The sequence below is a fragment of the Homalodisca vitripennis genome, chromosome 7 (genome assembly GCF_021130785.1).
Source record: "Homalodisca vitripennis isolate AUS2020 chromosome 7, UT_GWSS_2.1, whole genome shotgun sequence".
In the NCBI taxonomy this organism is placed as follows: domain Eukaryota; kingdom Metazoa; phylum Arthropoda; class Insecta; order Hemiptera; family Cicadellidae; genus Homalodisca; species Homalodisca vitripennis.
In genome coordinates, this window is record NC_060213.1 from 27,264,506 (window position 1) to 27,336,594 (window position 72,089).

The window sequence follows — 72,089 nt, forward strand, 5'->3', positions numbered from 1 at the left end:
AAGTGAACTGAAATCGTATATAACAAAACATGTATACCACCGAATCAAAACTACCGTAATACTTCATTATATTACATCATAGGTGCTCTGGCTAAGATTACTACGGATTTAGCATTTCTCCACTATTACCTAAAATAACTCAAGTATTACTGAAATTATTAGAGCTATTCTTTCCATTATTATGGGATATTGCAGAGAAACTTATATTATTCATACTCATGAAACCGGTTTCACTAACAATGCCATTCAAAAAGGATATGCCAGTGACGTATTCAATGGAAAATCGCCAGTAAAGCCGTAGGTAGCTACTTTCTCTATAAATATATTTTTAGTAAGAAACCACTCGTAACACAACACTTTAAAGTACGTTCTCATATCTAAAATGTATATCAGAGATCTGTGTAGTGATATTGCTAATAGGTTAGTTTTAGAAAGCGTTTAAAATTAATTAAACATCTTTTATTATATTCGAAAAACTAATTTCCAATTCAGTTGAACATCGATTCCAAAAAGAAAGTTTATTGCCTTAATGTGTTGTAGTATTTATTTAATTTCTTAGAAATTTTGAATTTTTACAATTAGGATCTCTTCCTTAGAACGAGTTTACACAGCATACTATCGTTAAATAGACTATTCTATTTAGATTCTGTAAAGGGCATTTTTAGAAGAATAGGATTTAAACGAATAGGAAGAAAACCAAAATAGACGTGTTTCTGTAGTTGAACATTCGGTAATTCGTTGATCATTCCAAAATCCCCATCATTCTACGAGTACATTATTCCAAGGCGAAGTCATTTAAGACCAGAATAATTACAAATTTCAAACTATTAAAGATAGTAGCTATAATGTATAAGAATATAAGATAATTTACAAAAGAATGCTGTTATTATGATATACACAATGATGAACAGATAAAATTCTGTGTCGGATATTGTAAATATTATTTACAAGTGTAAAATATTATATCAGAACAAGAGTGATCTTGAAATACCACAGTTCTTTACTTTTCCCGCGCGCTATACTAAATTATCGTATTTAATACACCATGAAGAAGTTATAAAATAATCTTTAATTAATTAAATATTTTAAATATTCCAACCATTTATGCACATCCGAGAAACTTTATATTGGCTTTTACATCGCATAATAGTATTAAATTACTTTATGAACATGGTGACAATGCAATAATTTTATTGGCTGATCTTTAGCAAAGTAACACTTAAGGGGATAGAACATTTCATTTCTGTCCATCTTTCTGACTTATCGAAAAAGAAGTGACTTTAATTTCTCTAAGAAACTTCATTTATATGTAGCCAACACTGAGTAAAATAAAGGTGGTAACATGCAAATCACAGAATTACAAAAATTTAAACAAGCTCAGTACAATAATATGAGATTTTAACATGTGACATTAATGCATACAGCTTATTATTCATATGTATTACAACACTTGATTTCAGCACACTCTAGCGTTCTAATACACTCCCTACCTCACCAGAACATTAATTAACAGTAACTAACTCATGTACTACTGGATACTCACGTATTGTCTATTTGGGGATTTTATTATCAGGTTATAAAAAGGATTTCGTAATCATTTATACTGTAGGATAAAGCTATAAAAGTTTTTAATTACTCACTCATATATCGAGGTTACGTCTATAGGAATAAAAGAGACGGAAAGTTGATGAACGTGTAGGACAGTGTAAGTAAATTTAACAGTATTTAATATATTTTTAACTTTTTTACATCATTTCGTTTAGGTTTCACTGGCAATGAACCATATCATAACGTTAAATGCTTTTATAATATTTTTAAACTAAAAATGATATTTTGTAAAAAGGAAATTATATCTTTGTCGAGTGATTCAATTATTTTAACTAACGCACTTAACTATAAATATGCATTCTACTTAAGTCCCCCCCCCACCCCCCCCCCCCCCCACCCCCCCCCCCCCCCACCCCCCCCCCCCCCCACCCCCCCCCCCCCCCACCCCCCCCCCCCCCCACCCCCCCCCCATATTTTTAGAGATGAACCACTCTGAAGGTTATCTAATGAGCAGGAGGAAACTGCCGAACACCTGCTTTCTGACTTCCCTGTCTTGGTGAGAGAATGCTGGGCCATCTTTGGCATTTTGACAAGGCTGATGAATTTCCTCCAAAAAACCTGATTGGTGGGTTTTGGAGTTTTGTGGGACTGCTGGAATTGGAAACTTTCTAAGCACACTTTTGGACCACTTGAAATTTCAGTGGTAGACAGTCCTTTAGAAGAAGAAGAACTTTGCATGGTTAAAATAACAAATCACAAAAAATACTCATTTTCGACCACACCCAATTTCTTGCTGACTTGGATTTTCTCCTAAACATCCATAATTAACCAGCAGGGATCACTTCTGCATGGTTTATATCGTCCAGTTGAACCTACCACTGGACACAGCGTAAACCGATGTGTCACTTAAATCTGATCAACCTTATGGATGTCCAGCAGTGGCACATCACTAACCGCAAATGTCGAGATTCTGGAGTGCAAGGGTAATACGATAGGTCTAGTTTACTGCAGGAGATGGACTATTGGAGTTGGTGGAGTTTATTCCCAGATATCATCAGGTTCTTGCTAGCCTCAACATAAGGTGTACCACCTCCTGCCTGCTTTAACTGTAGAGGCTGGTTCAGAGCTGGCCTCCCGTTTCTCTGAGACTTTGAGATTAGTGCCCTAATTCTTCCTCATAGATCATAGATAGCAGGCAGCCCCTTAACCTTAACCTTACCCATCCTGAATCTCCTGTCATTTCGGGATCAGCGCTAAGGTCCTTATAGGACTAAGTGCAATTTATAAGATTCTTGTCCTAAGAGAAAAAAAAACCACAATTACTAATCTCACGGTAAGTTGTTAAGAAATAATCTTGCAATTCACTTTATTCTCATCACAAGTTACATCCTAATAATCAAATATTTTTTGGATGGACTGGTGAAAATTGTGATAAAAATCATTGTTGTTACAAATTGTTTCAGTAGTAACTTTGTTTGTTTGTTTTGCAGAGAGTTCCTAGGTCAAGCATGGATGAAGACAGACAAAGCAACGAAGGCTCCTCACATCATTTTGATGACTAGGAGGTTTAATGAGGTAATAATTGATGCCAAGCAAGAATGCCAGTAGGTGAGGCATCCATACAAATATTATTATTTTTTGGACTTTCCTTCTTATAACGCACAAAGTGCTTGTTTCGTCATGATAAGTCCCTTGATATAGTGAGGGAGGCGATTGTTGCTTCGGCGAAGTCAACAAAATAAGGGAAACACAGCACATCTCTCTAATTTCGTGAGGGCAGATGATAACTTCCATTAGGTTATCCCAACTGAGCTTCACTCTGCCCAGACAAACTGACATGTTCAATTACCAAAACCTGTTTGAACTTGGCTCCCAGTTTGATTGATACTATATTGAATACTCATGCTGGACTAAGAGTGTGAACTACTCAGTATCTTAATGTCTCAACACGAAGAAAACTGAAATTGTTTTGTAAATACTAAAATAATAATACAACTTTTAAATCTAAGTTGTTTGTGAAATATATTTGGAACATAACTTCTAACTGATAGACTTAAATAATAATTTTATTTTAATTCAACAAGTATTAAAATAAAAGAATTAATTGAAAATTTAAAAACAATATGGCTTAGAACACAAACAAAATCTGTCTACTGACCTGATCAATCATTGAAACACTATTTTCATCTGTTGTTGTGGGTGGGAAGGGTTTCTTAAACTCAGCTAGACAAGAGGATAGTACAGGCATGAAAAAGTGTAGCATAACTATTTCTCAACACACAGAATCAGAAACTGTGTGCAACCAACTCAGGGTTTATACAAAAAAGAAAATAAGGGATATTTGTTAAACCCTAAAACTTGTCATGTTTTGGTCCAGCATTTTGAAACGAATATTGATTGAAAAATTGTACCAAAAGTTTATTTTTTTCCAGAGTATTAGGCCTATGTGCTCTATGGCACAAAGTTTTACTATCTATAGCAATAGATAGTAGCCTAATTACTATCTGCAGCAACAATATTGGATATTTTTCATTTTTAACTTTAAAAACTGTTTTTTTACTTATCAATCAAAAACCATTAGAAATAGAGACATAGTTTTAAATGTAAAAATCATCCTTCTTCAAAGACGTTGAAAAAAAAGATACAGCATGCTGTACCCTTCAATTTGCATTTTTTGGGTTATGCTATTTTGTACTTTTTCCAATTTTTTTTTTTGAGGTGGATAAATTTTTGTAAATATGTTTCTGTGACATATCACTTTAAAGGAAATTTATTGCTTAATTATTGCAATACAGTTTTGTTAGATTAAGGAGTGCCATTTTGCTGCGGTAAAATATTTTGATAAAACATTTTACCAAATTGTTTCTGTTGACTAAAGCTTTAAAACGATATACATGTCTCAACAAGTTCTAACATTTTCGGATTCAAACACGGGACTTTCAGTTTTTGCACAACTTGAATCTTAATTTGATGAGATGTTTTAAATAGATCCCTGGGTATGATTTATGGGGTTGCATTTTGTTTCTTTGTTATAGCTCTAACCGTTCTCCTAATACGTATTTAGGAGCTAAGTCACCATGTATTTAAGTCCTGATCTGTTTTAAAATGATAACAGAGACTAAATGTAGGCAATAATCATCGTGGTTCTGTCTCCATGTTAAAATTAAGAATCTTTTGTTACTCTCGTATTGGTCTTTTTAATGCGTGATAAGGGACTGCTAATTTTGGCCAGTTACAAGACTTACTCATATCAAACAATCCAAATAAGTCTTCAAAAGTTCTTTAACTAGCAACGAATGAACATATTTAAGGTGCAGAAAGTAAATAATACCCTGGATCCCATGGGATCTCAACTTATTCTATCCAAGCTTTGAAGATATGTGCTAAATATGTTTAATGATCAAAATTGTAAATTTCTGCTTTCTGCCCCAACATCAAGGTATCGCAGCTTGTTGTGTCTGAGATTGTGCGACGGTCCAATATAAATGCGCGGATCAACGCAATCGAGAAGTGGGCCGCTGTCGCGGATATATCCCGCTGTCTTCACAACTTCAACGGTGTCCTCCAAGTCTGCGCTGCTTTCACCAACAGCTCTGTCTTCAGACTAAAGAAGACGTGGGAGAAGGTGTCGAAAACTGTGAGTTCTTCTGTTTCTGAACGTTTTGTTTCCTAGGTAGTAAGTTATCCTGGTCTGAGATACTGTGGACGAGGCACTGACAGAGGGGTGAATGTGAGATTATGTGTGGTTAGGACTCATTACCAATAACTACTTCAGTTTTATGTATATATTAACAGTATAATTTTATTTTATATGTTTTAAAAATTACAGAAGAAGTTAACTTATAATTTGTTAAATTTTAATTTTATCATGTTAAAATATTAAATTAACTTCACCACATTGTTTTAAATGTAATTATTTCTTTAATTTTTTATTCTTAAGGTAATACTTAATTAATGTTTTAAATTTTACGTTGTTGTAGGTTAAGTGTAAGAAAGGGCCATGCGGCCCTAACTTTGCCTGTATAAATAAAGAATTTTTCATTTCATTTCATCCTGCTTAGGGGGCAGAAGGAAATTTCCAACTTTGTATTGATTATTCTAGGAAATATAAAATTTGTAATATTCCTATGTCTATTACAAATTTTGAACCTTGTTGGTATTTTTTATAGGAAGCATTATTCTGAAAATAATGTTTGTTTTCATACTGTAACATTTAATTTAATTATAATAATGGCTAAATCTCAAATATTCATGAGGTTTACTGGGTAATATACAATTCAGGCCACAATATTTTAAGGCATATTTAAAAATTGGTCTTTGTTTCAGGCCTTCATTAAGTTTCCATTACATTTTAACAGGCTCTTTCTTTCAATTGTTTTTGCATGTGTTTACTGCAATGAATGTCTTATAGGAATTGTCAGAGCTTGTGGTGGGGCAGAGCCTTGAGGTCGGAGAGAAAAAATCCTTTCTTAGTGCGCATCTACGGCACAAGATAAACCTATGTACCAAATTTTATGTCTCTATCTTTCATTGTTTTTACTGGGCGTTGATGAATCAGTCAGGACATCTCATTTTATTTATAGATTTATTCAAGGTAAATTTCATAGAAATCTACCAATTTAGATCATGCTCATGATATAATTTATGAACAATTATTGTAATGTACACTTGAAAGGTACAGTTATTTCAGCTGTTACTCACTATCATAAAGTAAAATTGTGAAAGATTTAGAAGTCAAAAAATTGTTTTCTTACCAATTTTTTACACTTTTTCCTTACAGTTCTTACACAGTTACAAAACGATCTATGAGTGAACCAAATAACTATAACAAATTCCAGTATTGGGTCCATTTATGTAAATATTTAACAAATGTATGGTTTGGTTACTAAGAATCAATCTTCAATCTAAAATTTAAAAGTATCATCCATACACAAAATCTACTTTTCTTCTGACAGCACTGGATAGGATTCTACTAAGTGTAGATACAAATTAATTCTTTCCTCTCCTACAGACTAAACAGACGATAGAGAAGCTGCAGAACATCGTATCGTCGGACGGCCGGTTCCGTAACCTGCGAGATGCTCTGCACCGTTGTGACCCACCCTCCATCCCCTACCTGGGCATGTACCTCACCGACCTATCCTTCATCGAGGAGGGAACACCCAATTTCACTGATGATGGACTACTCAACTTCTCCAAAATGAGAATGGTACATCTTAATCTATTCTCTCGCCCCCATACATGGTGCAGGAAAATGTATAAAGTGGTCAAGGACATTGGATTTTTATCTTACACCAAAAAATAGTTCTTGAAAAATGTCTAGTGGTTTAAGAGCATGGTTGGGGTTTTGTTTCAACATTTTAAGCTACCCTGTATCTTAAGTTTTAGGACTAGACGTAAAATTTAGAAAAAAAACCAAAACAGTAAAAATCAACTACTGTAATAATCATATTTCAAATTTTGCATTTTATTCTTATTAATACTTCGAGAACTACTGTGGCAAAATTTGAATTTTTAATTTCGGGTACTTTTGTCATATTGTTGCATTGTTCCTTCTATTTTTGTTCAGGTGATAAGTTTTATAAATATTATAGGTGGTATATTGTATGATGATCTCCATAGGTTTAATGTAACAGTCCAACTGTGAGAGGAATTGATTATTTTGTTTAAAAAGAGACCTATTTAATGTACCAGTTTGTAATAAATAGCTATCATTTTATACAGGGTTAGATATATGCTATATAAGAGGTTGCTTCTATTTAGTCATAAAATAGAGGATACCTTTTGAAATACTTAATATTTTTATTTTATCAGATACAAAACAGTGTTTGACATTATTATGAAGAGATAGTTCAATAATCAAGGTTATCTGCTGTGCTCTCTACCTCCGAAGATGATTGAAGTGTCTCTGTAATAGAGTTGCTGAAATCTGCAGCTGCTCAGTTACTTATATGCCTACTAGCAGCTATGGCCAAGCTCTAGTTAGTAGTTCTGGCCTACTAGCCACAAGTTTCAAATTTGAAATTTTATACAATGTGCCAATCTCTGTAAATTTAGAATCTCTCCAGACAATTAGAGTTGCAAATTGCAATGTCTTTCTCATGAATTATCTCAGTCTCAGATTGAGCCTGTGCATAGTTAAATATAATCTAGTTTCTATTGTTCTGTTGTCCAACTTTAGTCGCTTTTAGTCTCTTCAGTTGTAGATAAGTGTGACACACGTGACAGCATGTGAAGTAGCAGTAATGATCGTAAGTAGCGTTCAACTCAATTTCACAAACCCCTTTTTCATAACAAAGATTGAGTGCGATTCACCACTCTAAATACAAAGGACTAAACATATTACGTTAATCTATAAATATGAAAGTTCTGGCTAGTAACTAAGAGGTTGCAGATTTCAGCAATATATTACAACATATGACAGATTTCAGTCGTTCTCGGAGGTGGAGAGCAGGGCATATTGATTGTGTACAAGCTACATATTTAGAAAAGATAATGAAAAGTGTTTGAAAAGAAACTATGAGTAGTGTAAATAACATCTAAGTTAAAATGATTAGAAGATTATTTAATTGAAAGAAAGTTATTAGATGGATGATACTGTACGTTTTCCACCCTTTACAGTTGTCTTCTCAAGAGCAAATGCTGTGAGAAGCTCTTATTTGCACTCAATGAAATTGCTCTCTGTCACAGATTGCCCACGTTATTCGTGAGATACGCCACTACCAGCAAACGCCGTACAAAATAGACCTCATCACCAAGGTCACCAACTATCTACTGGACCCTTCCTTGTTGCTGGACGATGATGAGTTGTACCAGATGTCGCTAGAGATCGAACCCCGGACTTCCCGGCTCAGTGTGGCCAACATTGCAACCACACTCCCCAATCCTCCTCGTGCTTGAGAGCCTGCCTCCTTCCGAAGGTTCAAGTTTCAGCTCTGAGAATCAATTCCGGGCCTCTCAGAAGAGGTTTTGAATGTCCTTAGAAATTACTTATGAGCAGTCTAAATCGATCTGAAACATTGCTACGTTTAATTTTATCGAAAAGAACAAAAGTCTATTAGATTTAAAACCCAATTCAAACTAACCCTCAAGCTGGCTATCAATTCCTCTACACTCACACACAATCTTTAGCCTTATTAAAATTTATATTGCATCATTTTAGAATGGTTCAAAGAATACTCTATGGCTCTATTCTGTTTCTATATCCTTTAATAATGCTGGATAATGTTTCTATATTTTTTGTGATTACGTGACATATTATTTACATGTGAAAGATTTTTACAAATTTTGAAGTAATTAATAAATACAAATTTGGTAATTATCGATCAAATATATTGTAATAAAAATATAATTTTTAAACCCAGAGGACTTTTCATTGATAAAATTCATTTTTATCGAGGTTAACAACACAGCCTGTAACATGTACTGACTAATATGTGAATAATTTAGATAAAGTATTACGTATAATCTATATTATTTGTTTTAACAATGCACAAAAAAATTCTTCGTTGCCTGTAATGCAATAAAATTGTTTGCTAGTCACAACTATTCATTAAAATTGCTATAAGTATACAAAATACTAGTATGGTAAAAATAAAAGAAATAATGAAAACTGGTTTAATTCATTTGGGTGGTTGTTCTTCACTTAAATGATAATTATTTCCAACTGAAACATTCCAGACATACAAAGAAAAGCTTGATTTCTGTAACATCAACTATTTATAGTATACAAGGCAGTTCCTGGTACAGAACAGGCTCCGTTGCCGTGGTACACATATCCGTTGCCAGCTTGAGGGTAACAAACTACTGTACAAACTTATCCTTCCTCTTTTACACTAAATCTAGGGGCTACCTAAAAAGACTGATCTACAAAAAAGTTAACTCTACATAATATTTGCATTGTAAATTTGAAACACTGTATTCTAGTAACTTTAGGAATTAAGAAGAGGAAATGTCAGTAGCGTTTGAACAATAAAAGCTCTATATGTAGCTACAAAACATTTCATGAAAGGATAATAAAATTGGTATGTTCTTTTAAAAATCCATAAATATCGGTATCATTTATGAAATGTTCAGATATCAGTTAAACCGATCTGAATAGTTTGTTATGTTGAGAAACCTCTTCTTGGACGGTCCATAAGTTAAAAATGTCTGGAGTAATTTAAAAAATATTTCAAATTTTCTCAAATTTATTATCAACTACTACTGGTATACAGTTTCTTAATAATATTGCAAATTGTACATTTGAGCACAATCAATTGTTAAGATAGTTTCGGTAGACTAGCTAGTTTTAAGGTAAAATCATTTTAAAAGTCGTAGAAGTTGATCAGATTAATAGCTTTGTAGGTAAATGCACAGGAGGAAGCCCTGTTTGTATAATTGTTTATATTTACAAAAAGTTTTATGCAGTGCATTTTATAACATATGTACATGCTTTATAAATGAATATAAATGTGTAATAATTTAAAAGAACTTGATATCGGTTGGCTTTACATATTTTTAGAACATTTGATTTTGAAGACACCATAATTTTATGTTAAAATAGTATTAAGTACATAGAAAGTGGAGAGATTTAAAGTTGTTTAAAACTTGTATTATTATTATTATTATGGTTTTAACTTAACACTACCCTCTCCAAAATTCCACTTTAGATCAATTTGGTGTGATTGCACATTGGTGTAAGGCAGCTCTAATAATATAATAATTGATTGATGATTGTGTTTGTTTCCCTAAAAACCATTTCGAAATCATCAAAGTTTTCTGGTTGAAGACGTATTGAAATAGTGTTGACTCAGTTAGAATCTTGAACTATTTCAGCTTTGCTGTGGCGATTCATCTTCAGTGAATAGATGTAAAACCAAAATTGAAAACCAGTAGCGAACACAACGCGATATAATTGAAGTTTTGGTGTATTTGAGATTTGACTTTAAATCACTACCATAAGGTTACTAAGAATACAACATTAATTAAATAATTAGTCTAATGCCAAAATGTGAAATTACACTTATCCCTTTATATAGCCTACCGAGCAATAAATTCCGTTTCCACATGGTAAAGGAGTTTTGGATAGTTCATTCTCCCAAGGTGTTAATTGCATATTAAAAACATCTTTGAAAATAAATAATTTGTATGCAAATGGCTTGTGCCATCTCACAAATTTTCAAAACGTAAGCAGCATTATTTTTTAGACAAAACCTAATGTTTAGACCAGAAAAAGTGACTTTATAGGTGAAAGTCATGATCATGGTGAAATCAATGAAATCATAAAACTGAAAACAAAAGAGGAAAAGTTGTTTGGGAAATATTTATACAAAAATCGGACCTAAATGCAGTTTCTATTGTACATTGTGTACTGAAATTTATCCAAAATCTACAATCATGTTTTTATAAATTCCCATCAAAATTTGATTTTTGGATCATATAAACATGGAAGAATGTGAAATTTCACTGGGTTGTTAAATCTTTTTATTTAAAAATATATATCTCTCAAACAATACAATACTTCTGTAAAAAAATCACATTTTTAGTTTCAGTATCAACTCCGGATAGAAACTAAATTGGAATGATTGCTTAATTTTCTTAAGACTATGAATTTAATTATTGAAAACTTTATTTAGGATTCTATAGTTGAGTCAAGTTTTAACTAGAACACAATTGAAAAAGTACTAAACTTTTGTTGCTACATCAGTGTATCCTACCTGTGCAAGTACCTATTTGTTAGATTTGCTAGGTCAAACCGAACTTTCTAATGTTGTCAAATTTAGTCTCTAGCTAATGTTATAGCTTCATTGATAGTATCTTTAGACATTTTCATATCATATCCTCAACAAAAAAGATAATAAAATAAAACTCCCAGGCTAGAGCTTTTCAACTGCCATTTGAAGTTATCGTAACCTCCCCACCATTGTATTTATAACAAACATATCTAAATAGTAATGTTTGATTTCCTTAGGTGATATTTACAGGTATCGTTTCGACTGTGATATTGAAGTTCATGACATTTTGTTCACCTTAAAAAAAGTTTGAGAAGTGATTTGTTATCTAGTAGAGTTTTAACCCTTTGTCTTTTTGCAGATATTGTTATTATAATGACCAGGACCATCATATTGATATAGATCGCACAATTTTTATATGTATCTTTAGATAGACAGTTAGGTGTTTCACTCTAATTGAATGTTTATTTTAATATATCAATTAATTTTTGTTTCTAATTAATTTTCTTTAATACGAAGGCAGAATATTTGTTTTAATGATTTTTTTTATTGTTATTAGTTATTTCTTTATACAGCTGCCTTCACTCTCCAAAGGAGACTGGCCAATTCAGAAAATATAAGAGAGGTTTATGCGCAAAACCAGTTTTTTGTTCTATGAACACATTTTACATTTCTTTAAAGGCATCTGAATGGAGTGTACGTATGTCATGGAAAAAAACACATATACTAAAGGAAGCTCAAAAGTTGCCATAATAACCCTGCTCAGGGAGGGGTGTACATTGCATTGGCGAAACACAGAAGAAATGGCTTGATGTGGCGCCTTCCTTCCCAGATGCTAATCATTATTGCTGCTATAAAAATTACTAGAGCAGCCCACACCAAAATAGTCTGAAGACATATGAGGCAGTGTTGCCATATTGCTGAACTCAAGCATTATGAGGGGTCTAAGGTCACTACTCTCGGTTTTATTTACATGTTTGCAAAGTAGAATTTGTAACAACTGATGTTTGTTTATTTGCAACAGATGAAGAGACTGATTAATTTTTCTATTCATAAAATTGGCAACATTGTTGGGGCATAGGAGGATTTAGATGCACCTACCACTGCAATATTTGTCATCCACATTCCCTTCAAGAAACTAAGGGGCAACATAATAGAGACTTTGATGTCTTTTGCTATTTCGTATTGGCCTAACACCAATACCAACCAGCTTTAATTGATTCTTTCTTTCAATATTTGATGACAGGTTCATAAGCCTCAAATCAAACTCATAGCCTTGGCTGTGTAAGGGACCCAATATGTCAACTCCCTTAATTTCTTCAAATTTTGAATATATGCCTTATTTGAAGTTTCTTATAAGTTATCTATTTTTCTTTTACTGATCATTTTATTAAAGCAACTGAATCATGCTTTTGTTTCTGCCACACTTCCAACTAAACTATGCAGTGCAGTTATTGATACACACTGTTGTATAACCACCATGAATCTCATTCATCTACCCATTAAGAACTTTACCATTTTTCAATATGAAGGAGATAAAACTTATAAGCCCACAGGATTTGAGCAGAGGATGTACCTATTTCTCTATCTCCTAATGCACACAACTAAGGTTCTTCCTCACGACTTCGGAATACACTTTAAGTATAAATTTAGTATAAAAGTGAAAAATTGTGTCTCCAACAGCAGATATGGTACTGTCCATTTCTATCTGTTGTTACTTGGTTTTTATTCCTTGTTTCAAGTTTGTTTTTGACAATAAAGGTGTGTACAGAAGTTTTCCGGACATTTGATGTTGTCCAGGGGTGTGAAAAATCAGTAATACTCTATTTCGATATCTATAATCTGATCTCTTCTTTAAAGGAATAGGTAATCTAACACATAGCAACAAGCTAGTTGGAAATAAACAAAAAATACCATAAGAATTGTAACATAAGTATGTCACAAATAACAGCAGAATGTTGAATAAATTCCTTGCACACTATTTTTTAAACAGTCACTTAATAAAACTAGCACTAATTATTATAAACTGAATTAACCAATGTAGGTTACAAGATGCCTCCTTGTATAAAGAACCACTAACAACCAGCCAATGGTTAATAGTAAATGGTAATCTTCATGGCAGAAACGAGATCGTTGAAAAAATCTGGAAACGGAGTGGTCCTTTTCATTGTTGGTGTATTCTAGATAAACTTCTTAAAACCATTCTGTAACCCTGCATAGATCTATTTGAGCTCCGTATTCTGTTTGGTTGCTATTATTTGGTTTCGTTGTTATGAGATTTTAGCTATGAGTGATATGTGTTTTTTTAAATGGTTATAATGTACTTTTTACCAACTCTTGTAATTTTCTTTAATAATTCTGGCACAAAAAAGATTGACATAAATCCAAATTTATCTCCTGTTTTCATTTCTTCACTCAAGAGTGTTTCTTGTGTTTCGTTTATAACTGACAGAGTACTCATTCTGTCCAAGATGCAATTCTACTTTCTCAATTCTCTCTTAATCTATCACTATAAACTCTGCTCTGTTAAAAATGAGTAGCCAACCTTTCCTTCTTGGTGAGAATTTTTGGTTTGAATGATGGTTTAAAGACTTTCTGTGTGTGATTTATTTCAAAAAATTGTCAGGTGGATGGAAAGAGAAATGCTATAATTTATACAAAAATTATTCAGTTTAGCGTCCTTATGAGAAAAAAACAAAACAAAACAAAAGTATCATGCACTAAATGTTGTTTGAACTGAGCTAAAGTTAAGCCATTGCTTGTACTAGAAGATTAGTCCTTTCATTTAATGTTTGGTCTTTCTGAGATATGATTCAGTAATTCTGACTTGGTACTTTTGTGAATAGACTCAACATAACAACTTTCTAGTATTGGTTTCAGTTCATTTAAAAAATATTGACTTCTCTACAAAGTCCATAGAATTTTTAATAAACTTGCTTAATTGTTAAATGTGATAATTGCTATTTACTGTTGGCTATTGGTCATCAGTTACCAGATATTTGTCATTGTGGCCTGTATTATTTAGATACATTTATAATAGTTAATGATTTTTATTGATTTCAAAAGTGGCACTCATTGTACAAACCTCACATGACTCTTACATAGGGAGTCCTTCGATGGTTTTTCCATGAGTTTAAAAATGGTGGCTCCCAGTCAGGTTGGTTTGACATCCTCCAGAAATTGAGTTTGCAGCAGTATCTTTCTCTTAGATGAGAGCGCTACACAATCAAAGAGGATATGCTCAGCAGTTTCAGTTTCCTGGCTGCAAAGATGACATAAAGATTCATCGTTATAGAACCCTATCTTTGTCAAATGACTTTTAAGTGGCCATGTTCAGTAAGGACAATTAATGTTAGTAATCTATTATCAAATGCATGTTTTAGTGATAGTATGCATGGTGTTGACACCACATATTTGCTGTGATTCCTGACTTATGCTTGTCACAACTTCTGGTATGATTTGTTTATTTTAACATAGATTGTAGTTATATGCTAGGTTTGTAATTCACCTGAGGAAGAGATCAGATTGCAGACCTCGAAATGTTGTATTACTGAACGATGGCAAATGTCCAAATAAATCCTGTTTCCTTCACAAACCTTCATTAAAACTTCAAACAAAGAACTGATCATTCATTTGTAAAAGCAGTGTTGCGCATTCCTGTTTTTTATCTTTACTTTTGGAAATGAAATGGGAGATCCAGTGTCATAATTATCGTCTAAGTTGTCCTGGTTTACAAAGCACTGAAACATTGTTAATACAATTCAATCCTTGAAATATTTACTTCGGCCTTGATGTGAAGTGCTACCTAACTAAACAAGGCTCTTTACAGTGAGGTTGAAATATTTATAGAATCTAATTGCGTTAAATTCCTTCCGATGCTGAGTAGGCCTAAACCATAAAGCTTAGATGAAATTAAGAAAGCTGTGTACTTCTTTGCTAAAAACGACCTTTGCAATTGAGTTGGAAGTGCATTGTCATGATGAAGCAACCTTTCTGATCCCCAAAACTCAAATGAAACTTACAGGCATAAACTTTATGTTTTTCTAGCTAAATTTATTCTCTTCAATAAGATCGATTGTACAAATTTTTGAAACAACCTTGAAAATTCATTTGGAATAATAAAGAAGTGTCTCTAGAGTCAGATAATACTGACTTCATGACTGATACTCGATTTTACACACTCCACCATTCCAGATGCTATATTGCATATAGGCCCTCATCTGTGAATATAAAGTTTGAATTGGAAAGGATATTTTGGCACCAAAATGTAGCTAATCTGCCTAAATACCTTGAGAGATGCTTGATTTATACCAGAATAAAGTTCAAAACGAATTAGTGCTTTGGGTATGCGTACGAATTAGATATTCCAGAATTAGATGTATGAACATTTGAAAGCCTACTGTAAATTACGTTTTTAATATTTATTTCAATTAATTAACAGGTAAATTTAATATTTAACTATGGCTAATTAAATACCAAACTATTATAATATACACTAATATCTTGTTAATTATATTTTTTATTACATTTATGTATTATCCTCATTTTTCTTGTGGTAATACAGGCAAATGGACAATCCACGATGACAATGTAATGTAATTACACATTTGATTAATACTTTTAATAGTCAAAGGGTTAAAACAAGCTCTTAGTCATTAATAATAAGCTTTTGTTCATTTCTTGCTTTTATGTTGATTTAATTATGCCACAATTTTACACTGTTACTATACTCCATTTACCATAAGAGCAATAAATGTTATGATGATAATTTAAATTCTTAATCAGTATTAAATTTATAAAAGACTGCTGTTATGTTATCAAAAGTCCAAAATAATTTTTGGAAACTATTTTGTAGTTATTGAATGATAATAGTCCTTAGAGAACATACATTTAGGAATAACATGACTGTGGATTGATTTTTATTTCTGATGTAATTACTGTATTATGCTTCATTAAGAAAAATAAACATTGCACTTTCAGAGGTCACATTTTAAAATGTTGTAATTAATGTGAAAAGTTTTGTTTTACGTTATTCCTACTTTCAGGGAACAGGCTTTTTACTTTTAAGGCTTCGTCCTGGTTCCAGAATGAAACATTTCGATTAAAAAAATATTATCTAAAAGTACTGATTTAAACTGTACAAATTCAATTTTTAAAATCAATTCAGTAGTAAATTTTACTACCTACTTAGCTTGAGCCTTCAGAAGGAAAATTTGACAAATATTCCATGCCTTTGATTACTACATTGATTCCAATGCATGGATTGTTGCTTTAAACATACAGTATACTCAAAAATGAGTTATAATAATACATTTTTGAAGACAATAGTTCTTTCTCATATTACTAGTTTGTCTATAAACTTTTAAATAAAAGTGTCTTTTCTATTCTTGTGAAATAATTTTACTTTTTGTAATGTTCCAGCCTATATATTGACATTGATCATATTTGTTCGAATTTATCTGCACAAGTATGTTTTTAGAAAAAATCTCAAACCCTATTTAATCAACATAGCATCTGCCTAGATTTTATTTCCTGACAGATACCTTTAGTATCATACCAGTCCTTAAACAATGTAATATCTAATGAAAAAATCTTTTTTTTGTAATATTTTTAATGCCTTTGACATCTCAAATGCTGCATTGAAACCCATTCTCATCTACTTTGTTATTGAATCAATACATATGTGTATATGTATAATAACTTTTTTATACATTATTTTACACCAAAGATTCAGTATCACACTGAAGAAAATTAATGTCATAATATGTTGCCCTACGTGGTAGAGTTTGTCGTACTTTGATTGGTTTTCCACCTAGGAGAGGGAAAAATAAAAATATATTTGTTAAAAGCGAAGGATGTCATTTTTTGATAAATGTTATTGGACTAAATAGAATTAAAAGATATCTGTCATATGTTTACATGAAGAAGATGAAGTTTTACTGTAACCACTACAAATTAATATTGAAAAGTGTATAGAATAATGCAAATATTTTATTGTAAGTACTTACTTTTGAAGTGAATTATTTACAGGTGTACATTTTACTTGTACTATAAAAAATAGGGCACATTATTTTTTTTATTCTGTCCAAAAAGATTAAACTCTTCCATTTGCTAATTGAAATTTCTATGATAGCTGTAATGCAGTCGGTTTATCACTTCCATTGAATTTAATATTTATTCATATATCATAAATGAAGGATATATTAACAGAGAATTCCCAGGAACAAAGCTAGATTGTATGATTATTTGTGCCTCCTTCATTACATATCAATTATTGTTCAACAATTACTCTAAATACAATAAAACGTTTTCACTAACATCCCAAAATAAAATCTATACAAATATTATTTCTCTCTTTTAAAAATTTAAACTTCAATAAATTACTTCACACAAGTACCAGGAATAGAAAAGACACCTACATAACATAGAACTTACTATAATTTATAATTTCTTTACTGCATGTATTTATCTCCTGTCCCGACTGTGACTAAGTGTTGTCGATTAAGTGGGAACATATCACATAACAACGGGAAGGTAGGATCCTTGACATTGCTCAATCCTGGGACCTCTTTATGGAACTCCACCATATCACTGTACATAAAACATAACCTCAATTCCCGACCTGCCTTCTTGCTACTTATGTATAAATATGTAAATATACGATTATATTTTTCCAAATGAAGAAGTGATATTAATTTTTGTTTTGTTTTTTTATGAATTAGTGTAGTTAAGACAGTTATATATTGAACTTAAAATAATTATAATAATCTTGATTAATGGTCCGAGTTTTTTGTAAAATTTATTTCTACAATGTACTGTCCATGAACTCTGTCCAAACCTACCAGAATATTCTGCATTTGAAAGCCAGAAACTTAAGAACAGTAAACAAAATGCCCATAGACTTGTTTCTGACCCCTTGAAGGATTCGAGGTAGTGGTTATAAGAATTACTCTCCTTGCGAGTATTACGCTCATTGCCATTGAATGTCCAGATCATCCTAATTCAAGTTTTATACTCTATTATAGTACGTGTAATGGTTACATTGAGTTGAATTGGTAAAGGACTTTTTATCTAGTGACATGGATTGGGGGAAACCATACTCGGTACAATTGTGGAAATGGCTCTTTGAAGGAATCGTTCTAGGTTTTCTGGTACACTGTCAACAGATATAAACACAACTCAAAACGTAAAATATTCCAGCCTCCCTAATGAGAGACATCTTCAGTCAACAAATGTGGAGCCGGAAACTACTCATCGAGTGGCTGGCCACCTTAGATCACAATAACTTTACAAAACTAACATGCAAAATACCTAAAATTCTTTTATTACACTCCTGTTTATCTCTGTAGAAGGCTTAGAGATCTGCTCTCAGGTGTAGATGCTCATATATGTCTCCCACTAGATCATGGTGCTGTCCATGCTAAAATTTTGGGAGGGATTATTTTTCCCTATGGATTTAGATCTATTGATTCCTCTTTTCTATCCCACATGCCAGTATGTAAACCCATTTAGAAACAGTCTGGTCTTAGTGAGGGAAAAACTGTGCAAACTCACTTTAGAACAATCTAAGGAAAGTTTTGAGGTTAGTCTTGGTACCTCAGAAATCAAATTCAGAACCTCCAACTATGCTATCAAAGTACAACCCCACTTTCAGATTATTGGGAATAGATCTGTGAGAAATGTGATTTTTTTGGATGGAGGGTCACCAGTTTATTTTCTTGTGGAGACACTATAAATAATACAATATTGTTCTGAGAAAAAATAATATTGCTGTTACCACCATGCTGAATTCTCTTTATGTGATTGTATTCTTGTTGGAGTCACTTGATTAGTACATGGATAAACTGAACATAATTCTCATCTGGACAAGGTGATTAAAATCCACCCAGGCTGTTGAGGTCTGGTATTTAGACTCTTCCTGAGTCCAAAAGATTCCATTTAAGTGCTTTAAAGCACTACTTCTCTCTCAAGTACTTGGTAAATAGTTGTTCTCCACAGTCATGAAATGAGAATGCCAAGCCTTAAAACCATTTCAAACCAAAGCACCATCTGGATCCAAAGCTTACAACTTTTACACTATTACTGTAATGTACCAAATGCAAATTCTATAATTAAGGGAGGGGAAGAAGAAATAAAGTGCTGTCTTCATAATCTGTCCAGGACACAACTGAATATCCCCATTTACCTTCTATTCAATCCTAACCTCAAAATGTATGTCAAGGTCGACTGGTCCAGAAACAGAATCTACAGAATAACGAACTTTTTTCTAGAGGGGAACATGAGATCTGCAACTGATCTTAACTTTGTCAGCCGGAGCAAGTGACAAAAGTGTACATACTCAGTTTAAAGGCAAGTCCCTGTACAGACTTAAGATAAATGTTCTCATCAGCTCACCAACAAAAGAAGATAACCAAAACAAAAGCAAAATAACCCACATTGCACCAACTGGGTTCCAAAATTTGGTAGTACACCTCCTTGACTCAGTTGATGAGTAACAATGGAAATTCCATGATGAGCAAATTGGCAAAATTAAAAAAACCCAGTAAACTTTGTATTCCATAATCCTGTATGGCTGCTTTCTTGGGGAGATAGTTTACCATGAGACTTTTCTTCACCAACACTCTGCTAAAAGCACTTAAAATACATCAAGTATTATATTCACTTTCCAAAATAATTAATAGTTTTCTACATGTACTCTCTTTTTTCCTCATATCAACTATTGCCTGGTCACTCTAGATAACCTAATCTTTATAGTAAGTTGTATTTACTTAATCATTACAAATGACATTACATTAAAAGAAATTTCAGTTGAACTCTTCAGTGAAACATTTCTGTTCATAATGTGTTGAAAAAAAAACAAATTTTGGATACAACTTACAGTGATTTGTGTTAGTTCATTTTGTAATTTTGAGTAATCTGGTGTAATTTGGGTAGAGTTCTTTTGCATAATGTGTTTCCAGTTATTCACAATTCTTTAAGAGTAATTTGAAACAGTTTCTATGATTTTCTGCAGCATTAATGACAACAGTATAAATGTTATGAGTAATATATTTTCTCTACTTATTCTACTGTTAGGAAGTTTTAGACCGAAATTAACACTTATACTAAACTCTTTTCTCTTCATGTACTTGCTGTTTAATTTTAAAACACATTTTTGTAGTAATCGCTTAAATTGAACTTCACGATTTTTATTCTGTTGAAGTTGGATATAACACAATTTTCTTTCAAGGATAAGTAAGTTGTTTTTGAGAATTCACCTGTGTAAGGAAGAGGGGGAGGAGACCCCTTCTATTCACGAGCTTGTACAGCTATATGTTCACATGTAACATTGTGTGTGTTCCTAATGTCGATCAATGTTGACCTCATGTTCTTGTGGACGTAGTTTTGGAATTGTTACAGTGTTACGGTTGTGATTTATGTTATGTATATACAGAGATGTATCTGTTGTTCATTGTTACAGTTACACTAAAGCAGAAAACTCAATTATTTTTAAAGTTGACTCTTTGCTAGTCTAAGTCCTTTATGTCAAAAAGTGTAAGTATTTTTAAGGCATCAGTTTTTTGTTTGTAAAACAGTTACTGGATTTAAAAATAATATTGTGTATTGTGGTATCTGACCATAGTATTAGGTATGATTTCTTGAAGAATTAGATTTCTTACAGCTAGTGTTTTAGGTTCGTGTTCAGCAATATACTTTATTGTTAAATTCAATTAAATTGTACCTAATAAAACATGAACATCATATTTTATTATTTGGATTCTTAATTGTTCTTGAAATGTAAGAAATGTTAGTAGACCTATAGACAAAATATGATCCTCTGTTATCGGTTCATATCTTGGATTAACTGTGTTTATTACATAAATTAATTCAATAACCTTTTTTAATCAATTAGGTGTGTGAAATCAGTTGACTGAGTTTGAAATTGTTTGAAAAATATTAATATTCTTTTGTACTTAATATTCTGGAAATATGTTACTTTTATTGTCATTTAACTCTTATTCTCATGATGATATGTAACGGCAACTTTATGTTAAGTTGTCATTTTTACTAAATTGTGGGGTTATGTTCCAATTGCTGACAATATATAGTGTAAATTCTGTATAGTTTTCAGCTTATTATATTTTAAATCTACTTTATTACAATTTTAATTTACATTTTTACTAAATTTAGGTCAAAATGATCAAAACTTATTAAAGAATACCTTAAGACATCACATTATAATTTTTTTCCTTATTTAGCTAACTTGTTTATGAACTAAAAGAAACAAAGTGTGATAAACAATAAAAACTATGCAAAAGCTAATCATTTTTTGGATTCTTTAGTCAGCCGTTGGGTGGTTTTGTGTACTTCAAAATCCCTCAGAAAGAAACTTTTCGTGATCATGGATTGTGTACAAGAACAGACTCAAGAATGTAGCCAGGAAATTTTTGGGGGGCCTCCCCCGGAAACATTAACATTTTTGAATCTTTCAAATAAGCAAAATAGTGAATTTAGCAAAAAATTATATGTCTCTGAATAGATTGTACTGACGATTGAAATTCATAATTGTGGAGGCACTGCATAAGTAAGCTGTTTAGGATTAATAATTGAAATTTATTAGACTTATGTAGGTAGTAATGTATTTACAAAAAATATGCTTTTATTGTCTGTAAAAACACAGTGCACTGTCTACAAATCCACTGAGTATTGATAATATGTAAAAGAGTTTTTACAAAATTAAAATTCTTCTTGACTTCTGAGCCATTGCATCTAGTACTTACCATGGAGATACTGAGATTTTCCTGTAGTGGATAGAAAGTAAAGGCAAGTTCAGTCAACCACTCTTTCCCCATTTTGTTCCTTAAAAAAGTTCTTGACCCATTTCAAAGTTGAGAACGATCTTTCATCAGTACATGTTATTAATACTGAATTATTTAAATAATAATAATAATAGTTTGCTAAAATAAGTAATTGAAAAAGTTCAAAATTTAGGGGGTCTTGACCCCTTGGATCCCCTCGCTGGTTACATCCTGGGATGAGTTAATTTACAATCAAGGAAAATTAAAAGCATTAGTAACAATTCTTCTTCAAAAAATCATATTTATTTTTTAAGAAAGTTAAATTTTTTAAATTTGAATTAATCTAGGCTATCATTTACAAAATGTTAACACGTGTCTTCTGTTCCACATTTTTATACCTAAATGTGGTTTTATTTTCCCACAATACTTTTTAAATCAAATTTAACTCTAAACTGATTACACAGTATAACCACAAAAATGTGGATATTGTTATATTATGAGTATATTATGGTTATAAAATATCATGAGTTCAATTTAAGAATTGTAGACAATATCAATAAAGCATTCCTATGTTATTTTTGTTACGTATTTATTCTATAATTTAACTATAACATATTCAGAACAAATCCAGTTGATCTGCTTTACAAACACCTATCTTATCCTGTCACTGTTATTGTTAGTTATGACTCACTGTGATTCAATTATTTGTAAGTTTGTATATATTACCTGTAATACTTACTTTCTATGGAACCCTTACACAATGTTTACTGTACCTATAACTTAGTACGAGCAATGGTATAAAGTATTATTCTAAAGTCTAATAGTTGCGTTAGTCATGATGTGTATAAAACTTTATATTTAAGTTGACGTGTCCTTGTGATTAAATTTAGACTTTTAGAGATTTTGTGAAGTTAAGGAATATCCTCATTGTTATCTGCTTCTAGAAGTGAAGTGAGGAATTAAGTCAGAAACATCGATTTAACAAAAGGATAATAGGTATTAATTAAATAAAATTCAGAGATTTACTTTACAGTTTCCTGTTTCCCTGTATTAACATTTTATGTTGAATACATTTTTGTAACTGATTCTCTTCTTAAAGCTTACTGAACAATTTTCCTCAGTCTGATGATATATATATATACTCTTGGTTACGTTTCAAAATCTTATTTAATTTTTGCTACCTACTTCAAATCCACATAATCTTACAAAATATTTGCACGTGTGATAAACTAATGCACTTAACTTAACAATACTCTCTAATTAAAAGATTTCTTGTTCGTTAGATTTAAAGTTATGAAACCATAATTACGCATCATCAGGCTGTTCAATTGTAGAAACAGAGTTTTTTACCGCACTGTACAAAGTGAGTGAGGTTTTCTAGTTTTTTTAGTGAGTACCGTTTCTGTTGAACCTCGTAGTGTAAAATGACTGTGTAGGTTAGTTGTAGCTCAAGACTTTATTTTCTATACAGTGTCCCGTGTTCCTAAATGTAGTTAGTTACCTTGCATACGCTTAATGTTACGTTACGTTGATTTGTCAAATAAATACTCTAACTTATCTCGGCTGAGCCACTGACAGATGTGACAATCTTCGATCGATTACTGATTAGACTAACGATTAGGCTTAGTTTTGTATTCTGAGCCTTGGCATGTTGTCACATTTGTATCGTATTGTATTGTATTTCACTTCTTGTTGAACATGTTGTTGTATTATATTGGCCTCCAATGGGGTTCTGTATACAAGAAAGCTTTAAGGTTCACTGAAGGATAGAATTTTTGTATTTCCCTCTATACATGTGATGAATCTATTTCTTTCAAATATACTATATTCTTCTGTAGATTTGTTTTATTTCAAAACCACACAGTGCATGGGAATGAATAGTCGACTTGTAGCCTTGAGATTTATATCTGGTCAAAGTATTTTCCTTCTGATGGAACAGACTTTGCTACGCGTCCCCCCCCCCACCCCCCCCCCCCCCCACCCCCCCCCCCCCCCACCCCCCCCCCCCCCCACCCCCCCCCCCCCCCACCCCCCCCCCCCCCCACCCCCCCCAACACGCAAGATGCAAAATGAAAGGGCGTGGAGTGGGGATGACGAAGGGCCGAGTCAAAGGGCGAACGCGAATTGGGTCAAGGTCGCGCCCTGCGCTCTGCCCTCAGACAGCCATGTATTTCATTCCCGCCGAAATCTATTTCAGTCCTGTATTTTGAACACTATCATTTTACGCTGCGTTGTCAAGAAATCGTAATTAGGATTGGAACGCATTATTTTAGATATTACTTGAATAATTGTTTTGCAATATAGCCTACTGAAGTAAACCTTAAAATATAATAATTTCAAAATTAGTAACAACTGAAGTTTTGTTAAGAGTTTGTCCATATTGGAACGAATATGTCTAAAAAATTGGCATTTGAATAGCACAAACAATGAAATTTTTACTCTTACTCCTTAAGGAAATATCTTGTGTGATAAAATTCAAATAATAAACCAGGAAAATAAAGTAAAATATAAAAGTGATGTTGAACTACACAGGGTGTTCACAAAAGGGTGTCACACACTTCTATGGCTGATAGTATTAATCATTTCGAGAAAAAAAATGTCCTATATATAGTCGTCATTTGGTATTTTTTTTTTTAATGATTAATATCTCTAGATCTATTTAAGCTAAAGAAACAAAATTTGTCATACAGGTTTGAATGACAAATAAAATCCAGAAAATAATCTAAAAAATTCAAAATGGTGGTTAGCGGCTAAACAACACATTCTCGACCTATATTTATAGGACATTCTTTGCTTGAAATGATGAATACTATCATCCACAGAGGTTTGTGACACTCTTTTTTGAACACTCTGTACACATTTAATAAAAACTGGCAATGCACAATGCTTTACTTGTGATAATTTTGCTAACGTTATTTATTTTAAAAATCAACGCCCTTTTTCCACAACCAGAGAAAAAAACAAAGTAGCAAATTCAAAAATGGCATCGAATTAAAAAAAACGGTCTTCCAAAGTCTGCTTATTCAACACTTGATTAAATACCACTCTGAATACTTAGTTTTACAAAGTAACTCACGTTTATTACATTTTTACGTGGTAATTTTTCTTTCCCTTCAACGTGGCTGGCAAAAAAATCGAAGAAAAAACGTATAATTTGATCTTTTACTTAGTAAGTACAAGGAGTAATGTTTATAAACCATTTGCGTGATCTAAAATATTGAGGTTATGTTTTCCAGTAGAGTGTGTTACTCAACAACTCCAGTCGTGTTTGACATAACGAACTTATTATAATTCGTTGGTTTGACATAACATAAACCACAGAAAATACAGAGCATAGAAGTCTACTGTAACAGTGGCTACAGCGCAGTTAAACGGACAAACATATGAACTAGTATTGGCGGGAAGTAGCACTTATCTAGTGAATAAGAACTGGTCCTAGTTGAGACGTTAGTCTCAGTGATAGATCTGAGTTTGGGTTACCTTTCCTCACAACTCTTATGGGATAATAGGTAAATAGTGTTGTAAAATTCAAGCAATTAATCATAACCTAAAAATATTAATATTAAGTCATACACGAATTTAAAACTGTTTGTTTATTCTATATTTTTATCATATCTGTTGATTTGGCATAATATTGAAAATAAATTAAATAGCTTACTTAAAGACAACGCCAGTTTTATTAACAGTAATAGTTAGTTTAGATTCTAATATTAATAATTTACATCTTGGTTTATAAAAACAAAATCAGTATATGATTATTCGCATGTCTAAAGCTTGTCTTGAAGTTCCAGCCTCCTCTTTTTACAATGTTTTCGTACGAAATCGAAATATAATCGTTTATTTGTTTTAGACCTGTTATCTGTTTGTGTTGGAGGATAACCTTTTTTCTCTGTTTACACAATTGAAACTATGGATGCTCAACATAAAGCCCGTCCTCCTAAAGATTAATAAAAAGCCGTTAATTGTAAAAATCTTGTCATCTTTAATTCACTGACAAAACGTAAACGGATTTTTGAGTTGTTGGCAATGCCGATTCTTTCACTTTAAAAAGAAACGCAAACATAAGTTTTCCACTAACTGAAAAATTGTATTTGGTTTTATTTCTTTCACTGAGTTGGTAAAAACCAATAATCAATAAACAAAAAAGTATCATGTATTACTTGCTTGAAACCAAAATCAATACTAGTAAATCGATCGATAATTTATACCAGTATTTTTATACATATCATTCAGTTTTAGCTCACAAATTCTTCCTTCCCCTTAACAGATCGTGAAAAACATTGTTTATTTTTCGGCACTATGGCTTATCAAATGTTATTTACTTGGGTTTTAAGACTTTTCTATGAAATGTACCAGCGGTTTTGACGTCTATGTATGGACGTCTTTTTTACTACTCTTTGTTATAATCCTTCAATCCCAAGAAAGGACTTCAATGTGCATCTAATGCCAGAAACAATACAAAATCATTCTTCATGAATTTTTTACCAATCCCATTTGTTTGGTTAAAAAATAAATATATGCCTTGTTCCAGGCCATAGTAATTTCTTTAAAAAGCTATGCTGAAGCATTTACAATATGAATATGTTTATAGAACAAAGCAAAGGGAATAACTATTGTGAGGGAGTTAATTCACATCTTCTAAGTTAATTATCTTAGGTGTGAGATGTTTTGTATGAAGTACGTTTTCAGAAATTAACATGTGGTCGCACACGGTATAAAAAGCGCATTGCTGCTTATTTTGATGTTTGACCATATATTTTGTTGTTACGATTACTTTGGCAAACCTCGAAAAATAAAACGGATTATTTCTTTCTCTACGCCAATTGCATTTTAACTGAGCATTCTAAACGGTTTACCGGAAAACAGTCTAAACCCACTTACAACAATCTGAAGATGACTTACACTACGCTACGATGAAGATATTTATTGTCGATCAGGTTACGCTTTATCGCAATATTGCGATAAATACTGCATTGTTGTATTTCAATTATTTATGTTGTTACTATAGTTAATGCAAATTATGTTACCGGTGTCTAATAATAGTTTTCTTACTTCATACACAATTCTGAAATAATTTTTTCTGAAATCTGGAAACTATATTGTTAATTAGTTTAATAGTCTATATACCGTACTTGTTTCATGTACATTTATATCGTACTTTCTATCGTAGAAAAATCAAAAGCCCGAATATTATCGTTGATAACAATAACCATTCAAATTCATTTCGATGGATTTGTAACGAAAAATCAATTAACAAGTCAAAAGTAAAGTTTTAAAAAGTCCATGTTTTGTTTTTGGCTCAGAACTCATTTATTTCGGTAATAATAAAATAAAATAATAACAATAAAATAAGGCCACTCAATATAATTTATAAATTGGTATAGTTTGTCAGGAATTCTTGTACATAATATGGACATCTCTCTAGCCAAATGGTTCAACTTTTTTTATAAAATGTTTTGAGTTGGAAAGGTTTTTCAGGTGCCTAGGCAGCGCTTTATAGAGCCGCAGAGCTGAATAGTACATGCCCCTTTTCAACAAGTGTCAATCTAAGGATCGGGTAGACCATGTTATCCTTGTGGCGGATATTTGTACAGAAGATTAAAGGTAACCTGCAAACAAATGGGGGTTATTTTTAAATATAGTTAAAACTTCAAGTATGTAGAGTGAGGAGATTCAGTCGCTAAAAAAGGCTTACAGACTTCAGGATGACGCAAATTCCTAAAAGGAGAACTGTTAGGGGTGAAAAATTAGGACATTAAAGCAAAAAGGAGGACAGTATTAAATATTTTTTTAAACTTTGCGAAAAACATTTATTTTCGCATTATTAAAAAAACGTATATTAAAAAAACATATTAAAAAAACGTATATTATAAAATAGTACTGTATTGCTTGTAATGAAAAAAACTCAAATTGGATTTTTTTAACATATAAATAGAAAAATGAAAGGAATTCATATTATTACCGCTTGTATTAATGGATAAACGTATTATTTGAGGATATTAATTTGTCCGTGGCATAAGATTAAATTAATTATTGTTAGAATTTTTATTTTACAGCATTATAACTGATTTGAACCCACATTTTAGAATGATCTTAAAAAAATTTCTTTTTAATATTTGGAAATTAATTAATTTTATTGATTCATTTCATTATTATTGGTCAGTTATACTAACAGACAAATACAAGAAGTTATTAATATAACAGATAAATATATAATGTATTGTAACAAAATTACAACAATACAATCATTAATTTATGTATCTATCATTCATACATAAACAGAAAATTCAAGGGGTAGTAGCGCCAGTGTAGCTGAGCGGATAGAAACAACAGTGAGTCAGTGATACTATAGACAACACTCAACACACAACTGAATCTAACAACAACAACAGTTCACATGCCATAGCCATGTGTGCGCTGCAATAAATTTCATTGCCTATCTTCGGGACTTCAGAAAGGAAGAATTTTAACGTGATGCTACTATATTTGAACATTTAAACTTTCACTAAAAAGCGTTTTACACAATTTTCAAAAGCCGGGAGGACAGGAGGACATACATTAAAAAGGAGGACATGTCCTCCTAAAGCCAAACGTCTGGTCACCCTGCTTGCAGTGAGCATGATAACCTGATCCTGATGATGAGAGCAATCCTCTTTTGGAGTCTAAATACTTCTAAAATTTCACTAGACGACCCCCAAAACCCAATTCCTTCACTTTAACCTTCTGTACACGTAAACATAGTATATTTTAAAGATAGTTTCTTTACCTAACTGAAAGTGTAAAATACATGTAATGAAACTTGATAGTGAATGACTGTTAGTGTAAATACAAAAATTGTAAATTTGATTATGCATGTTTCATAGACAAACTAGTGCTCCTGAACACGTTCTATGCGATGCATTTGAAGCTTATATTGGTAAATCATAAATCGGGTTTGAATAAATTTGATTGAAACTTAAAATCAAGTTGAAGAGTACGTTATCTATCTAAGGGTGTGTGAAACCGTACATGCATATTAAACATTAGTTAAAACTCGTTAAAAATGCCATAGTCTGGATATTATCAAAGATAGTCAACTTTAACAAGTAACATAATTTTTAGCAAGTTTATGTTTTTAACAAGCATCTTTTTAAAGTTTAGCAATCATAGATAAGAACTATAAAGATTTATGTGAAATTTGAACCTAAGGATACTCTTTGTTTGAAGTTTATTTTTGACGTTGAAAGGATTGTGAAGGAAACATGATGTTTCTGGACATTTGCCATCGTTCAGTGAAACAAAAAAAAAATCAGTAACTCTACGTTTCGAGATCTGCAATCTGATCTGTTCTTTAGGTAAATAACTAACCTAATACATAATTACAAACTAGGTTAAAATAAACAAATCATGCCAAAGCATGTCAGGAATCACAACCACCATGCTGTGTGTCAACTTCACTACGCAATTTTTGACTTTTCTGTGACACCCTTTCTCGTGTTTTCTTTGTGTTCTTTTATCCTTACGTTCAGTGTTTTTTGTCTCGCCTATGTATTCCCTACTGCAACTACATTTTACACTGTAAACACAGTTTTTGGAATCCTGTGTGCCATTTTTTGGTTTTGTTTTTACGAGACTTTGTTTAATAGTATTGTGTGTTTTAAACGCGGTTCTAATATTTACTTTCTACCTACTCTTCTAATTTTCTCCGATAATCCCGGCACATAAGGGATTGACATAAACGCAAATTTTCGTAGTACAATAATCTATCTACGAGCATCCAAAACCACCAACATTTGTAGTGGTCTCTGGAAACTTAGGACCACTGTTAGATAGCCTATGAAAGCTCCGGCTTTCTATGCCTCTATCTGTAAAAGGCCCATGCCTTTGGGATCATTCAGTCTCTGGCACCTCTAGTCTCAAACTTGTAGAACGTCGCTAATGTTGGTTCCTTGCATAAATATGTACTCCAGGATTGTTGTTTATACAACCATTTGTTAACTGGTGCTTTGCCTCCTAACGCCATTTATAGCGTTAACTCGTGGTTTTATAACACGTTCATGCCCATTTTGGTTAAAGTCCATCGTACAACAAGGCGTCTGGAGTAGTTGTGTAAAAACAAACTTAGTTTTGAGGCTGCACCTTTTCTGTACTATTGACTCCAAAATCCTCGAACCTGCCTTGCAATTTACTTGCATAGCACCCATGCCGATGTTCGTATTAGTTCAATCACCTGCAGCTGTGTTGGTAATCCTCCATTGGTTTATTCTAACACAGTAAACGTTTTAAAGGACTTGAATGAATCGTTTATCACACAATTGTATCCAAACTAGTGTCCGAAGCTAGTTTTGTTATGCCTGTCGTATTCCTATTTCTCAAATACCATAAGCCCCGGCAGCAATACCGCACTGACAATATGTCCTACGGTGGCGTACTTTGCTCCGTTTACGATAAGACAATGGTGACAAAGCGTCCCAAATGCTGTCCCTCACCACACCGCAGTTCTGTCACAACGTCGTAAATTGGGGTTAGAGACCGCCGACTTTCAGCTTTAGCCTGCTATTTCTACAACGCGCCGGGACATCTTCAACACATCTAATGTGAACTTTATACGTTTTTACATTTTGCTTTATAATTTTATCGCATTTTAAGTACGCAATCCTCCTTTTTTGCATTTAAAGGAAGTAGGCTATCATTTAAGAACGTACCTTTATAATAGTAGTTAAGCCTCCAAATGAAATTTTATTTAGTGAATCTTTCCACCCAGATGGAGTTGCAACTCTTCGAAAGCTTTTAACAAAACTCTATAGTTTTGTTTTAATTGACGAGATTTTGCACGGTCGTCTTTCCTCTTCCTAGTTACCCCGATAATCCCCGGTTATATTTTGGCATCACATATAGTGTTTTACATAAAAAAGAAATATTTTTGTTTTTAACTCTACAGTTTTACACGACATTTGTTTCAAATACAGGACCACATGCATAAGGGTATGTCCGTAAAACCTTAATGAACGTTAACACTTTCGCTTTTTCAACCATGCATAATGAAAGTATTGTGACCCCCAAAATTTGAATTTGGGATTTAGAACAAATATCCGTTTTAGAGTATAAACCTCCAAACATAGGAAAAACGATTTCACGAAAATATAAGTAACAATTGTAGCTAAACGAACTGGGTTTGACAAATTTAAACAGACGGAATAGGTTACAAATTTTAGTGAGTTATTATTTTTCGTCATACAGATTCAAGCTCGATAACAAAGTGAAGACAAGAAGAAGGTGTTAGGTCAAGAGGGGTCGTGGTGGGTAAAAACTTAAAAACCCCTTAGTATGTACCATACCCAGAGAAAGGAAGAAGCAGAAGGCTGAAACGGAAAAGTATGACGCAGAGTTTAGGATACCGAAAGTCTGTAGCAGTAAAATGCAATCCTAGGTAGTCTTGGGAGAAAGTATGCAGAAAAATTATCGAGACCCAGAAGTTAAAAGACAAAAGGAGCCTATATAACTAAAATCTTACGTATTGTTCGCCTAGATATTACTAGGACTACAGAGCCGTTGTGATAATATGCATAGAGCAACCACAAGAAGAACACAGAGAATGGGAGGAAGACTCAGGAGAGAGATGTCCAAAGAAAGTGAGACAAAGTTCTAGATACTATCTAAAACTAGATAGTAAACAAATGTCGCTAGGATGCGGTTGGTGGTTAAATTGTATAATTCTTAGAGAATACAAAGAACGTGGGAGGCACTTGGCCTATATTATGAAACCTAACACCTTGGAGTGACCAACACCGTCTATGTTGCTATCGGACACTTTAATCTCATCATAGGAGAGTGAGTTATCATGCAAGCCATGATTCAGATCTAAGGTAAAGAGTCTACTGTAACAGGCCTAGAATATTGGACCAAAGGAGGGAGTGAGGTAAGGGGAAGAAGATTGCCGCGCTTGCCGTTACCGTGGCGATTGACTTCATTAGTAAAGTAAAGTAAAGATGTCTATTTAACCAGGCAAAGTTAGGGCTAACAAGCCTTCTATAACACTCTCTGGACCAAGGGTTTAAAGGTGATTTACGAACCACCACCAACGGCCGGGCAGGCGGGCTTATTGCAAGGACAGGCTCGCTCAGCGGTCACCCATCCAAGCAGCAGCCACGCTAGACGTTGCTTGATCCGGTTATCTTGCAATAACCATTGTACCCGTTACACTACCCCATTGGCAATTAGCGGGTTACTCTAAAAATAAGAACCCGCACAGTTATTTGTGTTTGTTGTTTGTATGGGTAGTTGTGTTTTATGTAGAAGTATTTTTAGGAATTATAGTTGGATTACAAACAGAGGTTCTAATCTGGAAGGTGCATCGTAAGGTTTCAAAACGGCAAGGGTGCATAATTTCGATAAGTATACAATAATTGGCTGATCATCAGCGAAGCGTATTACTTGAGATACTAAAAATGTCATTTCTGTCTTTCTGTGATTGCATAACGAACTGCCTTTTAGACTTGGAATTTTACATATCAATAATATTATAAATGCGAAAGTACCTGTGTTTGTTTGTTTGTTTTGTTTTTACGCGTTAACTATTCAACCGATTGTAGGTATTGAAAATTTTACATGGACATTTTTACGGTCTCTAAGATGAATATATTAGGTCTGTTCCTATTTCGAAAAAGCCAACAAGACAAACTCAACATTGGCGTCGGAACTATAATTCACTCGAATGAACCTACGAAATTGCATGAGGAGCCGTGGGTAACTGCTAGCAGTGCAGACATAAAATACAACATAGTCAAACTTCTACTATACTTTTAAAGGCTGTTATGAAACCTATTTTAGTTGTATTTTGATAGAAGTAGGCTCCTCGGAGCTGTGTATAATATATTGTATATATCTGATGTCTGTGTATATATATCTATGTTTTTTCTTGATCTGAAAAAATACATAATCAACTATGGAACAAAAATACCACAACCGGAGTAAGTTATAATGGTCAAAATATACACTGTAGCAGATTTTCTTGATCGTGGAACAAGGCTAACTCAACATTAGCGTCGGAAATATACAGTAATTCACTCGAATCAGCAGTGCACATACAGATACAGAGCCTACGAAATTGCGTGAGAAGCCGCGGGTAACTGCTAGTCCATTTATAATCTATAGACGGTCCAGAGATGTCGTTCTGTGTGGCAGATGAAGACTTTTTCTGTACGTTACAAATACTCGTACATTTTACTATAAAAACCTCATTACCGTACGTGTACGCTGCTCTATTCCTAGCCCACATATTATTTGCAGCCTTGAATTTAGCCTAGATCATTCTAGTCAACTTATCCCATTTAATCAGCTAATATATTTGTATTGAATTTGTCCATGTAAATTTATATAATTTTTTAGTCAACATTAGCGTCAGAAATATAATTCACTCGAATCAGCAGTACACATACAGATACAGAACCTACGAAATTGCGTGAGAAGCCGCGGGTAACTGCTAGTCCATTTATAATCTCACTCCCCAGAGATTTAAAAAAATTAGTGTTCAAAAACGTAATTAAAAAAACCCATTTATGATTGAGTAGTTTTAATTATCTCAATTCTGTAATGATCCAATATTGTGAGCTTCGAATAAAGAAATATGCGAGCTATAAAAAATAGACGTGCCATCTTCTCTATATAATTAACCTTAAAACTACTAATCTTCTTTCTTTGATATTGTAAGATGACAGTGTACAATTGTTGTTATTTTAATGTATATTACCTGCAATGTCGAGTCAAGATGCTGACGCCGCGGTGTGTGAGTCAGCATCAACGTGAAAGGAAGCCATTTAAAAGTTTTATTAAGTGATTAAGTTCGTAGGCAAAATTCAAAAGAACATTGGAACCATTAAGGTCACCGCCCAGATCATTTTAGTTCATTATTTTGGCAGAAACATGGCAAGTATTATTTTTATTTTACATCAAAAAGTGGCGCTTGTAGGTTTTATTTGCCATAAGCAAACTTTGCAATACAATTTTTTAGTAGAAGGAATATTTTAAAACTGTATAAATACGATTTAAAATGTATCGGTAAATTTCTACATTGCTGACAGTACAGAGGTATATTAATTCAATGAATGAACACTGAGTAGATCGTTTAAATTAATACTCTGTTATTATTGAATATTAAGGCAATTTCTGTTTCAATTCAGTCCGAGAGGTTACGCCCCAGTCGGAGCACACTTTCTTGTATTTCTGGGATCGGTGAAATTAAAGTCCTCCAATTTTCCCTTTTGCATTTTTAACTACGCTCCGCCGACACGGTGTGGAATAAACGTAGACTTCTCCAGTAAAATAACGCAGCTCGGATATTCCTTGCGAGCTTCGATGTGTACAATATCTCGCTAGCTGGTTGTCTTCTATTGTACCACCAAGGTCAAAACTGGAGTCGTAAATTATAATTTTCATTTTCATTTTATCCCAATATTCATTATTTATCTATTGCATATTTTTACTTCTATGTTGGTAATATTATTTGTTTTTGTTGTATTTATCTATTTATGTATTATCGTTTATATTGTTACTAGCAGTTACCCGCGGTATTCCGACGCCAATGTTGAGTTTACCTCGTTGCCACGATAAAAATAATATACAGTGTAAATTTATGACCATTGTAATTTACTTCGGCCTTAGTATTTGTTTATTCATATTTGTTTTTGCCTTGTTGCCAGTCAAGAAAATATATACCATAGAAGGCTACTTCTGTCAAAAGACAACTAACATGGGTTTTATGACAGTCTTTAAATCTATGGTAAAAGTCAGATAGCAACTTTGCCTTTTTATCTAATACTTAATATTTGTTAAACGTGCATTAACAGTGATACTATTTACGTGACTGTTTCTTTATAAACAGAAAAATATTTTTAATATTTTAGAACACTTACAGCTTAAATTGGTAAGTTAGTTCAAACGCACAGTCCAGCTTACTTTCATCTAGCATAGTTCTTGCCGACTGCTGCAAAGGGAGTCTTCGGAGTCAAATTTCTGACAATGTTTTCGCCATTTTATAGGTTAGGTTTCTAAGTAAATTTTTAAGGTAGAGTACTTACCTAATCGCTGAAATCTAAAAACTGCCTGAATACTAATGGTTACTCCTTACAGAATTTACACACTATAAATGTAAACAAATTGAAAATTGTGGTTAAATATTATGAAACGTACGATTATGCTGTCATAAAGCATTGTTTACAAAGAACAGTTGATTACATTTGACAGGCTATTTAAATTAATATTTTACAACTCTAGAGATCAAGATGAGATTTTTCGCTGCGTTAATGACCAGTGGGGCACAGCCTGGAGGGCATTTAGAAATGACAATAGGCCTATATTCATTCCAAGGACCGTAAGAATATCATAAAATTTCAGTACAATAGGTTGAATAGTTACGCGTGAAAGCAGAACAGTGAAACAAAGGCACTTCCGCATTTATAATATTATTAGGGTTAGGATGTCGTATTTATATTTATCTGTCCGGAATATATAATCATTTTAATAACGCATATAGTTTTCATGTATTTTATAACTATTTATTCATATCGTAAATTGTGTTTTTGGAATCATTGCAGTTTGAAGAACGTACGTTTTGATAGGATAATTTTCGTTTTTTAGATTCCCACTTTCTAGAAATAAATTTAAATTACTAAATCTAATCTCATTTTAAATATTAAGCATCGCTATATTAACTAGGATTTTTAGCAACAAACCAGCTGGTTTTAATGAAAAATCATACTTAAATAGTATAAGAAGCCGGGAGACTCCAGAGACCGAGAAATCTAGTTTGTTTCTACTAGAATGCATCCTTTCGGATGATGAAGTTTCCAGATAACAGAGAGCTCGCAGAATCTGAGATATCACAGGAAGCGGTTTTCATAATGTCATAAAACTTAAAAGACTGTAACTTCTTAGATTTCAGGAGGTTCTAGACACAATGAGTGTATATGGGCAAAGAGCTAACGAAGACCGTAAACGCCCATTATCGGGGAGTTCTCAGTAACTGGAAATTCAAAGAGGCTACAGGGCTCCAAGAGATCCAATGGAACCAAGTGGTTATTCTTGATCAGAGTATTTAGAGGCTGAATTCAGAATTGAATTAAATTATGTTTTGTAATACAATCATATTAACACCGGTTAATTAGGAACTGGTTTGTGGAATGCTGTTTCAAAAGTGTAATATACATTCTAGACGCTTTCGTGCTCTTACATTTTCCAGGAAGTACATTCTTATGATCGCAATAGACTCTATATTAATCTAGTAGCTTATGAGCCAAAAGGTCTCCTTATTAATAAAGCTATTTTCGTAATTCATTTTCACAAGTAAAAATCAGTAAAAAGGGTCTAAACGTTTTTGAATGAACATTAATCATATCTAACAAGATAATTTTACTTTCTCGTGTTAAAGGTACTAATGGCATTCAAATAAAAATATATACTGTCAACCACCCTTCTTGCTCTTTTAATATTATCTTCTAATCAAGAGTAGTTTTTATAGGTCTTTCTTTGCACTCATGTTTACAAAGTCTTACCACATGTCGTGTAACAAGATTCGCTGTGGTTCAATGTAAGCTTTTGAGTAATTTCATTATCACACAATGAGACAATCATTCGGAAAACACAAGACAGATTTTGTTCAATTAGGACAAGAAGATTAGACAACCTATTACTTCACTTCTATGAGGACATCTACTTATTTATTCATACCCATGGCAAAGCCATTTAACAGTCAAATATCTTTAAGTATACTTAATCATAATACTTTATCACAATAATAATATATAGTACAATACATTAATTCCAAAATATAACACAACACAACTTGGCTATTATCTCCCTAACAGTGACCCGTTAGAACGTGATAAGTGGAGTGTTTCTAGTGTGGTGTTTTGAAAATGGAAAAGCATAGTTTGGAGCAATGGCGTGCCATTAAATTTTGTGTTTGGCTGAGTGAATCTGCGACTTTGACTTTTGTAAAGTTGCAAAAAGCTTATGAGAAATATCCATCATCAAGAGCACAAGTTTTTCGGTGAAAAGGCATTTTTAGAGGGCCGAGAGTTAGTTGAAGATGAAGCTCGTTTTGAGAGGCCTTCAACATCAAACGAGGGAGGGCTCTGTTAAGATCAGATCGTTGACTTATATTAAGACTAATGAACATTGAGTTGAGTTTGAGTCGTTTCACTCTTCATCAGATTCTGGCACAAGATTTGGGCAAGAGAGTGTGTGCCAAGGTGGTACAAAAAATGACAATTGAATAAAAATACTCAATCGCATGAATTGACAATATTGAAAATGACCCACATTTTTCAGTCACGTGATCAAGGGTTTCGCGTATAATCCCGAGACAAAACGAGAAAGTGAAGAGTGGCACACTCCCCAATCTCCTCCGCCAAGAAAAGCTTGCATGAAGTAATAAAAATCAAGACCATTTTTCTATTTTTGTTTTTTTTTTTTTAGCAACGCATCGTTCATAGAGAAGATGTGCCTCAAGGACAACCTGTTAATCAAGTCTTGTAAAGAAGTCCTCGAACGGCACAGGAAAAGGGTACTTCGCGTCAGATTGGACATTTTAGACCGTTGGGTACTCCATCATGACAATGCACCCTGTGACAATATTATGATAAAAGTTTCCAATCTCTGCCAACCAGTTTTCGACCAATAAAGTTATTCCTGTGATTCCCCAGCCCCCAGCCTATTCACCTGATCTCAGTTCCTATGACTTCTTTCTGTTTCCTAACATAAGACAACACTTGAAAGGGCGTCTTCGTGGTACTATCAAAAACACCCAACAGAGCATAACCGAGGAACTAGAGGTGATACCAGTTGAACCCTTCCACTGATATGGAGAGTGAGAACAACGCCTCCACCGCTGTATCGCTACTCAGGGAAACTACTTTGAAGGTGATAAAATCAATGTGTAAAATAAATTAAAATTAGTTTAAATAAAAAATCAGTCTCATTACTTTTCTGCCACACCTCGTATACAGGCTTCCATTTGATTTACCTAGACTTCCTAAAGCCTATAAAATTATCTTCAAATATAGTATAAAGTTAGAAAACACATTTTATTGATGATTTTAATCAAAAGAAATATTATTATATAAAGGTAAAGCATGGAAACAAAAGAAGTCTAGCGTTCAAATAACTTCTATTTATACGATTTTGAACTATAATAAGAGTAATTGAATAAACAATCCCTGGTATATCCAATCACCCATTGCTACTCAGGTATTGATAAAGAAAATAAACAAGCTTATTAATAGTAATATCTCGTTATGTCGCCTATTTGTGTAGTGTAATGTAATTAAAACTGTAACAACAGGATATAGGTTGAATACGAGAGAACGCACCCCTTGCCCCCTCCTGCCCCCTCCGCCCCCTCCACTCGACATATCCATCACCTCTCCCCGTTGACACGGTTCGCACACTTGTTAATTATGTTGTTGTTTTTAACACTCGACTCTTACATCATGACCTAGTGCACGGCCGAATAAACTTGTTCTTACTTTTACAACATTTCCACGCAGGTCTACGTGTTTCATTACTAGGTTATTTGACGACTAGGGCGCTGCTACGTGCACGCATTACACGCAAACATTTGTTGTTGGCTAAATTTATAAACGTAATGGATGAACAATTTTAAAATTAAATTGTACTTGTCAGGCTGATTGAGAATCAAGTGACTGAATGGTGTACAGAGTGAAAGTGTTAAGACCCCCCCCCCCAACACGTACACAAGAGACTAGGCACACATTACTCTCTGGTATAGACAACTATTATAGTTAGGTACGATGTCAATATTTCAATCAGGGCCGTAGCCAGCGAGGGGATCCAAGGGGTCCCGAACAACCCCCCCCCCAAAATGTTTATATTTTTCAATTACATTTTTACGAAACGATAATTCTTATTTGAATAATTCAGTATGACTGTAATGTACTGCTGAAAGATCGTTCTCAACATTGAAACGTGTCAAGAATTTTTAAGGAACAAAATGGAGAATGAGCAATTGACTGCACTTGCCTTGCTTTTTGTCGACTAAGGGAAAATATCAGTTTCTCTACAGCAAGTAGTAGATACAATGGCTGAGAAGTCAAGAAGAATTTTACTTTTGTAAACAATTTTTTACACAATATTATGTCTGAATTATGTATTGTATTCTTATATACTGTGTTTTGCAGACAACAAAAGCATCCTTTTTGTAATTACATCACTACATAGACTAATCATAAAAAATATCAATCCTACACAGCCTACTAAATCAGTGCCTCCATAATTATGAACATCGATCATTACTACAACCTATTGAAAGACGTAAAACTTTGTGAAACATTCACTATTTTGCCTCTTAAATGTGAAAGTTGAATGTTTTCCAAGCCACGTCCTTAATTTCACTATACCCTTAGCCCTTTCAAAGTTTTCCAAATTGTCTTTTAATCAGTTTTAAGCCCCGTCTGCAAAACTAAGATAGTAGACAAGAATAATTACTTTTGTTGTGTTTAATTATTTGTGTTTAAAAACTGCAGTAAGAACACATACATATGCAATGCTATTAAATTCAGAGTACAATACGGAAAAAAGAATTGTAATTAGCTCTAGGAAATTGTGTTTATACTAAAATGAGAAATCTGTATTCGTTTTCTATTCATTATAATGGAACCTAAAAAGATTTTGTAACCGATCAATGATAACCTTTGGTCAATGATAACAAACCAGGACTTGCAAAAAGCATACACAGCAGGAAAATATTAATTTAAACTATCAATTAAACTCGCACGGGTCTACTCGATATTTGATAGAGCAAGGATCTTACGTCCCAAGTAAAGATGGATTAAAAGATAAATTTAAGTAACTTGAATCGGACCTTAAACATAAATTTGCGCTTATTTCAATCCCTTATGTGATGGGATTATCGGGAAAAATTAGAAGTATAGGTAGATAGTACAACAACCCCATTGAAAACTAAATAAACAAAAATTACTCCCCCATTGAAAATACTCTTAGACAAAGTTTTGTAAAACAAAAGCATCAAATGGCATACATGATTCGAAAAACTGTATTTACAGTATATAATGTAGTTTTAATAGGAAATACATATGCGTGACCAAAAGAACACTAAGAACCAAATGACCACTAATGACCAAAAGAACTTTAAGATAAAAGAACACAAAAATAACACGATAAAGGGTTAAGAGTCAAATTAAGTGTGTGTGTGTGTGTGTGTGTGTGTGTGTGTGTGTGTGTGTGTGTGTGTGTGTGTGTGACATGTACGTGTGTAACTGGCATCATAGGGGAAACAAGGAGAAACACCTTTTATATCGTAAGACCACTTGTCTTCAGGGCTGTCTTCATTAGACAATAATTATTTGTCTGAAGTATCTGATGAACCGTAGCGTGTCAGTCACAACGGAATAGAAAGTATATCATTATTATTTTTTTATATTTGTATAGTTTTGTGAAGTAATATCAATAAAGGTTTCATTTGAAGTGTGAGCCCTATATTTAGTTTAATCACTTCAAGTCTTTGTTTCAAATAGAAATGCGTTATACATTAACACTCAGATATTTGTTCAAATTATATTTTATTTATTACGTTTGTTTACCTTAAAACAAGTTAAAAAAAAAAAAAAAAAAACAGTTTTACACAGATGACTGTATCTATTTGGATTCATTTTTCTAAACTGTTAATTCTGCAATATGTTGTAAAATATAACTACCTAAAAACGTTAACTAGACGTTAAAAATGAATTAAATCTCAACCCGAGTAAAACGCGCTTGAGAAACCAATACGGATGGTATTATTTTAAAGATAGTAGGATTTTTCGAACATTGATAGTAGGACGATAGCTCTATGAAAGTAGGATTAGTCATAGCTCAGTGGTACAAAATAATCAGCAGCACTCCGTTTCGAGATCTGCAATCTGATCTTTCTTAGGTGAGTAACTGACCTAACACATAAACTACAATCTAAATTAAAATAATCAAATCATACCTGAGTGTTGTGACAAACATAGGTCAGGAACAAACAATGCAAAATTTCTCTACAACTAGCACTTAATAAAAATAAAACACTAATTAATGCAACTTAACTAAAACATACAGGTCTCAATAGGTCTGCACTGAACCGACCAACCACAGAGAACTGACCAGAGGCCAATAGTAAATGGCGATCGTAAGGTCAGGAGCAAGAAAGCGGGAAAATATGAAACGGAAGTGGGCTTGTTTTATTATTGGGTAGTTCTAGATAAACTTATCAAAATCATACTGTAACTACTGATTGTTTTATCTGTCAGGTTTCCCTGTTAGTTATGTTTTGAAAATAAGCAACCAAAGCGGTCAAATTTCGACTGATCGGGTGGTTTGTTTTTAATATATGAAGCCTTTATTGATTTCTTTAAAAGAAATGAGGTTCCCGATATATTGTATTGGATTCATCCCAAGGTACACGATGGACTTCGGACCATAATTGATATGCTATTTTAGATTTGTTTGTTTCATTTAATTTATTTCCAACGATGTAATTATAACTTGTGAAATGATACAAAATACAATAGTTAAATTAAAATTGACATAACGGTTAATATTGAATATAAAGTTACTTTTTAGCATAATATATTTCTGGTTGTAACGAAAAGAAGTAGTTAACTAAAGATTGAAGTTAGACATCCACACAATAACAGAAAATTATGCAATAAATAATGTTTATATATATATATATATATATATATATATATATATATATATATATGTGTGTGTGTGTGTGTGTGTGTGTGTGTATGTATGTATAGTAAAAATACAATTTTTTATCTTTTTAATGTTAAATATATATTTAATATTTTACATTAAAAATAAATAAAAATTATATTTAATATATATTTTTTAGCAGGCAACTCGATAGTGGTGGTTAGGAGATGCACTAACTTTTGCTTCAACGCATAGGTAAAATTAAATAAGTCTAAGTTCATCTGGTAGAATGTTCTCATCAACGTTGGGTCCTGATCGAGGTACTGTTGGCCATATTAGATGAAGACACTAGCGAAGAGGGAAGTATATCTTGTGTCAGACAGAACTCTCAGGTTTATTCTTGACTGGTTGACTGGTTCCTCAGGCTTATTTTACTTTGGAAAGTCAAATTCTGAGTTTATAATTTTGTACAATTAAAGGAAGTCCTGAATTGGCCACCTTGACTCGAGTGATTGGTAAACACAAAACTCTTGCCACCTCCCTTGTAGGGGCCTGTAATCAAGCCCCACACCAACCAATCTGAAGAATTAACTTTGGATCTTTTCAAGTTTCTCCCTTATATTACCTTAAGTGATGCTGGTGAGGAGACCGCACCACACTAAAATATTTAAGATGTGGTCTTACTAGAGTACAGTATAAAATTTCCAGTGAACATGTGCCCGTGAATGTTCTAGAGACACGATAGGGCAAGCCAAGTCTGCGAAGACTCTTATTGCAGACACCGAGTAGATCCGCATCCCAACAGAGAACCGAGTAAAATAACACTTCAAGATCCTCTATTTCCACCTTCCGTGGTAAAATCATACTTCAAATGGTATAGTTAAATAACAATGGTGAAGCTTTACGGTGAAAATATATTCATTCATTTAAGTTTAGAGCCATACCATTCGTATGTCACCAAGCTTCGACTACACCAAGGTATTCTTCAAGAACAACATCCTGAATAGAAGGTATTTTAGTATACATCTTCATGTCAGCAGCGAAAATAGGACTTTACATTTAAGATTTGCCACGTCATTTATAAGGATGTTAATCAATAGTGGGCCTAGGTATAACCCTTGTGGTACGCCTGATGAAGCTGTGATCAACTTGGAGATAGCTTTAAGAAATCTCATTGCAAGTTTCCTTCCAGATAGGTAGCAAGCTAACCACTGGAGAATAGATCCTCTAAATCCCATTCTGTAGAGGCCTTCTTCAAGAACAACATCCTGAATAGAAGGTATTATAATATCAATCTTCATATCATCAGCGAAAAGTATAACATTACATTTAAGATTTGATACCACATCATTTCTAAAGATGTTAAACAATAGTAGGCCTAGATATGACCCTTGTGGCACGCCTGATGAAGCTGTGATCAACTTGGAGATAGCTTTAAGAAATCTCATTGCAAGTTTCCTTCCAAATAGGTAGCAAGCTAACCACTGGAGAATAGATCCTCTAAATCCCATTTTGTGGAGGCCTTCTTCAAGAACAACATCCTGAATAGAAGGTATTTTAGTATACATCTTCATGTCAGCAGCGAAAATAGGACTTTAAATTTAAGATTTGCCACGTCATTTATAAGGATGTTAAACCATAGTGGGTCTAGGTATGACCCTTGTGGTGCGCCTGATGAAGCTGTGTTTAACTTGGAGATAGCTTTACGAAATGTCATTGCAAGTTTCCTTCAAGATAAGTAACCACTGGAGATTAAATCCACCAAATCCCTATTTTGTGAATGAGGAGCCGGTGACATATGCGGTCAAATACTTTAGAAAAGTCTAGTTAAACCACAACTACTTGAGATCTACGCGATAAGGCATCGACGATTCGGATCTGGAATATAACGAGATTTGTAACTGCTGGTTTACTAGCCAAAACGTCGTGCTGATCATCGGTGATATGGGCACCAATTCCAAATTTTGTATTGATATTGTACAGCACTGCCTTCTCAAAAACCTATGCAAGAACTAATACAATAACCAAAAAACAATAGTTCAGAATGTCATGTGACGGTTCTTTTTTTACAAATAAACATTAACTTGAAAATATCCGGAAATATCCCGTCTGAGAGGAACCTACTAAATGGAATGATTAGGGATGATATGATCAGTTAAGAGTAGTGTTTAAATACTGCAGGTGGTATGGAAAGGGATCATCCCATTTGTTGTATCGAGGTTCTGAATGATTTCACGTCATGTTCTTCAAATGATAGTTAGCGAGTGAGGCACGAAAACAGAAGCGTAAAACTCGGCAAACGTGTCCGCATCACACCTCTAAACTTTCTTTAGGAAAATCAATTTTTAAATTTAAGAGAAAACAAAATTGTAACAACTTTTTCTAGAAAACAAAATTTATATCCCTCCATTTTCTTTGTATAGGAGAAAGTAAAAACAGATACCTTGAGTTACTAACATGTAAACAACAGAGGTTCAGAATACGTACAGACCATCTACAAGAGGATTTTCCTTTGAGAGCCCCGACGACTACTTCTGTGTAAACCTAATTTTCGTTTCAATCAACAGTGACATACATACTGAAGCTTGGCTTCGGATCCAAGGTTGTGAAATATCAGATGCCTTTCTTTGTCTTTAACAGATCACTTGGCTTTGTATCATTTACGAACATTTGCCATGAAAATACAGTTAGACAAAAACTATTGAATTTACAAAACGAAAATATTGCATTTTTATAGCGAAACTAGAGTTATTTTTATTTTACTACTAGCATTAGTTAAGAGAATTACCCATGGAAGAAGACTGATTAATTAAGTCAAAACGTGTTTTTTCCTTTTAACAATTTTATATTTTGTAACGTTTAAGGAGACAAAACAGTTATGGTAATGGTTACTTTTATCATTGTCATTTAAATATCTTAATGAATGTGCATATATTGTTAACGGCACTATACGTAATAGCATTGCATATAGGCTCTTTTAAGTCTCCTAGCGAATATTATTGTAGGACCTAAATTATTGCCTAACCAAATTCCAAATTCAGATGCTAATAACAAGTTTTTAGGTTGCCATTCATGCAAAGACAAGCTTTGTGCTATATGCAAAATTCTAAATCCTTGAAAAACTTTTATAAATAACACAATAATCAAACATATCCAATTTCAAATAACATTAAATGTGAATAAAATAAGGTGATTTATCAGTTGTCATGCAAATTTTGTCCCATTAGGATGAATAACCATCGGTACTCATCCAACATAAAATACGACAAATTGGTTTAAAAACACGCATTGGCTCATAACAAAATATTTAATGACTGTTATTCATTAAAAGGGATTTGTAAAGTACCAGAAGATCTTCCAAAATTCAATTGTAAAACTTAAACAGACACTTATCAAAACTAACTAACTTTTTCAACTTTTTAACTTTTTAGTAACTTTTTCAAAATCACCTTTTGGTTTCAATAATAAATTGTCTGTTAAAAGTCTAACAAATGTAAAACAAAGTGTATTGTTTATTTTCTTCTTATGAATATACAACTCAAAAACAACACAATTGTTAATATTTTATTTTATTTTAAGCTGTTAGAACGCCATTTTTATATTTGTAAATCGTAATTTTAATATAAAAACACTTCCTAAAATGTCTTATGGATTTATACACTTTTATTCTTTGTTTGTATACATAATATTTATATGCTTTTTGAGAGCGACATTTGTCGAAATATTAAGTCTTTTATTTTTATTGTTTTATATATATATATATATATATATATATATATATTATATATATATATATATATATATATATAACTATATATAGGTGATTATATATATATATATATTATATATATATATATATATATATCTAGTTATTCTTTCTCGGTTAACTGCAGTAAGTAATTTAATTTTCAAACGGTTATCTACCAATTTTGAAATTATTAATTTCTTATACGAAAGTACTTATAACTTTTAGGAAATTTAAATCTACAATGGTGAAATTTGCATCACATATTTGTTAGACTATAATATAACATTTGGTTATTTTAATTCCCATTGAAAAATTTGAGTATTAACATTACTTATTACATTACACACCATTTATAATCCATATTATCAAAAATGTATGTAGTGTAAGCAGATTTTTTGCTCAGAAAGGAAACAGCAAATTGGACTACTTACCGATCGATAACCCATCATAAAGTAATACAGTATTAATACTTTAGAGTACTTTTACAGTATCTGAACAATATTTGTATTACATTCATAGAATACTGGAGTAACGGTTCAAGTGCTTGTAAATAATTGTACTGTCTGCAATCGACAAAAATGTATTCTTGTTGTTTAATTAAATTCTATATTAATAAATGATTACACATATTATGTTATTTATAATTGACATATTTATAATACGTATTAAAACAGTTTTAAAATTGATTATTTTAATTTTATTCCTTTAATCGTATATCCATTTAGTAAGATGTGTAAGGTAATATTATTATTTAGTGCACATTTCTCGTGTGGATAACTTGATTCTCAGTAACTTTACTCTGTAATGTTAGAAAGAGAAATGTAATGTTTCTGTTATATTTCAATTGATTAACAAATTTCGAATATTTAATTTAGATTTTCTTCTACAAATGTTATGATCTTTACTATTGAAATTGCGAAATTGCAGTATTCCAGTAATTCAGTATAAGTAAGTATACATAAGTAAGTCATTTTATATGTAAAATGAAGGATTAAATATACAAAAGCTTTTTATGAGGAAAACCCTTAATAAATAATAATAATAATAATAAATCAATTAGAAAATCTTATACTGTGATTGTTTCTCAGACTCATTTTTGGTTTATAGAACAACTCAAAGTATAAAATTATAGCCTACTTCGGTGTTTAACGAATTCCTAATTTAAGTTACACTCAAAAATAATATTTTGTTTCTGAATACGTTTCCTTCTAATTGCTACGCAATATAAGTTACTTTACTCCCTTTGGGCAAAGAGTAGGTTTACTTTTTTTTCCTTAGAGAGGCTCTCTGTAGGAAATAAAGTGAAGCAGAGTTTTTTTAAAAGGATAACAGGATTTCGGACAATTGCAATCGTTACATGTTAAAAAATGTATAACACAACGTTTCGTGGATTGTAATCTATCCACTTCACCAGTTGGGTGGATATTAGTACATACAAAAATGAAGAATAGAAATAAGAAATAATTTCTTCTTTGTGTTCTTTATTTTTGTATGTATTAAAGCCACCCCACCTGATGAAGAGGATAGATTCCAATCCTCGAAACGTTATGTTATATATCTTGTTATATTATAACGGTAGAAAATGTCCGAAATCCTGTTATCCTTTCAAACCTTCCATCGTAAATAACAAACTTGGAACAAAGAGTTGTCTTAATGTAATTATTTGTCGACAATGTATAACAAGTGATTGCAAATGTTAAGCTGTCTAGGTTGTGGCATGGATTATGATACCTAGTACAGATCAAAACTAAAAATTTAAATCTAAGGTTGGTCACTAGGGTCAGTCAACAGAATAAATTAGCGTCGTGCAAGGTCCCGTTATTGTTAGTAGTGGGCCAGACCGTCGGATGGCGTTGTGAGCAGTTTCTATAGGATGAAAATGATTCATTAAAACTGTATTCATGAGACAAAATTGTAGCAGAATGACGGGAGGAAAGTTCATTTGAAATCCAAAGGTCAACCTTTGCTCCGCCTCACGTGGTTGCCTTCAATCTGAGTGGCAAGTACTTCTCCCCGCTACACAAATAACTATTGTTTATTCTTGTGTTATATGTGTCTTATTGTTGTCAAAAGAGGAGAATGAAAACATACCAATTAGTTATTTAACAGTAATTATTTTAAAAACATATGGTGGAACAGTTTGGTCTGAATGTCGAGTTAAATAAATACGATTGTAGAGTTCAGCGTCAATCTACCTTCCTCCTCGTGCAGTGTCTGGGATCTGATGCTTTCACAGACTTGAGTATTACAATCTGGAGCCATGTTCGTCCGGAGAGATCCAAAAAAGCTCAAAATGAACTCGTTACAACGTTTCGTGATCAAAGACACCTAGACCACAATATATATTGTAATATAGGTGAAGAGTTATTATCATTGTCTCATCAGGTGCACAATTAGGGGTGGGGGGGGGGTCTCCAACTTCTGGCAATTTTAAGGAGACAGGATGAGGACAGGAGAAATTTTATGGAAAGTGTCAAATGAAGTCATTCACCAAAATAGGAGTCCTTGTACCAGGGCGCACGATACCAGAGATTCCAGGCGGGGGGAGGGAGTCTCCAGGATCCACACTGAAGGAATAGTCCAAGACAATTCACTATATCACGCACAATGAGTCACATCGAAGGGTAAACAAAGGTAAACAAAGGAGAACAAAAGAGGTACAATAATAAAGGAGAATGGTGAGATAGGATGGTTAATAGAAAAGTGAATCTGTGCAGAAAGCGAAGAAACGTACATCTTGATAACGACCATACCGTTATGAGAGACGCAGTCACACTGGGCGCAGGGGTGGTTCTGCCATCTTGGATTTGGAATACTTATTTAAATAGCTGATCTATCATTGTTTACACTTAATAAACATATGTTTCATTAAATAAAAATGCTACTGTATAAACTTAAACTAAATGCTTATCGTGTATGGATTCGTATTCAAGAATCGCCTTAACATAAGAAATATGGCTTTACCCTCAATACAGTATTTAAGTATTTAATATATACAGTATTTAGTTCCGAAAAATAAAATTGTATTTTCAGTGGACGTATCAGGACAACTATTGTTGCCATTCGTTTTCAAGAGTTGCCTAAATATAAGAAATACTTTACGTTCTCCTCAACACTTTCTTCACCACACTTTCTTCTTCCAGATTAGGAGAAAGCATTTAGTATATACAGGGTGTAGTTCCCCAAAATATAATTATATTAGTAGAAATATCAGAACAACTATTGGGACCACGTATTTAATTGGGGACCCCAGTATCAAAACCGGTCAAAAATGTGGTTTTTATTATGTGCATTGGTGCTCGCTAACGTTATCATTTAAAAATCTGAAAGAACTGACTATGCTAACAAAATTATTAAAATTTTAAATGCTATTAAAAAAATCTTTTTATTTAACACACCAAAGATTGCTAAGACAACCATTTAAAGACTTTTACGTTTAAATTAGGCCCCTATGTCCCAAACATTATCGTTCGAAGACTGGATTTTAACTTTAGATCAAATCTGTATGTAATGAAATTCATATCTGTGTATTATTTCTCTTAACAAGATTTAGTTTGATTTCGTGCATAAATCTGTAGCTATGACTTAGCATTTGTTATTACTGAAAATAATAATTTCTTTGGACTTTCCTTTATCATCAGAGAAAATAATTTTAATTTAATTTTCTTGGTCTCAGACCTAACCTAACAAATGATGTAATGGTTCCTATTTCAGAACGAGGGAGGAAATATGTAGAAGTTACACGTACGCTGTAATTAAGTCAAATATAACCCAACTTCATTTTCAAAGCATCCAAAAACCAAAAGCTAACTCATTATTTCACCGTAAAAAATCTCTTTATTTCATAAACATCAATTTTAGAAAAAACGTCGTTTAACTTAAAAGGATATTTAAACAAAAACATACAGTGTTACATATTCACGGAGTTTCATAATGTCTGCGAAAATTCATCAATTGAGTAATAAGAATTGTCAATGAACCTTCTTTAGAGTTGTTGGTAGACTATTCTTCAGAATTGTTGGTAAGTTATTGAAAACTTTGCTCTAGCATAGGACAGCTCTCTCCGGAAGAGTGGTAGGCGATGTGCAGGTAGGGTAAACTGCTAGGAGTGTCTTGTATTGTGTTGATGGATGTGGATAAATCTCTGTAGATTCTCTTGTACACCATACGTAATTACTTCAATTATATAGATGGATGGTACTGTGAGTATTCCCCATTCCCTGAATGCATCCTTGCATGAATCTCTTGGCTTCAGCCCAGCGAGTATCCTTATAGCATGCTTTTGTAGAATTAAAACCCTCTGGAGATTTTGAACAGTTAACAATGGTTGTGTGTTGCTATGTCAGCGGGATAAATACTATTGTGTTGATTATTGCCTAGGTCTGTTCTCATTTCAGGGTAACCTCTCCCCATCCCGAGATTTCCTCCCAGGGAATTGACATTGGTCAGCTGACCAAGGCGTTGCGGAGTGTAGCGTAATGGAGCCATTACAGCACTTGTGTGGTAACCATCTAAACACAATGCCAGACAAACAGACAGAACTGGTTGAGTTTGGGGTCTCATCCTTTGTGAATTTTACGGCAACATTATTCTGTTCAGAACTTAACATGAATTTGGCGTTTTATGTTAAAAATTGGTAAAAGCGTGGCTCACTAGTGGTAAGACTGGGGACTGGGGGTGTATGGTCGAGAATCCCTTTTGCGTACAGAGTCCACTTAGCCGAATTTCTTTTGCGTGCTAAGTCCGCTTAACCATATCCCTTTTGTATAAGAAGTCCGCTTAGCCAAGTCCCTTTTGTGTGACAATCCCGCTGAGCCAAATCCCGTTTTGTTTGCCTAGTTCGCTTAGCCAAGTCCCTTTTGTGTGACAAGTCCGCTTATCCAAAATGCCTTTTGTGTGACAAGTCCGCTTAGCCAAAATGCCTTTTGTGTGACAAGTCCGCTGAGCCAAATCACTTTTTCATGCCAGTCCGCTTAGTCACACTCATGTATTTCTTCCTCTTAGGTATCCGAAGTTTGTATTACAAAATATCAATGTTGAAGCCCAAGAAAGGTTTACAGAGTATGGGTATATTAAACCTGAAATTATAGATTAACAAATGCTTTAAAAAGGTATGCTTTGGCACATGCATGAGCAAACTAGAAACAGAAACTGATGAAGCAGGAGGCATCGTTGATGATAAAATATTATTATATAAAAATGCATTTAAAATTCAAAATTATTACTTCGGTTTACAATTACAGTTTTCGGAATTTTTTAACCCTTATCAGCCCAAATAACAAAGATTGCAAGGGGGGAGTGATCGTGCAGGTTGAACAGCGGTAAATCAAATAATTGATGCACGCAGCAAATAAAATTTCAGGTTTAACATTTTTAATATTAAAATAAAATATTGTGCCAGCAATGTTAAAGTAATTAAATTAATAAATATTCCAAATTTAACCCAATTTAATACTAGTAACAGTTTCTTCTAGATAATTTCAAATATTATGTTTATGTATTAGTATTATTTAAATTAATAAAATTCTTGAAATCACTCTTGAATATTATTTGACACGAAACGTCATATTCTAGGTACTACTCAATATTTTCAACAAGGATTGTGAGTGGTCTCCTGGGTATTAGTGTTTATTAACACATGATTAGGAAATGGAAGTTACCTAAGGTAGTTCTTTATTATAAAATGTAGATTGACCGTGCATAAACCAATTTTGAGTAGATAAGTTGAAAGATTTGGACTGTTAAAAAGTTAACTTAGGTGTTCAACTAGATGAAGTAGGGTGAGGGGTTGGAAGTCCATTTCCAGTAATATATTGTTCACAAATTATTTGAAATGCTCTCGCTAGACAAACCTTATCTTTGTAGTTTTGTTATTGTTATTTATTATGTGAATTAATTAATTATTATATTTGTTAATACATTTATTAACAACTCCTCTGTAATTGGAGTGTTAGGACGGCTGGTTGAGGTGTAATTTGCAATGCAAAGTCTTATATCTCTTTTATAATTTAAAAAACCGATATTGTACAAGTTTATGACTTGTTTTAGAGTGTATTTGTAAGTCAATGTTCGTATTAATTCACATAAAATATTACAAACCTACATAATTATTTTATATTTAAGTTTATATTTGTAGTTTCAGATTTCGCGATTAATATGATTGTCGAGTATGGATTTCTTTCTTGTAAATTCACCGCAATAACCCTTATAAATAAATATCGTGTGCACCATCTTTAAATCGTCGAATGATAATAATATGCTCATAATCGTTTGCTTACTAGTGAAAATATATTTTATTGAAATAAGTTAAATCTAAGAGGTGAGATGACGTTTTATAAAGTTAAAGGCAAATTATTGAAATTATAAGTACATAATTTAAATGTTCATTGATTTGTCGAACCCTTTTTGTGGAATTTCAAAAAAGCTGTTATTTTCTTCAAAAGTCTAAACGACTAATCCTAAGCAGTAGGTTTCACTGTTACCACATCTTGAGTGGACGTTGGAGTTAGTTCGCCCACGCATGTTGTCATACTCAACACGGTACAGTCTGGGATAAAACCTGTTGTTAGACGAAATAATAAATAAGATACATAAATCAGTGCTTTATTTATGACATTGTACAATGTATAGAAAACCTATAGCCTCACAATGTCCACTAACATTTTTTCAGCAATGGCAATGACCATCTGCTGGGTTGGCAATGAGATAGTGTTTAGCATAGAGGCTAAACTTCCTACTCATAATTAAATGCTAGTACAATTTCCTTATTTAAGAAACTATGATACTTTGAAAATAAAAATAAAACTTCTATTCAAAATAAAATAAAAATTACCACTTCTTAAGAACAGTTCTTACGAAATACGAACTCTTAGCATCATTTCGGCATCAGAGACATCTATATTACAATAATATAGATAAAGATGTTTTCTTATTCTTTTCGTCTAGATTACTTTTTTGAAGTCTACGTGTCTCTGGTGTGAAAACAATGTAAAGAATTCGTTTTGAGCTTCGTCACCGATTTTTTCAGACGGTCGTTGACTCCAGGTTCCAGGATTCAAGTCCGAGATTATGTCAGATTTCAGACACTGCACTTAAAGGAAGGTGAAATGAATCTGAAGTCACTATCCGTATTGGATATGAACTCTTCGCATCATAGCTACGTTATGTGTATTATTCCACTCTAAGAAGTTATAAGAAACAAGACGTAAGATACGAAGTGATAGAATATTATTTCTAAATACATTAATTTGTATAGAATTATAAAAGTGTATTAAATGTTTTTAAGTGGCTAATTACATTAATGGCTATGAAGATACGGTGACCATAATCGATTAGTGTCCAATTCACCATTTTACTTATAGCCTACTCTTAATTATGAACATAATGGTCAGTGGACACTCCCACAAAAGATGTTTTGAAGAAACACTTTTTTGGGGGAACTCGAAACATCTTCACCGTCTCGTGACTCTAGAGAGTGATTGTTGAGAGATTTATAGCCTGATTGCTTCGAGCAGCTCCTCTTAAATTTTGTTATCCTTCAGCAAGACCGCTGTGCTATAAATTTTCCATGAATATCAAATTTCAATATCAAATTACACCACTGAAAGCCCACGAAGATTCTGCCATCATTTTTGACACTGAACAATTTTTCTATGCTTGAGAGTACAATTTAGAGTTTTCTTGTATAAAATATGCTCAGTACATTATATTAAACTCAATAATAGCATTAGGGAACTTACGAAAAGGTTTACACAAAAATACCTATATAGTTTTATTACATCGCGTCGTTCTTCTTAAATAGTTTTACCGAGTTTTTTTACCTTTGACTCGGAGATCTCTCAATCAGGAGATTGACTTTGACGCTGTTGGTGGAAAATTAACAAATGGATAAAGGATACACGAATGTTAAATTTTATGTGATACTGATGTGGTGAGAATGCACAACATTTGAGCTATTAACTCTAATGTTTGACTTTGTTATACATGTAAAACGTGTCTCCACAATGAGTATTGATTAATTGATTACAGTTTAGTAAATTGTTTATTATTTTCATCACGTGATGGGTTAATACATTTTGGCTCACTCAAGAAATTATTAGTTAACTTTCAAAGGTTACTAGTTTTTGGCCGTGGACGTTAGAAAAGTAGAAGTATTTTTTTTAACTTTTGGGCGGTAAAAAATGGAAGTTTATACAAATTAATTTGTCTGAACGTCTCTCTCGCACACCCAAAATAGCAAGGAGCAGGCGACACCGCACTGCTGCTGCGGCGTGTGGACCAGTACATACTGCCAACTGAGGGCGTAAGGTCCAGGACACGGTTCGGGCGAGATCGGGTCTCCTCGGGGGAGTTCGGGCCCACTATCGACCCCGGAGTAGTTCCCGAGTCGGCCGCTGCGGGAGCAAGCGCTGGACCGATGCAGTCAAGCAGCCCAAGAACCGGGGCAAAATACCGCCAACCGACACTCTTTCTTTAGTGCAGTTTTTCATTTTATACATAGTTTAACCGTTTTTTCGTTCGTAGTAGCCAACGTAGCGAAACAGTACCCGGTGGTTGGACGTGTGATGGTCGCTGTGGACGGACGCGGAGAGTCGACGGCTACACGCTGGACAAGAGAACGAGCGCTATAAGGTAAGCCCGGACTAGGGATCGAACTGGCTGAGGACACCTAAGGGATGAACCTGTATCGCCGACTGTGGTGAACCACTACGGCCTCTCCAGGTTCGTGTTTCCGCAAAACCTGAAGGAACTCTCCCCCATTGATCTTCCACTGTCACATTGGTGCTGAGTAAATGAGACTTCTGTACCAAAGCTTACTCGCTGGCAAAGAAGCATCAGCCCGCATAATCGTCTCCACTAAATCAACACTCTTTTGCTAAATATATTGTTCTGCTCTGATCATAGCATTGTTTAAGTGTGTATAGTTATAATTCACACTAGTTTGGATACAAACGTTGGCAACTGCTCAGTTGAAGTCGTTTTAATGAATAGTCACAGAAAGCATAGTCTTTAAAATTAAGTTTTTAGTCTTTAATGTTTCAATGTGGAAATTCGTTCTGTAAAAATAGTCTTAATAGAAATTACATAGTTATAATTATTCAAAATGACTGTTGCTATAATGATTGCTTTTGCTTTTAACAATGTGGTTCTAATTGTTTCCTTAGGCAATATATTTAACAATATCACTTAAAAATTAAAATATTTAGAAATGTTTACTAAACTGTAATTTACATAAATTATAACTCACGGTTTTGACCTTCGTACTGTTCTAAATTCAATAACAATACTAAATTAAACGTATTAAACCATTGATTTTTTTATTGGGTCAATCATGTGGCACGAATTTTGAATGGTTGCCAAGCAAACATTACTGACACATCACAGTTTGAAGTGCTCATTCAGATTGAAAGTATAAAGAGAATCAGTTTGTGTTGTAAATGATAAAATACATCAGTTTAAGTAATATCTACATTCATTTTTACACACTGATCAAGATTTAAAAGTAAATTTTCACATGTGTTCTATATGCAACTAAAATACAAAGATATGCTACACAGAGATACGTGAATGTGTTACATTTAAAACATTTGTGACTGCAGCGCGTGCAGCAGAAAATACAACGGCGCGGCCCTCAATATAGCTACAGGGGTGTCATGCGGGTTGCGGTTTCAGGCGCTCCCTATAGTTTACTGCATTATTATACTACCTCGCTTCACCTTCGGGTAGGCAACTTTTTGTAATCCTATGATGTATGATACGAAGAAGAATGTGCTTGTAAAAGTAATATAATCAGCTTGTAAAAGTATACCTGCCTTTGAAAATTGTTCTTCTCAAAAGTTGATCAACAATCCGTAGCTGTAGTAAATGATCTTGAAATTTCACCATTAAGAACACACGTGGACCTCGTGGAAGTTTACGTCCTTATTTTTTATCGTAGTGTTGTGGAAAATGCCTCATTTTAAAGATACAATGAGTACGCATACTTTTTTTGCAATGTGTACACTTTTTTAATATTTAAATAATCAAGTGCAATAAAGTTTGAGATTTTTTATGAATATCTCATAAAAATATCGAAAAGACTAAAACACATTTGGATAAGTATTTACTTTTCCTTTAAAATGAGACATCTGCCATAACGCTGGGATAAAAAAACTAGGGTGGAAAACTGTATGAAGTTTAACATTAAACCTCAAGGTCGGTTTACTACAACTTAAACTTTATTAATGGTGATGGTTGACTTGGAAGGGTAGCAGAAGTTTGGTTGTTTTCCATCGTTATATCCGAAATTCTTGATTGATAAAACGATGGAAAGTATCTGAAATCCTTTAAACCCGTTTCCAATCAAAGTTTTCTTCGTTATCTGTCGGTCATCAGAAACCATAGGCCAATATGAGTGCAATGAAGATAAACTGTGTTGTTACATAATAGTCCTTTCAAGATTTTATTTTACTAATCATTTCATGTTGGAAATTTATTAACCTATAAATTGACGTATTATTCAATTCATCTCATTTCAAAAACCGATTAAGTTGCTAACAATACAATTAGTGATTAGTGTAGAGTCGATTACTGAAGTGCCTTTTTAATGAGGATTCAACAAACCACGCTACTTTCCTCGCTGAGCCTGAACAAAATCTAAATAGAAAATCGTTTATCTCTGTATATATTTGATTGTGTAATTAGAACGTTATAATGACGTCTTGGAGTTCTGTTTTATATGAGTGGGCTAGGACTTTAATGAGGGAATTAAACTGGCAACACTACCACGATGGCAACTTCAATCTCAATTTACACGATATTATTTTAAAATATACATGAAAAAGTGGTGAAGTACAGTACATAAATTTGCATGCCCAATGACAAATTATAATGATGGTGCTAACCAGTATTGAAGTTGCGTTCTTTTTGGCCTGCGAAGCTCTTGGCTTCAAACTGCAGTTTCAAGTAAACAAGTAGAAAAGGCTTCAGTGGTCTGTCCGTTGGTTAAATTCCAAAGCGTCCCCTGACCACCACTGAAATCTGGATTACCATCATTTTGTAATTCTGAAGACCAATATATGAACTGTGTAAACATCAGTGATGCCGCTGCTGTCAAAAAAAAAACAAAAGTTGTAATTGGGTAAAAGGATTTTCAGAAAAATTGTCCAGGGAGTTAGACTAATGTAAGTGTAATACGAGTGTTTCGAGCGTATATGTTATTTTTTAAACTAATATTACTTTGCTGTTAAGTAAAATATGAAACTACAAAACGTTTTTATTTTTTTAGTTCGAAAAACACAGAAATAAATTAAGTTCGGATTAAGCCCACTATATAATTCAACATAAGAACTCAATATTCGTGAATTAATTCAGTAAATTAAAATTATTATCTAATGTTAACATATACATTACATATAACTTTGAATATCAGGAAGCTTCAGTATAACCTGTGAGAAAAACCGGTTTAATACTAATTCTCTGTGAGGTTGGTGAAGTGAGGTTGCTGGCGAAATCAGAGTAACCTAATTATCGCTTTGGGATTACTGAGGTAAATTCACCAGCGAAATATTCTTAGCTTATGAAGAAGGCAAGGCAAAGTCACATAAGTTGACAATAATTCTTTGAGGTTGACAAGATTGGCCAATAATTCCCATTTTCGCCAGGTAGTTCGGGAGGTGAGCCTACCGAATCCATTGTATGTGTAATGAAAGATTGTATGTCCTTGGAAGCAAGAAGGGGTAGCCATTAAAACTCACATATTCCCCATAAAAACATCCCGCTCTGTTGCCAATGGAGCTAGTTTATGGGGTTAAGAAGACCAGAGTTGCATTAGTAGGCAATGATGTGCTCCCCGATGTGCTTCCTTCAGTTGTTGGAGATTGAAAATAGCTTTCGGTGAGACCATTAATTCCCAATAGCACCATAAATATATGGAGTTAGACTTAGTCTTGGCAAAAACTGATTCAGTTGGTTTTAATATAAATGTCTTGAACGTTCCAACAAGTATTGTTTTAAATGTAATGTTTCTAACATTTTCAGCAACGTAAATAGTGACATTTAGAAGATTTAGGGACACGGAATAGTAAACCAATGATCAATACTGACTTCTACGTTCACTCAATTCCCACCCATGGTATGCATAATTACCCGATCCCGCGCAGCACCTGCAGCTCTGACGACTTTTATCCTAATAGAGTTGAAATGGGTCTCTTAAAGAATCATGTCTGATATTCTTGTAAAAGCTTGATATACGACGTACAAACTGGCCAGAACATGCTAGTGTGATACCGTTCCAAGCAACCATACATTATAAAAGTACGATATTATTAGCATAATGACTGTACTTTAGGCACAGGCAGTCCAGCACTAACTGGTTTCCTGATATTTATCGATTTTCATGGCTGGAACCACTCCCCGCAGAAAATCAATTCAATAGTAAAGGTTGTTGCAGATTTTTCCAGTTGCTGCAGATTCTTGCAGTTGTAGATTCTTGGAGTTGCTGCAGATTTCTTGAAGTTGCTGCAGATTTCTTGAAGTTGTTGTAGATTCTTGCAGTTGTTGTAGATTCTTGCTGTTGCTGCAGATTTCTTGCAGTTGCTGTAGATTACTTGCAGTTGTTGTAGATTCTAGCAGTATTGCAGAATGAATCGAACAACTTGTCACGTGACTAAAACAATGCTCTACCAAAAACTAAACAAGAACCTTACTGCTGGTGTGCATGTTGAGAATTCAGTAGCACGCCAACAGAATCAAGGATAGATTGGACTAATTTAATTCCACAACGTGGTCTGTCCGGAGGGAGACTCGGCGCACATAACAATTGAACAGAATCTCAACAAACACACACTGAGATACATCTTGTTATGTTTGTTTGTATCTCTATCCTCATTTGTTTTGTTATATTGAATTTAATTTAATGTTGCACTTAGTGTGCTGTTCACTATAAACTAATGTTAATTATCTCCAATTGTTCATCAGTTGTTTAGATGTATTTCTACAGTCACCATTTAGTATGTTACTGGTTGTTGTTATTTTTATCGTTTAACTATTAATTATATGACGCATGGAAGAGTTTATTATATCCAATGGATTATTCCGTTGAAATAACAAACAATAAACAAAAGTCGTATTCCACAGATCAACAATAAAACAGTTTGATTGTTTATCATAATGCGCAGCACGATACACCAAATTTCACAGATACACTATACACCAGATATCCAGACACGTGATACACCAGATATCCTGATATACGATACACCAGATATCACACATGATACACCAGATATCCTGATATACGATACACCAGATATCCAGACACATGATACACCAGATATCCTGATATACGATACACCAGATATCCAGACACATGATACACCAGATATCCTGATATACGATACACCAGATATCCAGACACATGATACACCAGATATCCTGATATACGATACACCAGATATCCAGACACGTGATACACCAGATATCCTGATATACGATACACCAGATATCCAGACACATGATACACCAGATATCCTGATATACGATACACCAGATATCCAGATTCACGATGCATCTTATATACAGTATTTGGTGTATAAATATCCATTTATGTAGCAATTTATTTTAACCATTGTGATAATAATAACTAGAAAAAATTTGGCTAATCCAAACAGGATTTAAATATTTGAAATAAGATTTTCATTTATATGAAAATAACCATACATTTTATAAGGTTAATTTGGAGAGAACACTTTGTGTTGGAGCCCTTTAATATGAAATTTTGCTATGCCATTTTGCTATGGATAGAAGTCAATCTTTTCCATTTGTTAACGTAGCTGTACTACGAGTATAGCTTGGCACTATTTTCGTACTATCTTATCAGCTTGTTCGTTCAAGCCTGGGAATCGGCATTATGAGGCAGTGGTCTAAGCCACTTAAAATCTTTACTCCAGCACTAAAAGACAACATTTTTGATTTGATTATGTCTCGAACTTTGAGGGAAGATATTAAATATGGAATCTATTCTGAGGACTGAGATGTTATTGAGTTCTAGTAAGTTAATATTTAGAAGTTTTATCCAATAATGTGGGACAAAGGAGTTTAGTAGCGTAATTGGAGTAATGTTCAAAATTGGAGCAGCACAATTCGTGCGTTTAGAGATACTTTCCAAGATATAGAACGATATAACGATACTAACCAATGAACGGTTAATTTGCTTGGAGGTTCTTTAAGTTATAGGCCTTAAAGATATATGTGAAGATAGGCTTTAAAAAGATTATGTGAAAAGGTAAAAAATCAATTGAAGCAATCGGAACAAATGAAAATAAATAAAATCAATGAATGTGTCTGACAACGTTTTTTTAACGAATTTAATACTTGATAAATTATTATATTTGTTATAAAGAAGTAAAACATTTGGTAGTTTAAATATTAGATTTTAGTAGATTTAGTTGTAGTGATTATATTTAATAACAAAAGCCTCCATAACAGGCAATGTCCACAAAGGATGTTCAGTTTAAAATGGTTAAATTTAGTTTTCATACAAAAGTACAAGTTTATAATAATAAACTCAGCTTTATAAAAAAACTGTGAAACAAATTCCAAAACTGTCCATTTCCAGAACTCTGAAAGTGTGTGCAATATATAAAAGAAAATGTACACAGTTTTTCATTTGCTTTACTTTACGTTTCAAGTCTCGTGCGTGAAAAGAAGCGGATACACCAGTTCTTGACACATACTGATTGAACTTTTATTGTAACATAAGTTCTAAAGATTGTATATGTCCATAGCCACGTTGTCATTTTGTCATCCATTGCAAGTGACAGACTTGAAACAATGATAAAAAAGTCTCTATTACTTTCTTTGCTAGGTTTAAGCGTTTACAATAAAATTTTAAATTACATAAATTCAAGCTTCGTACTGTGTTATTACCAGGGGCGTATATAAGGGGGGTGCTCAGGGGGCTGTAGTCCCCTAGAATTTTGAATGACACATGTCACTATTACACCTAATCTCTGTTTTAAGCTAGAACACATTTTAAGGTCAACAATTTCCTCGGGAAAGATTTTTGAGCCCTTGTTTGTGGAGGATATATTATACCAACTAAAGCGCCCAGCGTGTGAGAACCCTCCGAAATAATGTTCTATATACGCCACTGGTGCTTGTGCATGCAAGGTTCGCAAACTGATGATGAGAAGTGTCAGTCTGTTAAAGGTCCTTTCAGATTAGTATTTTTGGGTGTAAATTAGATAGCACCGTCTTGGATAAATAAAATGACTCTGCATATGAATAAACCCATGTGAACATAAACTTAACTTGCCAATGTTCCAGACTTTAGTGCTGATTAAGGACTACAAAATTAGCAAAATAAATTAAATAAAGAACGATTGTAATAACTTTAGTTTTATCAAGCCGCAAAACAGTTTTTAAGTCATAATTATAATTCATAACAACCAATTATTAGTATTAATTAAGAGTAATAAAAATATAATAAAAAATTATTAGTTATTGATGATATTCTTGATATAAGTAATATTTGCTAAGCGTTAGCGAAGCCTATCTCTCGCAGGACTGGAAAATTCAATTCCTGCTGTCTGTCGGTCCGCACGATTTATCGAGAATGAATAAATTGACCTACAGAATTGAAATTTCGTAAGAAGCTTCATTCATAAATGTATTAGGAACGCTGAGTTGGACGATGGTGCATTGTTTTCCATAGGATTTGAGTGTTAGCAAAAAGTGTTATATTGGTCTCATATGTAGGCATATGTTAGCAAAAAGGATTGTATGAGATTTCAACATGTGACTTTTATACATAGAGTAAAATAATAATTAATAGTATTGAAATCAATGTTGGAATTCCATGAAAATATTTTATTTCAGGGCGCTCTTGCTTTGTAAGAGCCCATTTAGCTCACCAGAACTTCTTTTTTAAACACTCAGTTATGAAACGTAACTTAATGGACAAAAATGTGAATGTATCATGTGGCAAGAAATTGCGATACACATTTCATCTGTTGATACTACATTTTGCACAAAACTTCATTTCTACGTAAACATTAGTCAAGGATCAGTTCTCTCATGGTGCTCATCCAACAATAGAATTTGTTTGAGCGTCATTGTAGTCTATCAATTAATAGGCTGACACAAATTTCTCTTTGTCTACCGGGGATGTAAATCTTTTCTGTATGATATTGTCTGTCTATGTGACCGTAGGATCTCTCCTAAATGAAATGATTATAGATTTGAAACTTTACGCGCAATTTCAGCAAAACCTGTTACTACCTTTACACGTCTCAAAATGGGGGATCAATACTTGACAAATTTGAGGGTTTAACACAAATTATGAGTACTGTATTGAAAATTCCGAATGTGCCTTCAATTTCCCTCAAAAGGATATGCCTTATGACAATATAAGGAAATATTAGCAACGCTGAGTTCGATGATGTTCCAAGCACTCCTTAGGACTTGGATAAGGGAAGCTAACATTTATTAATTGATTTTATAGGTAACCATGGTGGTAACGAAAAAAAGCATAACAAACACATTTGCTATCCAAGTATAATCGTATGGAATTTTAACGTGACATAGACGTGTAGAATAATTAACCGCAAGGTATCATGTGACTTTGAGTTTAGCATGATACTACATTCCTACATAGCCAAGAATGAATTCGATGATGGTGCATGTTCATCCATGGAATTTGGTTGAGCGTCATTGAAGTCCATCATTCAGTAGACTGGCTCAACTTCAGTTCTTTTTGGTATGATAGTTCGTCTGACGGTGTCTCATCAGGATACAGGGCAGGAAATTTCTAGAATGGATTGGGCTATGGGCTTGAAATTTATTAAGGAACTTCAGCGAACTGTTGTTTTAGTTATTTTAATTATTATAATTATTGGTATATATAATTATTTGTGTTCGTACAGCTATTTATTTATACACATAACGCAGCTATGGTGGGAAGGGTTCATTCTGTGTGGTTGCTGAGTTTAGCTTCAGTTCTTCGTTCTTGGTCGCCGACTATTTTTGGATCCCTACAGACGAACAAGACTCCAGATTTCAGGAGTCAAGTCTGCGACGGCATCATATGTCGGATGCTAGAGGAAGGTGAACTGGAGCTAAACTCAACAATCGTATTTATTTATCTCCACGCGATTATAAAATTGATCACTTACAAACTGCGCTTTGCAGAATACAGTACTAAGATGAAATTGAAGTTGAAATTAAATTTTATTCCTTCCAAATGTTATATTCTAATCAACGATAACTGAGGAATAACGACTGATGCCGCCATAAACGATGACTCGTGCTCAACATAAAAGCTCGTTTCTCTATCTGGCACAGAGTACGGTTGGCAAATTCCATGCGTAATAAAGTATCTGCTGGAAAATGCCCGACGGCGGACAGTGTATCAGACTAAGCGGTGGGATAGGGATGAGTAGAAGACGGGGATGGTTTCTAGAATTGTTGTGAGCGGGTGGACTAGGCGACGGTTGGTCTGAGGGGGTGGAGGACTGAGGGGGTCGAGGGGAGGGGGTTGTGTGCGGTGCGGGTGGGGATATGCTATGAATTGATTAGAACTAAAGTAGGCCTTACAGAGCTATTACTTCGAAGGCTCCGTTCCTTCTTTACGTTTCGTCGTACTGTCTGAACATGGGTGCTTTCTTATTTGGAACAAGCAAGTGTATTGTTTGATTAGTGTTTGATCAGCATTGAAATTCCAGAGTATGAACGTTGGTAAACACAAACGAAACTAGTAGAGCTGCAGTGAGGGACTCACGTTAGGATTTAGCTTGCATAAGTCTGCGTTTAGGCATATAAAGCGACAAACAGTAACCTCCGGTTTTGAAATAAAATTAAAAGTAAAGTTCTGAGGCCGCGTGAGGCATGAGTGATTTATACAACTAGTAAGATTGTGTTTAATGCCTTAAAAATTGCAATAATTTAATTAAGAGCATGTTGTTATGTACAATATCTTTATACCGACTTTTATATTCACAAATTAAAAAATTGCAAATAGTTCAAAGTATACATACTCTATATGTTTTTCTTGTACGTTGTACAGCATTCAAAACCATTATACAGAGGGTCTCTTAACTGTCTGGATAAACGTATATTACATTATTGATAAGATCAAGACATAAAACTTTCACCATATGAACATAGGTCATGAATTGGTTGGAACTTAAATACACCATTACTTCGAAGGCTTCGTGTTGTGATAACAAGACCTTTGTTATACTTTTTAATAAACATCTTATGGAATATTGCCTTCCCCTAAGTACAATAAAACTGCACTTTTGGAATAGACATGGGATCTAAATTTGAACCCTATTCCTCAAATGGGCAATATCAAAGCTTCGCTTACGCTCAGCTGATTAAAAACTATATAATCTCATTTAAATTGTAATACAAAATATTGCATTCTTTAAGTACAAAAGATGGCCAAGACATTCTGAAGTGATAAAGTACGTTGAAACGCCACTATATGGCTAAACGAGTAGCGATAATGGCAGAAATATAAGGTAGTTAATCACACTGGCGAGACAAGGTGAAATTCGCCTTCGATATTTCAGTGCCGGCTTTGACAAGCAGTGGAGCAAACGAGGCCGCATCGGAGACACGATCATCGTCAACGATAGGTAATGTTCTGTACAAGGGCGCTGATCGCAAACGACACCGCTTGGTGATTTATTTAGCGGAATAGGCCGTTAGAATAGCTTCTGTACTATTGGGCTCTGCCGTTCAACAAAAACGAGACATAATGGCGTTGCAGTTGAATATTTTGTGTACAATTTGCAAAGTACAATAGTTAAAAATGGCGAATACTATTATTTAAGTTTATTTATTTATTCCAACAGATATTTTACATTTTATACTATAGCTTATTTACATAGTTGGCTTAAATTATTTCAATAAACATGTTTTTATCTATAAGAATTGCTTGCATGATAAACTAACACTAATACTAATACCACAACAAAATGACTGTACAATGGTGTAGTACGACAATTGATTCAACAGTAATGTGCGATGACCGTAGTAGATATAAATATAATAAAGGTATTATGATAATTAGCAATAAAGTAGATGCATTAACGGAGTAACAATATGTTAACATATAAAGTGAGTAACAGAAATGTAACAAAGGAACAATATGATAAAATACAAAGAGAATAACAAGCGATAGTGGGTGACAACAATGCAACAATCACACACATGCAGCAACAGTGAGCAGCAGACAATAAAAAATAAAGAAAGCCAAAAAATTAAAAGGCAATAAATATGAATAATTAATAACAATAAATAAATGAAAATAGAAATACAAATAATTAAGACCTTCTGAAAGGAAAAAAATGTTATTAATGTGTGTTTTAACGTTACGTTATGTTATTTAGTTACGTTACATTAAATTTTAGGAAAGCAACATTTTTCTATAATACTTACAAGCAACCACAAATGATGTAAACACAGAAAACAGTCTTCTACAAACAATTTTACTATATTTTATATTGCCACAAAATGGAGTTTTTATTATGTAAAGCATACTGTTGTGAGTCTAATAAAAAGGTGCCAGCTTTTCCGAAAAGAGCTATGTAATTGAAAATGATACTGTTAGTTATTAATAATAATTAATAATTAAGTAGTTACACAAACAAAACACAACACATTTTAGAATATATCTAGTACATATGCGTGTTTTATTTCCTCTTTGGGTTTATTGAGGTGTAATTACAAGTATTAAAAAAGTAACCAAAGCTTAAAATTTATTTTTTAAACAATAACAAGTAATAAACTCATTCGAAACGTACGTCCTAATTGGTTGAGCCTATAGACAAAAAACAAAAAAGTCTCAAAATTATCTAAAAATGTAAATTATACTAATTACTACGATCTGATGGATCCTTAATGTTTACACATAAGGCGTATTGGTATCCTAAAAAGCGGGTTAAATTAAGGGAGCACTATTTAAGTGATTTTTCGAAATTTGTTAATATTCATGATCAATTGAACGTACCACTGCAAAATCGGCATTTTACTGGTTAAACCAATTTGGTGCCAAAATATTTCTGATATATTCACAATTAATAAAATTGTAGACAATTATCAATATCTGTGTATTATTGCAATAATTGAGTAACGCAAAACTGTGATGGTCTTATATTAAATCGTGTGAGATGGAGATAACCTGCACAATCCGTCTGAGATTGTCCAGGAAAAGGATGATTATTTAAGACCCTTGCGCGCAGGAATTCCAATATTGCGATGTTGGAACCTTTTGACGGCCAAGTTTGGGGGCGGCCAGGAGCAGGCTCAGTCGGCTCTGATCCATCAAAGCCTCCCGATAGCGGTTGCCCTCCATGTTTTTATGGATGTCGTCCACCATTTGTTTCCGTTTCGTGGATTGTGTCCATAAAAATGAACCATTATCACGAAGCTTTCCGCGTGTAAACGCTTCAATTATTAATATTTGTTATATCGGAAATTACGACTTTGATCTCGGTATAACCAAAAGTAAAGTGACCTGATTCAAATCCTCTATTCTGAAGACGTAACACCGATTGCTACAATGACAGACTTAGGCATTAGTTAAACAATTCGGTTATCCAAATTCGATATTGGTTGAAGTAGTTGCAACATAATAGTTTCAGAAGGCCTCACTAGTGTTCAATAACTAATTACTTCCTCTTATAATGGACCATTTTAGCACCTGATGAAGGGAATAGATTTCAATACACGAAACGTTGTGTTATACATTTTTGTAACATAATGGTTTCAAATGTCTGAAATTCTATTATATTTTAAAATACATAAATTTTAATGCAAATCACATGTGAACTAGAACAGGCTTGGATTATGTTTTAATACAAGACCCTGCAGATAGGGTTTTTTATTGAAACCCACTTCAAACAACAATTATATATTATTTGTAGTTCTACTAAAACTTGTGAAGATAATTCGATCCATTGTCTCAGTATTGATGACAGTTTAGTTTGGTTCAGTTGGTATCAATGGTTTAATTTGAAAGTTCTTGTAGTCTTCACATTAGCTATAATAATAGTAATAGAGGACAATCACATATATGTACCTGAAGGCCCCGTAGCCAAAAGGCATTCAAAATTAATGTTTGCTTTTCAAGAGGCCTGAAACTCTTGATTTTATTTGATTTAAACAAATCTTATTTACTTGATTTTGACATAGACTTACTAACAATAATCTGAACTCAGACTGACTTGTGATTCAGGGATAGAATATCATCCATCCACAAAAAAGACAAGTCACTTTTAATTACTCTTTTAGTAATTTTTAACATCCACATGAGCTAAGTAAGCTGATATTAGATTGATTTGTTTCCAAAGTGGTAAAAGAAATAAGTGTAACATCCTGACTCAAATTTTTGAACGAAAGGGAGATTTTTGTGCTGCTGTTATCTTAAAATATCAAACTGAAAAAGGTCCAAGAACATTGTTGCTATGAAAACCCTTCAGTGCCTGACATGTTAATATAATATATTCAAAAACTTTTAAAGCATCATCGTCTTGAAATCCCACAAGATATTTTGTACTGTTATGAGCACATGAGAAGTTTCTGAAGATGTAGAATTATTTGAAACCCTTAATTGTGATTTTGAAAACCCTGTAAAACATATTATATGAATTTAAGAAGTTCACCAGTTTTGATAATTTTATTGAGCAAACAAACTTAAATTGTGTTGAGACAAATTTAAAACTAAATTTGACCAAACAATGTTTTACATATTAAATGCAAGCAGGGTATATTAAATTACAAATGTGTCAGATGTAGTTGCAATTAATTAGAAATTATTGTGGTGATCATTTATGTTGTCATATACTTCTAAACAATTTGTATGGCAGCCAATTCAAACTTTAAGAGGTACCGGAAAATTATTTTATATGATAGAAAGTTACGCAACCCGTAAATAAAGTGAAATTACAAATACTCCCAGTTTGAAAAAAGAGGTACTCCCATTTTGCTATTTGGAAATGCTGTATTTAAACTAAATATAGATAAAAACTATTAATAAATATAACTATTACTATACGAGTTCCACAGTAATGCCATTACTTCAATTTCAAATACACATTATTATGTCTATTAAAATATTTTTCTCGACTATAAAATTATTAAAATTTAAAGCTTGGTAAAACCCATATGATGGAAAACCTTCACTCTGAGTTTGTCCTGGAAAGAGATTGTTACAGATACAGAGCACACGCAGAAATACCAATTTCGCTCAGTTTGACCCTTTTGACGTCAAAGTTTGGAGAGTGCGGCCTGAAGCAGGCTGAAGCGGCCCTGATCCATTAAGCCGGCCGATAGCGGTTCTAACCCATGTTTTATGGATCGTCATCCGTTTGTTTCACCCGCGTTGGGATGTTGCGTTTTACATAATAACTGTGTGCATGTACAAATACCGTAATTGTTCCTTCCACAACCGCTACGTACTTTACTAGACCGGTTTCAAGTAATGATGATCGAAAAAATAAATGTGTATGTTTGTAATAGGATCTCTTATTGATCATTGGTCCTCTACTTCTTCCAGCTCAGGGTTTTTAATTTCTGACTGTTGAGTTATTTTAGCTCTTCCCATCTCGGAGTTATGTCATTTCACCTTCTGCTGAGTGCAAGTTTTTGGAATCTGACGCTGTCACAGACTTGACTTCTGGAATTTGGAGTCAACGTCCGTCTAAGTAGATCCGAAAAGGTCGAAGGTGAAGAAACTCAAAGTGAACTCCTTGCGTAGTTTTGACATCAGAGACACCTTAGACTACAAACTCGAGTGTAATCTAGATGAAGAGGTGTTCTCATTGTCTAACGACTAAATGCACTACGCTGCTTTAGACTCGACCTCAAAGCACGGTGGAGCAACCGAGTGTTTCACACATAACGTAGGAAGGATTGGTCCAATACGAATGCTGAGTTCAGCTCAATTTGACCTTCCCCTTAGTGCAGAAATAGAGGATTGGATCAACCTTTTCCACCATAGCTACGTTACGTGTAGAAAACTCTCAAAATCATCTTAGTTGGGCAGCAGCATCTGGCTTGGTGTTGTAAGTCTCACGCAATTCTGTAGCAATTGGGTGAGATCTTATCCCGATAATGAACGTATATTTTTATAAAGAGGATATCATTTAAACTTTATTTTGCCTGTATTCGTGGTCCACTGACCTTTTCGAGAATCTTATCAAAAAGAATAGAGGAGAGTCAATACAGTACAAGGTCGATGGTACTGATAAAAAATGGCATTTGAACCTAACTGAGCTATGGGTTGACCATTGGCTCTCCAATCGGTCAATAGATTTAAAAGAACGTGTAGCTCTAAAGAGCAGGATCTTCTAAAATTCCAACCAGACCTTATCTGAATGGCTACCCATTTAGATAAGGTCTGTTAAACGGTGCTGTTTCGATAGCTGTGTTTGTTGCAAAATGCCTGCGAAAAAGAATCGGTGGGCTAGAGAAATTCACTATAACAAAAGCTCCAAAAGTTTACTTTTATCATGCTCAAGATGAAATGCGGTTTAATTTTTTTCTTGAATGAGATGCGGAAATTCAAATAAGGTTAAAGCTGGATGATCTTTACGGAACTGGTGGTTAGTATACGGTATTTCTGGATATTAATATGTTTTATGGACTATATTCGCGTATACGGGTGAACGGTGGTGAGTTTTTTTGCTCGAAGGTTTGATTTCATTGAGCACGTGCGGTATTTTATTGGAATTTTATCTTTGTTCAAGCTAAAAAGGTTCCGTGCATCGAACCGTTATTAATTTCAATATACTATCAAGTACGAAAAATCTATCAATATGAGGAAACTCAGCACTTTTTATTGTTTATAAAACTAAATAAACGAAGAACTGCGATCGCAATTCAATAATTTTATTTCTTTTTAAATAAAATGTCTTCACTTGCATTTCATAATAAATCTCAATTTTTGATCTTACTGTGGTTTGCGTAGTAGTTGCATCATGGTATACGTGACTGCTAAATTACTATTTCTTAGATGTGGCTATACTATAGCGGCCATCTTGAATATTGCCCTATACAAACAGTGTTAAACTTCAATTTATGATATTATTTTTAGTCAAAGAATTATGATGGGAAGATGTGATAGTTTAATACGCATCCGAACGCTTTTTCGTTTCTTCAATATCTTTGTTGATTATTTAGAAAAAATATTCCAATGCAACTTTTTGGGATTCATCATTTAAATACTGAACAATTATAATACACTTTGTGAGAAAAAATAAAATCGCTGGGATGCTTATTCATCATACCTTTAAAATGAGACATCTTTCATTATTCTACAACGAAAAGTATGGGCTGTAAAGTGTTTAAACATTGGTCTTACGGCGTAATCTCAAGGTCATTGGAGGTCAATGGCGCAATGTAGCGAGTACGGCGGTTATCGCTAGATAACTGGATCAAGCAACATCGAGCGTGGTTGCTGCTTGGATGGGTGACCGTTGAGCAATCCTGTCCTTGCAAGCAACCTGCCTGCCCGGGCGTTGGTGATGGTTCGGAAGTCACCTTTAAACCGTTTGTTACTTGTTAGAGAGGGCTCCTTAGCCCCAACTTCGTCTGATAAATGACTTTACTTTTAAAATACATTGTAGTCTATCCAGGGAGCTATGATCTCTAAAGGATTGTTTAAGGACCTACGCCCCTACAGCCCTACCCCTCAACAACCCTATCATGTGCCTAGAAATATTATATTTTTATTTTTTATTTCTTTCTTATTTTTATTCATTCAGTATGAATTACAGATCTATAAAAACAAAGAAACTTTACCTAAATACTGCACAAATTTCTAAGCAGAATGATTTTGATACGTTTAAATGTGACCTTCACTTAATTATTTTTCGAATGTGAAAACGCCTCTTCATTTGGAATACACTAAATGGCTGGAACACCAGATATACCCCATTTATAGTCTAGGTGTATCTGATGTCAAAATGTCAAAACAATGCAAAGAATTTGTTTTAAACCTTTTCGTCGTCGACGTATTGTATCTCTTAAGACGAAGATTAGGGCTAAACTCAACAAGCTTTATTTACTTTTGAAGATTAAAAAAATAAGAATGACAAAATGTGGTCAATGCATAAAAAAGAGTTGATGATTAAGAGTGAAGCCCAAACATTAAGGATGTGGGGTAAATGTGAGAGTGTGTGGGTCGGCGAGGGTTGGTAATCCTTCAGGGGGGTAAAGTCCTGTAGACAGGAAATGTGACCCAGCATTGAAAATTTAAACAAAATAACCTCGACTGTTTTCGTAAGAACACAAGCAATAGGTAAATCAATGCTTCATAACCTCACCAATGCTTATAACACTGCTCATTCATTTCCAAAGTCCGTTTAATCACAGTTTGGTATTTGGTAAGGAGATCTTGGGAGGTTGAGATTGTTTGGTCGCGCTCTCTACGTGTTTTCGTTCGGCAATGAAAGATACTGTCAAGTAATATTCCTACGGATTTCGTTTAAGGTACCATGGGTTTATTTCATTATTTAGTATGATTGTACATGGTTCAAAGTTTGGAAATATTGGATAACTTGTCAACCCAAGAAATGCTCTTACTTGAGACAGTGGAGAAACCCTATTTACAAAGTACTTGGTAGGCTTGAGAATTTCACAGTTCAGCGGATGATTTTGAAGTGAGTGGCGGAAAGTCCCAATGCATGCGCATAAACTGCGCGGACATCTTAGGATTATTTACAGTTTGCTCACGATCGAATTAGATGCCTACCAACAACATGAAAGCGGGATTTGGATGTCTAGTGTTTAGCCTTTGACAATTCTTTGAGGATGCTGACGCGATTTAGAGTTGATACTGAAGGAGCGATCTTTCGATACTGAAGAAGGACGTCTTATACTCGACTTAAAACAGACGATGACGTGTATGACATTGAAATTTTGGGTTTTAAATGTCCAAATACCATTGACTTAACTGCAATACTTCCCTTGGAAGTTTTTAGGATTATATCAGATCATTCACATTCGAATCTAATGACTATTAAGACACGAAGGTTTTGTTTTAGATGTTCAGTACCGAGATATTACAATTTTACGTGATTTTAATGCTACTGGAAGAGGATTCTTTCGACATTAAAGAAGAATATATTGAACCTGAAAGTCTGTAAAAGGTTTAATACAGGTGATAAAGGTTTGATGCTGAAATACAGTGACTAAGATAGATACAACCAGTCACTGAGTCTAGCTATTTTCTCCAAAGTCCAATGTATAGTCCAATAATATGGTCTTCTAGTCATTTTGGGGCATTTACTATGTATTTTGGTAGATAGAATGTAAATTTCTCGCTGGGTTTGCGCTTGGAAAATTCACGATTAGAGTTCCCCGAAGTAGTCATATGACTTCGGTATGAGAAATACATGACAAACAAAAGTGCAGAGGCTGTACTAGATCAGATAATCTGTCACCTTTCCAAGTATGGGAGACTGTGAATTAAACGAGTATAAATGTCGTGAGTACCAGGTACCTACCTTTTCTTTCTCAGTTTTACCAATTCTCATCTTCCTTTTCGTTTTTGTAACTGGTAATCAAAAAATATAAAATGAGGAGAAACCACCTGAAAAGGTGATGTTTGGCTTGTAAAAACATATTTTACATCCG

At 33.5% G+C, this 72,089-nt stretch overlaps 1 protein-coding gene across 1 annotated transcript; it reads left to right on the forward strand.

Annotated features, from left to right (window-relative positions):
* Positions 1–3,044: 3,044 nt before the first annotated feature.
* On the forward strand, positions 3,045–23,876 carry LOC124365752 (ras-specific guanine nucleotide-releasing factor 1-like). The gene is made up of 4 exons (XM_046821747.1): positions 3,045–3,123; positions 4,988–5,185; positions 6,560–6,757; positions 8,239–23,876. The coding sequence occupies exons 1-4, from the start codon at positions 3,061–3,063 to the stop codon at positions 8,446–8,448; spliced, it is 669 nt and encodes a 222-aa protein (XP_046677703.1). The 5' UTR covers positions 3,045–3,060; the 3' UTR covers positions 8,449–23,876.
* Positions 23,877–72,089: the final 48,213 nt, after the last annotated feature.

Excerpts from the sequence above, each read along its gene's own strand:
- LOC124365752 (XM_046821747.1), top strand. The coding sequence starts at position 3,061 with ATGAAGACAGACAAAGCAACGAAGGCTCCTCACATCATTTTGATGACT. Across the intron at positions 3,124-4,987 it reads TGACTAGGAGGTTTAATGAG|GTATCGCAGCTTGTTGTGTC; the intron begins GTAATAATTGAT and ends CCCAACATCAAG. Across the intron at positions 6,758-8,238 it reads ACTTCTCCAAAATGAGAATG|ATTGCCCACGTTATTCGTGA; the intron begins GTACATCTTAAT and ends TCTCTGTCACAG.